Source organism: Malaclemys terrapin, chromosome 10, assembly GCF_027887155.1.
Source record: "Malaclemys terrapin pileata isolate rMalTer1 chromosome 10, rMalTer1.hap1, whole genome shotgun sequence".
Taxonomy (NCBI): Eukaryota; Metazoa; Chordata; order Testudines; family Emydidae; genus Malaclemys; species Malaclemys terrapin.
The window spans coordinates 15,855,976-15,916,923 of NC_071514.1; the positions used below are offsets into that span (position 1 = coordinate 15,855,976).

General features: G+C 43.7%; 1 protein-coding gene across 2 annotated transcripts; it reads right to left on the reverse strand.

Annotated features, from left to right (window-relative positions):
- Positions 1-32,618: 32,618 nt before the first annotated feature.
- Positions 32,619-58,798, reverse strand: MTHFS (methenyltetrahydrofolate synthetase). Of its 2 annotated transcripts, XM_054040943.1 has the most exons (4): positions 58,433-58,504; positions 56,081-56,216; positions 54,408-54,669; positions 32,619-33,104 (listed from the first exon to the last, which is right to left on the reverse strand). In XM_054040943.1, exons 3-4 carry the CDS (start codon positions 54,613-54,615, stop codon positions 32,881-32,883), a joined length of 432 nt encoding a protein of 143 aa, XP_053896918.1. In that variant the 5' UTR covers positions 54,616-54,669; positions 56,081-56,216; positions 58,433-58,504; the 3' UTR covers positions 32,619-32,880. The 2 variants fall into 2 exon arrangements, with proteins under 2 accessions (XP_053896918.1, XP_053896917.1); XM_054040942.1 differs by lacking the exon at positions 56,081-56,216 and having other exon boundaries at positions 58,433-58,798.
- Positions 58,799-60,948: the final 2,150 nt, after the last annotated feature.

Below are 60,948 nucleotides of genomic sequence, written 5' to 3' on the forward strand. Positions count from 1 at the left end.
CCTGAATTGGCGGGTAGAAATCAATCTCTCGGGAATCGAATTATCGTGTCTTGTCAGGATGCGACAATTGATCCCCGAATCGACGCCTGTACTCCACCAGCGGAGGTAGGAGAAAGCGCCATCGACGGGGGAGCTGCGGAGGTCGATTTGCCGCCGTCCTCACAGCGGGGTAAGTCGGCTCCGATACGTTGAATTCAGCTACACTATTCGCGTAGCTGAATTTGCGTATCTTAAATCGACACCCCCGCCCCGTAGTGAAGACATAGCCTGAGAATCACACCCCTAGCTTGTAGAGTAGACCTGTCCTGTGTGACTTGGCCGGGGGCTGGCTCACAAAAACCACCCCGGGCCTAGAATGGCTGTCAGCAGGAAGTGCTAAACGAGGAGAATGTGACTATGCTACACCTACCCAGTATGGGGCACGTGGGCTGGTGAGTCGCATGTTTACATGTAATCTTTGTACAGGCAGGGAATCTGAAGCATCTCAAGGTTAAATGGCTTGCTCAAGATCATATGGTAAATCAGAAGCTCTTCTGTACAGGAATTAGGGAGTATCTCTTTAAATAGTTTGTGAGCCCTCTAGTGGTGCTCACTGTGTTCTGTGTTTCAGAAACCAGTCAGTGCAGTACGCAGGTAGTTAGGCCTTGTATGTTTGGGTATATTTGGTAAACATATTTATTTGAAACCTCACCAAGCCCGGGTGTTTTTCTGTCATTGCATAAAGAACAAAAGACACAAGAGTAGCAAAGGCAGCAGTCAAAGCAGCACACCTTGCTCCTAGTCCCATTCTGACAGAAAACACATCCTCTCACAGAACTGTATACGGCACCAAGATAAGGCTGCAGCCTTAATGCTTAGCTAAAGAACAGCTGGAAAAACTAATCTGGGAAACATGTTCAAATGGGTCTTTAAGTTCATCCCTTTTGCGAATGTTGAATGTGATCCCATATACGCATGAGATACATATTTAGTGCATGCAAATGTTCTTTTGTACCTGCAGGTCAGGTGACTATACCTAATAAACTTGTGTCTGCTAGTGCATTTTTGCACATACAAATAGCTGCCTGTGCAAAATGTGTGGGTGCAACCTGGACAATCTGGCCGTTAACATCATTTTAACACTGACAGATCAAACTGACCTCAATAGAACTACATGGAAGTCATTCAAGGAAGGAATTTGGTCCAGTGTTTGTATCTGAATTCCTAATTCTGCCTTTCAAAGCATATGAGACAACTAATACAGTGAAGAAAAACAACCTTAAAAGTCAGTCTGTCATTAATCATTATTAATAGTGTTACAGTAGCACTCAGGAGCCCCCGTCATGGACCCCATTGTACCCCGCTGTACAAACAGAACGAAGAGACAATCCCTGCCCCAAAGAGCTCACAATCCAAGTATAAGACAAGAGACAACCTGTGGATACAACAAACAGACAAGAAGAGCACAAGTAAATAATGAGACAATACTGGTCACCATAATAGGCAGTTGTCTCGGCAGCTGGCTTGCCTGTCCATTGTCAAGTTAGTGTAGGTATCCTGCCAAAGAACAACCTAGGGTGTACTGCCACGTGAGAGATCTGAGGTTGGAAGCAACTCCCAAGTTCATCAGGAGGTGATTGCACAGAGGAGACACTTGGGGTCTGATCCAAATCTCACTGAAATCAGCTAAACCTTTTCAATCACTTCCATGGGCTTTGGATTAGGCCCATTGATTGGGCTGGATTGGGTCAGAGATCCTCAGATCTGGCTGAGGCAAGATGAGCAGAAGGCCCACCAAATGACTAAGCGTACACAAAATGTAACTCCAATTTTATAACAATGGTGGTTGCCCTACCTCAATGTGTCCTATTGCAAATTAAACTGTCATTTAAAAAGGGGGGTTAAAATGGAAAGGACCCAGGCTGCAACATGGAAGTTCACTTAATGTAAAATAGTAATAATTAGAGCTGACTGTAGATGATAATTGCATTTCCGGGCAACTTTCCAGGAACAAAAAACAAAACACTGAATATTTTCATGAAAATTGAGTTGTTTTGAAATGTCCATTTTTTAAATCAAAAACCTGAGCTTTCTGATTTGGGAATAGAAGTTGAAGTGTGTGTGTGTGTGTGTGTGTGTGTGTGTGTGTGTGTGTGTGTGTGTGTGTGTGTGTGTGAATAGTCAGTTCTACTAATAATGCCCATGCTTTTATTTCATATTTCAGAATATACAATTCTTGATCCTCAGACCCTAGAGCAATATAAATGTGATTTGTGTGTGCTGAAGAAATGTAAATCTATAGAGCCTAGCCAGTTATGTGCTTTCATTTAGAGCTCATTTGAACCAGAACTAAACTTTTCTTCTCATTCCAGCTACTACAGCAACACTCCCTGAATGTGGGTGCCTAGTGAAAGCTAAATATGTCTCAGTGATGTTTCTCACATTACAACATTTGCCCACCTTGAAAAGCAAGAGAGATTTGGCATCTAAATATAGACACAACTAATTAGCAAAACCCAAAATTTGACTGTGAAACTACTTAAAATGTTCCCTCTTTCCATATCACCTTCCAGATTAACATATTGTGTGGACAACTTTAACTCTTATGCCATTTTCTAGAGCTTATTGGTTTGTGAAGTAGAAGCAAGAAATGGGTCCTCAAGGAGGTACCCAATGGTCACTCAAATGACTACCGTCCTTTAAATGACCAACATTACAAACTCTCCAAAGCAGTTAGGATTCACCATATTCCCAAAAGTACCATCTCTGGATGGTGGCATTTCTGTAAAGTGATGTAATGACATATGCCAACAGGTGTTGTTCAAATTGGTGATGAAATTCGTAGTTCCACTTCCACAGCCTCAAGTACAGCAGTTCCAGGAAGGACAAGACTGATATACAAACTGTATGCAAGGATTCAACCCCTCCTGCATTTGAGATACTTTCCCATTCTGATCTGTACCTAGTTTTCCATCTCAACAGCAGTTGCATCCGACTATTTTATAAATGTCGTTTAATGAGTTTCATAACGATATGTTTCTACTCTGGTGTCATGAATATGGGGGAAGGGTAGTAACCTTTATGTATGCAGTAGCATAAAATCCCTCCTTGGCAGCTGTACTGGATTGCCTTACCTGTAAAGGGTTAAACAGTTCAAATAACCTAGTTGGCACCTGACCAGAAGGACCAATGAGCAAAGAAGATATTTTCAAATCTGGAGGGGAAGGATTTGTTTTTGGTCTGTGTGTTGTTCCATCTCCGGACAGAGGGAGAAACCAAGCAGGTACAATATCTCCTGAAAATATACCTGGAATAATCCATCTGAAACCACAGAAACTCTGAGTAGGACAAGGAAGCATGCGTTAGGTTATCTTTTGGCTTTTGAATTTTCCTATGCTACAGAGGTAGCTTCATTCCTGTTTTTTGTACTGTAAAGCTGAGCCCAGAGGGGAATCCTCTGTGGTTTAAATCTTTTTATTACCCTGCAAAGTTACCGTCCATCCTGATTTTGCAGGTGTGATTCTTGTACTTTTTTCTTTATAAATAAAGTTCTTCTTTTAAGAACCTGATTGATTTCAGTGTCCTGAAGACAAAGGGTCTGGTCTGTGCTCACATTGCTAAGGCAACTGGTTGGTATGTTATTCTCAAGTCTCCCCAGGAAAGGGGGTGAAGGGGCTTGGGGGAATATTTTGGGGGGATAGGGATTCCAAGTGACCCTTCCCTGAATTTTTGTGTAAATCACTTGGTGGTGGCAGCAATACCGTCCAAGGACAAGGAAACGAATTTGTGCCTTGGGGAAGTTTTTAACCTAAGATGGTAGAATATAAGCTTAGGGGGTCTTTCATGTGGGTCCCCACATCTGTACCCCAGAGTTCAGAGTGGGGAGGGGGGAACCCTGACATCTGGTATTATTGTTAGTGCCATGGAGGAGACTTAGGAAGAAGAGCAAACTTGATCTTCATTCCAGTGGCTGGTAGGGGCTGCACTTGCTGTAGAGTTGATGGATTAAGGCAGGGGTGGGCAAACGTTTTGGCCTGAGGGCCGCATTGGGTTTCGTAAATTGTATGGAGGGCCAGTTAGGGGAGGGGGTCGTGCCCCCCCCCCGGATTACTGCCCCATCCAATCCCCCCTGTTCCCTTACAGCACCCCAGGGACCCCTGCCCCATCCACACACCCCTGCTCCCTGTCTCCTGACTGCCCCCAGACTCCCATGTCCCCATCCAACCCCTCCTCTCATTCCTGATGGGCCCCCCTGGGACCCCTGCCCCATCCAAACACCCCTTCTCCCTGTCCCCTGACTGACCCCAGAACCCCTGCCCCTGACCGCCCCATTCAACTCCCCCTCCTTCCTGACTGCCCCCCACGGGACCCCAGCCCCATTCAACCCCTGTTCCCCCCCCCAACCGCCCCAACCCCTATCCACACCCCTACCCCCTGACCATCCCCTGAACTCCCCTGCCCTCTATCCCACCCCCCGTGCTTCCTGCCCCCTTACCGCACTGCCTGGAGCACCGATGGCTGGCGGCGCTAATGTCGTGCCGCTGCCGCCACCACACAGCACAGAGCACTGGGTCAGGCCGGGCTCTGCAGCTGCGCTGCCCCAGGAACTTGCAGCCACGCCGCCCAGAGCATTGCACTGGCAGCGGAGTGAGTAAGCTGAGGCTGCGGAGGAGTGGGAACAGCAGGGGAGGGGCCAGGGCTAGCCTCCTGGGCCAGGAGCTCAGGGGCCGGGCAGGACTGTCCCGCGGGCTGCTGTAGTTTGCCCACCTCTGGATTAAGGTGTGGGTGGAGTGTCCTAGCTCCAAGTCCAATTTACAACCTCTTTCCTATCCTAGCATTTCATGGAGCAGTAAGGGCAGCTCTTCTGGATCTGGCTGTCATTCCAATCTCTTGTGCTCTTCCGAAGCACAAGGGCTAGGGCAAGAGACAAAAACTGGTTGGTGAGAGAAAGGCCTGTTATAATGATTAATAAGGAATTGTAGTCTCCTGCCACATAGTCAGCCAATGACTGGAGGGATGCTGCAGGATATACACTAAAATAAAGACACCGGGGAACTTTGAAATCTGTCATCCAGGGAGATTGATTGGCATCTACTGGCATTAAGCTTACATACACAGCTGTGGGAGGGAGAGCAACAACTAAGAGAATTCCATATATTCAACACTCCTCTGTAATGGGACTGATTCTCTACTCCTGTATGTTGATTTCAGTGGAGTTTGAGCAGAGTACAACCAGATAAGAGGCCCTGGTCATCCACTCTCATAATCACTTATTATTTGTACTGTGGTAGCACCTCGGAGCCTGGGTGATGGACTGGGACTCCATTGTCCTGGGCTTTATGGAGGGTCAATGTAGTTGGAATGCAAGGAAAAGCTTTCTCCTCACTACCTGCCCTATGGCTTCTGGAGAAGAAACAACTGGTTCGCTGTGACTTTTAAGATTCAGAAGGAAATGAGTATTTAAAAAGAAAAAAATATTCCTCCTGGGTAAATATAAAAGACTGTTTCATTATTGCCAAGGACCAGTAGAAATAAAGCCAGCACTTCATGAAATTCACAATACACTGTTACATCTAATTGAATCGTCTGCATCTATTTTTAATGAGGAGCTAGTTTGTTTAATGTGATGGCTAAATAATTACAAGTATGAGTTTTTTCTCTAGTTGGGACACATTGGTTCTTAGGCGATGGTATTTAATTACTCTCTCTCAAGGAATTATGAGAAATACTCAGCCATGCCTATTGAAAAAACAGTGATTGAGTCCTCACCAACTAGTCTGAGCAGCCTGTTAAATGATTTATGTCCTGGATCTCTCTGTGGGCCTCACTGAAGGACTGGGGCCTTAGACTCAGGTTTCTTTTCATCAAATAATAGTGTGGGTCTCTAGATGGAAAATAACCCAATTGCCCGTACACTGATACAAGCATAATTATTACTGATCAAGCCTTTTCTTTAAAAGGAAAAGGAAACCTCACATAAAATAAGCAACAGTTTAATGCAAATCACTTCAGAGCAACAATTGCTGAGCTATTATAACCAATGTAATCTAGCTGTTGAGAGTGAAACAATGAGAATGCACCTCTGTTTTTACTGGGTGTGCATGGCACTATTTTCACTATAATAATGGGTAGGGGAAGGGGCAGACCCTGGATCTCTAAGGTAATTATTGAGGCTTGGGCAACTTGGCCCAGTTTCTATTTCTCAGCTCCATGCCCTGCTGCTCTCTCTTGCAGTTTCTCCCTGCTAGACATTGCTACAGCATTTTTTCAGTTGTTCTGCTCTAGCAGCTGATTATTTACAGAGAGGGGTGGCAGAGGAATGGAACGGAGGGAATTACTCTTTGCAAATAACGTTTGTTATGAATTTAGCCCTTTTTTCCTTCTTCACACACCATTAGGGAAATGCAACCTAGATGGAGCTACTATAAGGTGGGTGCAAAACTGGCTGGAAAACCATTCCCAGAGAGTATTTATCAGTGGTTCATAGTCATGCTGGAAGGGCACAAGTGGGGTCCCGCAGGGATCGGTTCTGGTCCGGTTCTGTTCAATATCTTCATCAATGATTTAGATAATGGCATAGAGAGTACACTTATAAAGTTTGCGGATGATACCAAGCTGGGAGGGGTTGCAAGTGCTTTGGAGGATAGGATTATAATTCAAAATGATCTGGACAAACTGGAGAAATGGTCTGAAGTAAATAGGATGAAATTCAGTAAGGGCAAATGCAAAGTACTCCACTTAGGAAGGAACAATCAGTTGCACACATACAAAATGGGAGATGACTGCCTAGGAAGGAGTACTGTGGAAAGGGATCTGGGGTCATAGTGGATCACAAGCTAAAAATGAGTCAACAGTGTAACACTGTTGCAAAAAAAGCGAACATCATTCTGGGCTGCATGAGCAGGAGTGTTGTAAGCCAGACACAAGAAGAAATTCTTCTGCTCTACTCCATGCTGATTAGGCCTCAACTGGAGTATTGTGTCCAGTTCTGGATGCCACATTTCAGGAAAGATGTGGACAAATCGGAGAAAGTCCAGAGAAGAGCAACAAAAATGATTAAAGGTCTAGAAAACATGACCTATCAGGGAAAATTGAAAAAATTGGGTTTGTTTAGTCTGGAGAAGAGAAGACTGAGAGGGGACATGATAACAGTTTTCAAATACATAAAAGGTTGTTACAAGGAGGAGGGAGAAAAAGTGTTCTTTTTAACCTCTCAGGATAGGACAAGAAGCAATGGGCTTAAATTGCAACAAGGGAGGCTTAGGTTGGACATTAGGAAAAACTTCCTGTCAGGCTGGTTAAGCACTGGAATAAATTGCCTAGGGAGGTTGTGGAATCTCCATCACTGGAGCTTTTTAGGAACAGGTTAGACAAACACCTGTCAGGGATGGTCTAGACAATACTTAGTCCTGCCATGAGTGCAGAGGACGGGACTAGATGACCTCTCGAGGTCACTTCCAGTCCTATGATTCTATGACTATGATTCTATGATTTGTGAACTGATCCTGATTTCTGTGACTGTATTGGCTATCTGTACATATTCTCATAATTAGTTTGGATGAATATTTTTTTTAGCCCCGAGGCTAGCTGAGAGTTGTTTGCTTTGCTCCTTTGCTATTTGTTCTTTTTGGTGTGTCTCCTGAGTCACATGGTATTGTTTCTGCTCCCTGACTGGATGAATGAAACTTATGAAACTAGAGAATATCATCATAATAATATTCAGTTATTATATAATCCAGTTACTGATAATGACTAGCCAATAGCACCCTTCCAGTGTGAATTTTTGAAGGACCATATTCATTTTGCTAAAATTCACGCAACTTTCAGGATTTGTGTATATTTCCACAAACCCTGACAGCTAAAAGAATATTAATAAATAACAAGTAATAGGACCCCATCAATAATGGTGAACAGAACAAAGCGCTTTGGCTCAAAATATATTCATAGATCATCATTTTTTATATTTGGCCAGCTCTACTTAAAAACAGAATCAAGACTCTTGTCAGATCTGAGTGAAATATTTGAGGGGAAAGGACATTGTTTTCTTTACTGACATACCTGCCCATCCAAGCCACCTTCCCTGAGACACAGCAATGGCACAAGCTAATTGCAAAATGATCTGGAGATATGATTCTGTTGATATGAATTACTGCAGAATTTCCAACAAGAGTTATAGTGGAGTTACCACAAATAACTATATAACTGACTTGTGAAAACCCACTTATTGTGCTACTTTTGGATCCCATAAAATGTTTTCCAGTTAACGGAGCCTATTGTTGGAAGAGGTTTCGGAGGTACATTTTAATAAGACTAGAGAAGATTTATAGTATAGGCAAAATGAGAAACCCCACTGACATTACAGGACCAAACCCTGCTACTTTACTCACACAAGTAATACCGTTACATTTAATGTAGCTGTTTGTGTTAATGAAGCCTCGATTGCCCCATATATAGTGTACATATATGTACCACTGCTGTATGTACACAGCCTGAGATTTCTCCTGGATGGTGCCTTGAGTGAGATCCAGTTCTGAATGACCTTGGATATGCTGATGGTTGGCCTTATAAACTATTCCATACCATGTAAAATATGTAGAGAATTATTATCAGACTTCTAGGGGGAAGTTGGATGGCCAACAGCCATTTTTATAGCATCTTCTGCTAGCTGAGTTCCTTTCTGGAATGACTCTGAACAGGATCTTAAAGGGGTATATGCTACCCTCCTAACTGCAAGAAAGACTCAGTAATGACAGCCAGTAAGAGGAGACAGGATAGAGTGGAAGGAGGGGGATAAAACAATAGCGCAGACTGGCAGTGAAATATCACATTCAGTGCCTGAATAGCCCATCAGCTAAGAGAAGATTAGACAAATGAATGATAAAACTGACAATTGCATCTGGTCCTCACTGGATAAGAAAGTAATGAAAATCTCATGAAAGACAAATGGAAAAGTTAGTTTTAAATGGATTTAATAAAAGTAAATGAGTACAAGTGTTCATTTTGGTCTTCTGACGTAGTCTTCCTAACTGAGTTCTGTCTCATTAGCCATAGTTTAATAAAGGGTTACATATTCAGCTGAAATCTAAGCAACATTTAAAACATTCAAAGGAAAATAAGATGTCCTTGGCTGGGTTCTTGCATATTACAATGTGATCTTCAAAACCAAGGGGGGGTTTTTTGGAGAGAAAAAATAATTCAAAAAGTGTTCCATCTTTCTTCATTCGATTGGGAATAATGCAAAATCTCAATAAAAGGAATAGAGGTTTATTGTAGAAATTTAGGACTGGAAGGGACCTTGAGAGGTCAGGTCCAGTGCTTTGCAATTTAAACAGAATGTTATAAAATTCGTGGATCTTATGAAGACAAGTGTTCCAAAATTAGCAGTGTTTTTTTCAATTCTATATTCTTTGTCTTACAGTTTCTCACAAACTTTGGAATTGAGCTACTTTATTTCCCCCCTTTTGCCTCTTAATTTATCAGTTTGAAATCAGGTCTCCTCACAATTAGCACTTTTGAACCCCTGCTCAGAAGGATTCTCAGTAAGCTTGTATGGTAAGTAAATTATATGGAAATATATTCCATCTTTTTATTCTGTTTGTACAGCACCTAGCTCACCGGGCTCCTGGCCCATGACTGGGGCTCCTAAGTGCTACTGTACTATACACAATAATACTGATTTCTGAGCACAAAATAGAACTCATCCGCTTAGATATTCTGGAAGGAAGGTCAATAGAATGGGTGAGATTGGATGAAATGTGTTTCAAATTTGTATAAATGATCCAAAATCCTCACTAAAGCAGGACACACAATACAAACTCAGCCCAAGCTTACCCTTGCTCCTTCCATCAGACCTCGTGCCACACAATCTCCTGTTCCCTGAGCTTCCCCACCTTATTGCCAGGCCTCCTGCCTCTGGCAGTCTCAGGGTATGTCTACACTACCCACCGGATCAGCGGGTAGCGATCGATCAAGCGGGGGGCGATTTATTGTGTCTAATCTAGATGCGATAAATCGACCCCCGAGCACTCTCCCGTCGACTCCTGGACTCCACCGCCGCAAGAGGCGCAGGCGACGGGGGAGCAGCAGCAGTTGACTCACCGCGGTGAAGACACCACGGTAAGTCAATCTAAGTATGTCGACTTCAGCTACATTATTCACGCAGCTGAAGTTGCATAACCTAGATTGACCTTTCCCCCTCCCCCCATGGTAGACCAGGCCTCGGCTACCTCCCTCCCTGCAGTTTCCTTCTGCCTTTTATATTGGATCACCAGATTCCTCTCTGGTGGGACTCATCTTGTAAGCCTGACCGGCTAGCCTCAGGCTCTCCAGCCGCTGGGCAAGCCACTCTGTTACAATGGGGATTTCGCCACTTCCCTTGGTGACCTGTTCCAGTGCTTAACAATCCTTATAGTTAGAAAGATTTTGTTAATAGCTAACCTAAATCTCCCTTGCTGCAGATTAAGCCAATTAATTCTTGTTTTTCCTTCGGAGGACAACGAGAACAATTTGATCACTGTCCTTTTTATAAAAGCCTTTAACATATCTGAAGACCATTTTGAGGTCCCTCCATCAGTCTTCTTTTCTCAAGACTAAACATGCCCAGTTTTTTAACCTTTCCTAACCGTTAATATTTCCTAATGTGCTATGGACTAGAAACGGTACTTTATACCTGAAGACGGTATTTAGGTTGTCTGTTAGAGGGCCATATTGCAACACAGATTATTGAGCAGAACTTCTTATTGAAATCATTTTGCTCTGCTTAAAAGCTGATGGCATATGACCCAGTCTTTCTACCATTCAGCCAGCTATGTGTGTTACTGCAGACCAGCCATTCCAGGCTGCTGTTTTCCTGGACTTAGTTGCAGCAAAGCTATGAGATATAGGAAGGCCAGTTTCTCCATTTGGTTGCTGAAAATAAACATACACACAAGCTTAGGCCTCAATCCTGGTGACAGTTAAGCATGTGCAACCCTTTACACAGACACACAAGTAGTCCTATTGACTTCAGTGGGATTATTTAAGTGAGTAAAGGGAAGCATCACTGCCTTAAATGTTTGTCTGCTTATCTTTATTTCATGGAACTTTTATGCAAACTGACTTGCTCCTGTCAGCGAATAACATAAGCCCACAACTGACAGCTAACATTCCAGGGCCTCCAAAGCCGAAAGCATGAGCTGTTAGTTTGGCTAAAGAACCAAGGCTTTCCAGGTGGGCCTGTAGCAACCCATATCTTCTATGGGTTCTGCCCAAAGCGGCACCTGCAATACAAACTCACCAGCGGGTTACCTCATCATGCACAGGTTTTTTGTACAGCTCTTAACACAATCTTTAGGGTTCCTGGGTGCTACAATGACCACCAATAATAAATAAGAAAAACATGCTTGAAAATCCAAGTTGGATCTTCACATCTGCTAGGCCAGTGTTTCCCAAACTTGGGATGCTGCTTGTGTAGGGAAAGCCCCTCGCCGTCCGGTTTGTTTACCTGCTGCGTCTGCAGGTCCGGCCAATTGCGGCTCCCACTAGCCACAGTTCGCTGCTCCAGGCCAATGGGGGCTGCAGGAAGCGGCGGCCAGTACGTCCCTCGGCATGCGCCGCTTCCATCAGCTCCCATTGGCCTGGAGCAGCGAACCGCGGCCAGTGGGAGCCGCGATCGGCCGGACCTGCAGACACAGCAGGTAAACAATCCGGCCCAGCCTGCCAGGAGCTTTCCCTACACAAGCGGCGTCCCAAGTTTGGGAAACACTGTGCTAGGCATAAATCCCAAATCCAGTGTTTATCTGTTTAAAAAGGAAGTTTTCATCTTCAGCTGCATGTGCATGATATTGTACCAATTTTCATCTAAAACAGGCCACACCAACAAAAATGATTAGATACATTTTCTCAGGCAACCCGGAACATTTCTGATCTCAGATAAATATTGTACAGTAATTCCACCCATGCCTGTCTGTTGTGAGAACCAGGAAAAATCTTTTGGAATTTTTTTGTTTTGTTTTAAAGAAAGCCACTATTTTTGATGGGTTACTGAATATAACCTGCTGGTGTGAACAGAAATGGTATAACTGCAAGGGAAGTCCATAGGGAATACTAACCACACACATTAAAAACGAGGCTCCCATTCCAAATGCAAATTTTGAAAAAATAAACTCTAGGGTCTATTTGTGTAGTGCCTTCTAATTAACTTCCTCTTAATCACTGCAATTGCCACAGGCTATCGCAATCCTGAAGTTTGTGTCTGTGCTGATCCTTTATGATGTACATACATGAAGGTTGTCAAAATAATTATCACCACATATTTCACTTACTGTACATATTTTCTAGAAGATGAACAAGAACAGAGTGAAACTTTGGTGGTGGATTAATTTGCTATTCTCTGGCAGAGAAGCAAAGCAGCATTAGAGATGATTTTAATGTTATCATTCTCAAAGTCCTCAGTCAATAGGGCTATGACTCATGACGCTAGTAACCTACTTTCTACACTCATACAAATTATGGGAGGGGAAAGAAATCACCAAACTCAACCTGTGATCGCCACCACCTTGAAATCAGAGCTTCCTAATTTAGTGTCCTGGGCATGTCACCATTACTATTTCTTAGGCTGAAAGTCATTATCTTGTACGCCTTGCAACAGCATTGTTCACTTGTTAAACAGAGTTTATATTTAGCAAAATGTTGTATATAAAAAGCAGAGCACTACAGCCATTTGGGCTATGAGATTCAATAGGACAGAGTAATAAGTGATGAAGGGTTAGTATACACACTCACCTTGTCTCACATTCAAGGCTACAAACAACAAACTGTTTTGGGGAAGACCAAATAGAACCAATGAACAGCAAACAAGGGCCTCACAGAGATGCAGAACCATGACATATTACAGCTCTATCTCAATATAACGCTGTCCTCGGGAGTCAAAAAATCTTACTGCGTTATAGGTGAAACCGCGTTATATCGAACTTGATTTGATCTGCCGGAGCGCGCAGCCGCGCCCCCCCGGAGCGCTGCTTTACCGCGTTATATCCGAATTCGTGTTATATTGGGTGGCATTATAATGGGGTAGAGGTGTACTGTTAAATTATTTTCCTTGGGACCTCCTATAGCCAGTGTATCTTACAGTAGCCCTTGGGGAGTTCTAAACTATGCTAGGGGTTGGTCAATGATCAGAAGAGTGCAAAAGTGGATTAAAGCCACCTTTCTCTCTCCAACACTCTAGGTCCCATGCCCCTCACAGAATTTTCCTGTGTCTAGGGGCAGTGGTTTGTGGATGGCTGAGAATCTGGGAGCCCAAGCCTTTTCCTAATCCCACAGTTCTTGAGGATTCATGGGGAAAAGCATCCTTTTTAACTGGGAGGCAGGAGCTGCTCTGTAGGGATGGCTGCTGCTCCAGTGACCCAGTCCTTCTTGGCAGCATGACTCCAGCACCAGCCGTGTGACCAAAGGATGCATCCTCACATGTCTGCTCAATGGCCCTGTGGAGGGAAAGCAGAGGGACATAATACAGCTTCGCTTGGATTTGTGTATGGAAAAGCAGGAGAAGAGACTGGAGTGTTTTGCAGATCAGAACCCTCCTTCCCCTTCCTCACTACGTCCAAACACACTGGAAGGCTGTGAAGTGCCAGCCATGGGACGCTCCAGCACAGCACCATTCAGCAAGGAAAGGGAGGAGAAGTATTATCACAGAGGCAGTACTCACCACTTCTTCACGAAAGATCCATGTGTGGGAGAGGGGCTTCTGTGCTGGATCAAGGTAGGGACGTGGCTGCTTGGTCTTAGCCCATTTGGATCTATTGTAAGGCAGCTGCTGTGCACTCACTTTGCTGAGTTTAGCTGTCAGAGATACACATTGCTCCAGTTATAAAGCACGTCTGCCAACAAAACAGGCAATTGAAACTGTCATTTCACAGCCTCCTACCGGCAGCCACCATGCTGATGGACACTGGCAGGATGTGGCACCCTGTGTCAGAGATTATAAACCATTTTCTACCCTGCTTTCACAGTGATCTAGTGATCAGAGGCAGAACTTCACTGCTTACTATTTAAACAACGTGTTTCATATTTAGACAATAATGTTAATCGGTGTGCCACTCATGGTTGCCAACCCTCCAGGATTGCCCTGGAGTCTCCAGGAATTAAAGATTAATCTTTAATTAAAGATTATGTCATGTGATGAAACCTCCAGGAATACGTCCAACCAAAATTGGCAACCCTAGTGCCACAATAGTATGCCAGCATGGTGGAAACTGGTTTACAATTGGAGATGTCCCCTGTTACAAATTACAGCAAATCAGGCCCACAAGTTCTAATTTTAGCCAAAAACTTACTTTAAATTTTAATTTACATTTATTTTCTACAAACCAACAACTGCCTTTGTTATTTCCCACTGCTCCGTGTGTTATGCATCTCACTCTGTGCCTGATTCACAGAAAAGGCGAGTCTATTACCGCCTCCAGCTACCGCGCTTGGCTTCTTAACTCAAGCTGTGTGGAAATTGCACTTTCGGCTCCCAAGGTCCCTGATTCGATGCCTGGGGCTGGCCGAGATGGTGGCTGTCACGTAAGTGGTTACTGGGAGCTGTAACAGACCCATTTCATTTCAGGATGCAGTGCAGAGCAAAACAATGAAAACAGGCATTTGTAGAGACTTCTAACCAACGATCTCAAAGTATTTTACAAACATTAAATAAAGAGGCTTTGCTATTAATTCTGAGAGCAGTTACCCACTGGGGAAACTGAGGCAAAGCTATTACATGACCTCTCCAAGACTACATACTCTCAAAACAGAGAAAACATATTAAAGCGAAGTCACTTTAGGCAGCAAAAGTCTCAGGGAAACAAGCCTTTTCTTCTACTTAATAAGCTGCAATGATGCTTTTAACACTTGCAGAAAGAACAGTATTTATCCTGAAACTGAATGAGTAGTGTACATCTGCACACCAGGTTCTGTGAGGAATCACCAGGCGGCGATTTGCAGAACAACTGGGAAATGACTTGCTTCAGTTCCCCTCCATCTGTTTGATTTCTTGGATTTCTGTTTTTTTTTATTGTCTCTAATCTTTTTAAAGGGTTGATGGGTTCACAAAACGATGCCCCCTAAAGAGGATTGATTGTATCCCTCCTCTCTCTGAGACATTATCAAAAAACCCTAAAAAGAAGATCGACGCGGTAAAGAACTAACACTTCCGTAGCCCCAGATGACAGTCATCCTCAGTTGCCAGAGCCTCATCACAGCCTGATTGGATGGCACATCTCCATAAAGGTTAAAGCAACTCCAAGGAAAGCAGCTAGAGGAAATACAGCACAGCGTCCTAGTGTGTTGTTAACATCTCTGCCTGAAGTGTCACCTTAGCCACGGGGTTAGATGAGTCTGAGCTCCAGCGGTTTCCCTCTTTTAATGATGAATAGAGAGAGCAACTCATAAACGGCAGCCCCACGCCTGGGGAAACAAAGCCATGGTAGCTGATTAGCCAGCTGGAAGGAGGATGGTGGTCTTGGTCTCCATTGACATAGTGCGCTCAAAGTCTGTCTTGGTTACACTGTAATTGATTATAATGGCTCCAGAATGATTGGTCTTTTAGATTAGACTTTTAAGCAGGCTCCTTCCTTGCTTGTGTTCAGAGACTTATCTGCTCTCCCTGCATTTGCTGTTTTTATTATACGTTGATTTTCCAGCCAGGGTCTCTGTCTTTTGGCTTCCTTCTCTTTGGGGACTAGGAGTGACTTTAAAACAAGACAGAACTCTGTGGCATTTGCTGTTTATCCCTTTTTTGTTATTAAACTCCATTTTGTTCATGTGACTGTTTTAGTGTTGTTGTGCAGTGATTTATGGTATTGCTATCTGAGACAATAACAGCAGCAGAAGGTATGGATGGCCCAGGAGCTTGGGATAGAGGCTTTCAGCCCTAGTTTGTATCCAACCCAAGCTGATTGTGACCAGAAGTCACATCTGACGGCTGTTTGCAGGCCTCTGTAAGTTTAGTGGTCTCAGTCCAGTTCCCACACCACAAGTATCCACATGACAAAAACCATTACTACAGCTAGCAGTAATTAGCCACTTGGCTAGCACTCTCATTGGAGACCAAGGTTTGTACTTACTATTGAGAGAGAACTAGCTGCTGATCTATTAATTGCTATCATGACTATAGAGCCTACCAGCCCTAGTTGTAGACCAGAACCCCATTGTGCAGTGTACTATATTAACATAGAAGAAAAAAATCCCTTACAATTTAGATCATCCCTACAATTCAGAGCTAAAGCACATTGGTGGGAGCCTTGACCAGAAGATAGGGCTTGGGAGTGGAAATCAGAAGAGCCGGGTTTTATTCCAGGCCATGCCACTAACTAGCTGTAATATCCTGAGTAAGAAATAACTTTTCTAGGCCAGTTTCTCTATTGGTAAAATGGGCATCATGATACATCCCCACCTTTGTAAAGCGCTTTTATTGGGCCTGATTTTCTACTGCTTTGCACCTTTCTCAAGTTATTTGCCCTTGGACAAAGTAGGTTTAAAAGCAACTGGTGTGAACGGAGGATTCTGATTTGCGCTCATTTTGCATAGGTGTAAATATCTACATTGTTTGTAAGGCTTTGGAGAATCAGGACTATAATGTGCAGGGAATAGGGGGAAGCTGCTATTGTTCTGTAGACAAATAGAGTCATATAATTTTCTTCTACATGTATGTATGGCTATTACTGGCATACAGCTGCACATATACAGCATACCATCTGGCTATAACACTCAGGTATACAGAACAACACCCAGCACAAACAAAAGTGACATCATTCAGGCATAGAAAAAATCTTGAGGTATGTAAGGTCCAAAAAAAACCAAAAACAATTATATGCAAGGAAACAACAATCTGGATTAAAATCCTGACAAAGTCCTGACAAGAAAGAAATTCAGACAAAAGCAAGAAGATTTGTAAAAGGAATTATATAAATCCAATATGGATTGTATTTCTATCTAAATCCAGAATGAAAAAGTAATATCCAATTTAATCGGTCTCTATAGCAATTACTCTATAAACCTGTAATATTTAATAGCAAATGAGACTCTTCAACTGTTTTATTTTTAACTATTTCAATAGAAAGTATATAATTCTCTATTCAATTCTATTAGATGGTAACAAAAACCTATAGAAAGGTTTTCATTTTTATTACATTCTATAGGACATTTCCATATGTATTAACATAGATCTGCCACTCCTAGTAATTAAATCTCTTTGTTTGCAGCTGATAACATTCAAGCCATAGAGTGCTGTCCATTAAATAACTGTTCTTCAAATTTGTATTGCATGCACTTTTCATCTGTCACTTTCCCATGAATAAGCTACATTATAGAAATGTTGGCATGCCTTTCTTATTCCCTCAGGTACTATTGGATGTGGTAGAATAAAATACGTGTTTATTTTATGCACCATAATCTTGCAGTCAAAGCTATTCTGAAGTCGTCAACATATTTTGTTCCCTAAATATGCATCAGAGCAGTCTCACAGGAACTGTAGTCTTCTCCTGGAATTGATAAGCCATTTAATGCATTATCTTGGTGACAGACAAGATGGCATTTGCTACAAGCATTTTTCTTTTCATGATTCAATAGTTTTCAGAAAGGCTGAGAAACTAAGCAGCAAATTTACACCATAACAAAGTAAAAACTAAGATCTCAGCTACCTGATGAATGACTAAGGAGCTTTTGTGTGTCAATTTCTATCCGACTTGCTTGGTGGAGAGTTATTATTTGCATTACAGCAGCCCCTAGAGGCCACAATCAGAACTGGCATTGTGCTGGGCGCTATGCAAACAAAGGGTATGTCTACACTACGAAATTAGGTCGAATTTATAGAAGTCGATTTTTAGGAAGCGATTTTATACAGTCGATTGTGTGTGTCCCCACTAAGCGCATTAAGTCGGCGGAGTGCGTCCACAGTACCGTGGCTAGCATCGACTTTTGGAGCGCTGCACTGTGGGTAGCTATCCCACAGTTCCCGCAGTCTCCGCTGCCCAATTCTGGGTTGAGCTCCCAATGCCTGATGGGGCAAAAACATTGTTGCGGGTGCTTTTGGGTACATGTCATCAGGCGCCTCTCCCTCTGTGAAAGCAATGGCAGGCAATCGTTTTGTGCCTTTTTTCCGTGCAGACGTCATACTGCTTTCAGCAGATGGTGCAGTAGGAATGCTAACCGTCGTCATCCAACCACCGCTTCCGCTGCAACTCTGCTCATCCTCTTGTTGTTCTTTATAAATATCTATTCTTGTGGCATCCCGTCATCATCCACCGCTCCTGCTGCAACTCTGCTCTCCTGCTCGTGTCTTGATAGCGAATTTCTCCATGTTGTCTGTCGTGTGCTCTCCTGCTCGTGTCTTGATAGCGAATTTCTCCATGTTGTCTGTCGTGGGCTCCCTGTCCTGCGCACATTTCCCGGCTTCCTTGGGAAATGTGCGCAGTGCTAACTGTCATCCTCCACCGCTTCCCCTGCAACTCTGCTCTCATGCTGCCATGAATCCACCTCGCAGGTTCTCTCGTCGTTCGGTATAAATATCAATTCTCGTGGCATCCGTCATCCTCCACTGCTTCCGCTGCAACTCTGCTCTCCTGGTGCCAGGAATCCACCTCGCAGGTCCTCTCATGGTTCAGTATAAATATGTATTCTCGTGGCATCCATCGTCATCCACCTCTTCCGCTGAAACTCTGCTCTCCTGCTTGCCTGCAGACGCCATACAATGGAGCCCGCTCAGCTCACCGCTGCTGTTGTGAGCATTGTAAATACCTCGCGCATTATCCTGCAGTATGTGCAGAACCAGAACCTGCAAAAGCAGGCAACGACAGCGCAATCACAATAGTGATGAGGACATGGACACAGACTTCTCTCAAAGCACGGTCCCTGGCAATTTGGACATCATGGTGGTAATGGGGCAGGTTCGTACCGTGGAATGCCGATTCTGGGTCCGGGAAACAGACTGGTGGGACCGCATAGTGTTGCAGGTCTGGGATGATTCCCAGTGGCTACGAAACTTTCGCATGCACAAGGACACTTTCATGGAACTTTGTTACTTGCTTCCCCTGCCCTGAAGTGCAAGAATACCAAGATGAGACCAGCCCTCACAGTTGAGAAGTGAGTGGCGATAGCCCTCTGGAAGCTTGCAACGCCAGACAGCTACCGGTCAGTCGGGAATCAATTTGGAGTGGGTAAATCTACTGGGGGCTGCTGTGATCCATGTAGCCAATGCAATCACTGAGCTGCTGCTCTCAAGGGTAGTGACTCTGGGAAATGTGCAGGTCATAGTGGATGGCTTTGCTGCAATGGGATTCCCTAACTCTGGTGGGGCGATAGATGGAACACATATCCCCACCTTGGCAGCCAGTACATAAACTGCAAGGGGTAATTTTCAATGGTGCTGCAAGCACTGGTGGATCACAAGGGATGTTTCACCGACATCAATGTGGGATGGCCAGGAAAGCTACATGACGCTCGCATCTTCAGGAACTCTGGTCTGTTTGAACAGCTGCAGGAAGGGACTTACTTCCCAGACCAGAAAATAATTGTTGGAGAAGTTGAAATGCCTATAGTTATCCTTGGGGACCCAGCCTACCCCTTAAAAGCCATGGCTCATGAAGCCATACACAGGCACCCTGGACAGTAGTAAGGACCTATTCAACTATAGGCTGAGCAAGTGCAAAATGGTGGTACAGTGCATTTGGATGTTTAAAAGCGCACTGGTGCAGTTTACTGACTCAGTTAGATCTCAGCGAAACAAATATTCCAATTGTTATTGCCGCTTGCTATGTGCTCCACAATATCTGTGAGAGTAAGGGGGAGACATTTATGGCGGGGTGCAAGGCTGAGGCAAATCACCTGGCCGCTGATTACGCGCAGCCAGACACCAGGGTGATTAGAAGAGCACAGGAGGGCACGCTGTGCATCAGAGAAGCTTTGAAAACCAGTTTCATGACTGGCCAGGCTACGGTGTGATAATTCTGTTTGTTTCTCCTTGACGAAAATCCACCCCCTTGGTTCACTCTACTTCCTTGTAAGCCAACCGCCCTTCCCCCTTCGATCACCTCTTACAGAGTCAATAAAGTCATTATTGTTTCAAAATCATGCATTCTTTATTAATTCATCATGCAAATAGGGGGATAACTGCCAAGGTAACCCAGGAGGGAAGCACTGGGTGGGGTGGTGGATGAGGGGAGGAGGGAAGGACAAGGCCACAGTGGTTGGGTGCCTGGAGCATCTTCCCCCCCCCCTCCACGTTCTTGGGCATCTGGGTGAGGAGGCTATGGAACTTGGGGAGGAGGGCGGGCGGTTACACAGGGGCAGTAGCTGTGGTCTGTGCTCCTGCTGTCTTTCCTGCAGCTCCACCAGACCCCGGAGCATATCGGTTTGATCCCCCAGTAGCCTCAGCATTGCATCCTGCCTCCTCTCATTGTGCTGCTGTTACCTCTCATCTTGCTCCCACCACCTCTCATCTCGCTCATCCCTTCTGTCCTCGCATTCATTTTCTGCTTTCCTGGAACTGACATTGTTTGCCTCCACGCATTCTGAGCTCTTTCCATGTGGGAGGACTGCATGAGCTCAGAGAACATTTCATCGCGAGTGCATTTTTTTTTGCCTTCTTATCTGCGCTAGCCTCTGGGACGGAGATGATAGGGGTAGTGTTGAAACATTTGGAGCTGCAGGAGGGAAAAAAGGGAGAGTAGTATTTAAAAAGACACATTTTAGAGAACAATAGGTAGACTCTTTCATGGTGAACCAAGCTGTTAACATTATATAGCACATGTGCTTTCGGTACCAGGTCGCATTTTGCCTCTTATATTGAGGGCCTGCCGGTTTGGTGTGAGAGATCACACATGCAGGGCCGGGCAACAGAATTCGGTTTGCAGGCAGCCATGGTAAGCCGCAGTCTTTCGGCTTCTTCAACTTTCATAACATGTGGGAATGGTTTCAAACAGCAGCGTCCTCCTTTCCCATACCAAGCACTTGTTGGGTTGGCCATTTAAAAGGAGGGGCTGTACTGGCCGCGAATGCATCCCAAATCTTCAGGGCAAAATAATTATTAAACACGCTTGCTTTTAAACCATGCATTATATTTACAAAGGTACACTCACCAGAGGTGCTTTCTCTGGCTTCGTGGTCCGTGAGCCTGCTTTAGGGGGGTTGGGAGGGTATTGGCTCCAGGGTGAGAAACAGTTCCTGGCTGTTGGGAAGAATGGTTTCTCCTCTTGCATGCTGTGCGCTATCCTCCTCCTCCTCTACCTCATCATCTTCCTAGTCCCCCAAATCCTCATCCCTGTTGCATGAGACTCCCCCCTTGCAGGTGTCCACGGACAGGGGTGGGACAGTGGTAGGGTCCCCCCCTAGAATTGCATGCAGTTCATCATAGAAGCGGCATGTCTGGGGCTCTGACCCAGAGCGTCCGTTTGCCTCTTTGGGTTTTTGGTAGGCTTGCCTGAGCTACTTAATTTTCACACAGCACTGCTGCAGGTCCCTGTTGTAGCCTCTGTCCATCATGCCCTTGGAAATTTTTTCAAATATTTTGGCATTTCATCTTTTGGAACAGAGTTCTGATAGCATGGATTCGTCTCCCCAAACAGCGATCAGATCCAGTACCTCCCGTTCGGTCCATGCTGGAGCTCTTTTGTAATTCTGAGACTGCATGGTCACCTGTGCTGATGAGCTTCCACGCTGGCCAAACAGGAAATGAAATTAAAAAGTTCCCAGGGCTTTTGCTGTGTACCTGGCTAGTGCATCTGAGTTGAAAGTGCTGTCCAGAGGGGTCACAATGGAGCACTCTGGGATAGCTCCCAGAGGTCAATACTGTCAAATTGTGTCCCCACTACCCCAAATTCTATCTAACGATGTCGATTTCAGTGCTAATCCCCTCGTCGCAGAGGAGTACAGAAATAGATTTTAAGAGCCCTTTAAGTCGACAAAAATGGCTTCGTCATTTGGACAAGTGCAGGGTTAAATCGATCTAACGCTGCTAAATTCGGCCTAAACTCGTAGTGTAGACCAGGGCAAAGAGGAGAAGATGAACCCTGCCCCAAAGAGTTTACAGTCTAATTAAAACAAGAAGCTATGACTAAGAGCAACAAACAACTGGAAGGACTGGGGGAAGGAGAACAAGGAAGAGAGGAATAGAACATGCATTTATATAGGTCCATAAATAAGACAAAAATCAGAAGTCCCTACTTAGTTGCCTGAGTTACCAACTGACAGTTTCCTTTTGACGTCACAGTAGAAGTGGATCTTATGGAGGAATTTGAAGGACAGGGGAGTGACGTTACAGGCGATCTCTGGAATCACGTTATGTGCACCAACAGATGAGCAGACTCAGTAGTAAGGGCTGGCTCATCCTCTGGCAAAATATATGAGATTTAGATGTTTCACCCTCCTCTCCCGAAGGGTGGCAGGGTCAAGTACACAGTTCAGGTCTCCTGACTTCCCATTCTCCTCCTCAAAGCGCTAAATCTCTCTGCCTCCCTTCAAGAAGTGTTCAACACCTGAGAAACTTGGGAGGCAAGTATCCCAACCATATCTGTTTGACAGAAGAAGGCAAAATAGCCAAACCTCACGCATTTGCAAGTGGATGAACCAGCCATTAACATTGTTTCTGTCCATCCACTGGCACCCAGCCACCTTTCTTTATGCCCATCTGTGATCCCATATCCTGCAACGAGCTCCTCACAAGCCAACATCTGCACCCTTGCAAAGCCCCAGTGAAGTCAATGGGGTCCCAGCTATGAGCAAGTGTCCAAATGCAAGAAGCTCACTGCAGGATAAGGCCTATGAACCTCAGCCAAAACCCACTGAGGTCAATAGGAGCATTGACTTCAGTGGGCTTTGGATCAGGCCCATGAGCGTATAACACTAGGTATATTATTGTGCTATACAAACAACTTTTAAATCATAACTAGTTTAAGTCTCCAGTGATTTTGCCTTACATTTGCACCTCACTCACAGATTCTGCACCTCGCATAGACATGAATGTGCTTTTAAAAAGAGCCATTTTCAACCTTTAAGTTAATTTGTCTTAGGCCTTTCTTTTGAGAAGAGGGTAATTAAACTAAAATAGCTTGGAAAAGCCCCTTGCAATAAAAAATGTACAAGTTTCTCCCGAGGGACAGTTTTTAATTTTAACTCCTCCATTGGTCAGTTCTTAGTGAAAACTCTGCGATAGCATTCCCTGATGGGATATTGAAGTATAATTAACTTATTCCTTTGGTAATGATATTTTTCCTTCAACTATCCATTTCTTATGAAAGGCAGGCAGACTTGTTTATAAACAAGGTGGAACTTTACTGCTTTGAGTGCTTTGTCACGAGAAGAGCGATAATGATGTTCACTGTATTTGGAGACTGAAACAGACCGTAGCTTACCCATTTGGGGAAAGATTAAACCATTTAGAACACATTTTTGTAATTCCTAACATGACATTCCAGCATTAATGGATACTGTAGAAGAACCAGTCAATTCAGTTTTGGCAGCTTGCCCTGCTCCCCCAAGTGATATTGTATGCTGAGTAAACTTAAATCATTCTGACCTGCATGCCAATTCCTTAACCCTGTCCCTTGGAAACACTGTTATATGCTGTATAGCTGACAATGATGTCAAGGTATATGGAAAAAAACAAACACAAACAAACAAAACTGAGTGACAGCAGGAAGGCTTGGATGTCAAATTAAAGCTGTTGCATTTATTTAGCTGCACCAGGGCCGTAACCAGGACAGGACGAGCGGGGCAGCCACTCAAGGCGCAAAGCCACGGAGGTGGAAAAATGGGCCAATGAAAAAATACAGTAGGGGATACAAATATGCTTGCTCACACTGGGTGCTAAAATGCCCTAGTTATGGCTCTGAGCTCCACAATTGTCAAGACAATATAAGTTCATGTTTTTCTATCACCAAATCGAAAGAGTCACCCACAATAACCAGTGTCCAATGGTTCCCAAACTATGGCCAATAGAGCACTGGTGGCCTACAAAACACCAGTTGGTGATCTGCTGAGAGCTGGCTAAGCACATAGTGACAAGTTTCAGAGTAACAGCCGTGTTAGTCTGTATCCGCAAAAAGAAGAACAGGAGTACTTGTGGCACCTTAGAGACTAACAAATTTATTAGAGCATAAGCTTTCGTGGACTACAGCCCACTTCTTCGGATGCATATAGAATGGAACATATAATGAGGAGATATATATACACACATACAGAGAGCATAAACAGGTGGGAGTTGTCTTACTAACTCTGAGAGGCCAATTAATTAAGAGAAAAAAAAAAAAAAAAAAAAACTTTTGAAGTGATAATCCAGCTAGCCGAGTACAGACAGTGTGATAAGAAGTGTGAGAGTACTTACAAGGGGAGATAGTCAACGTTTGTAATGGCTCAGCCATTCCCAGTCCTTATTCAAACCGGAGTTGATTGTGTCTAGTTTGCATATCAATTCTAGCTCTGCAGTCTCTCTTTGGAGTCTGTTTTTGAAGTTTTTCTGTTGTAATATAGCCACCCGCAGGTCTGTCACTGAATGACCAGACAGGTTAAAGTGTTCTCCCACTGGTTTTTGAGTATTTTGATTCCTGATGTCAGATTTGTGTCCATTAATTCTTTTGCGTAGAGACTGTCCGGTTTGGCCAATGTACATGGCAGAGGGGCATTGCTGGCACATGATGGCATAGATCACATTGGTAGATGTGCAGGTGAACGAGCCCCTGATGGTATGGCTGATGTGATTAGGTCCTATGATGATGTCACTTGAACTTTGTGATTTTGTCCTCACCCACAACTATTTCACATTTGGGGACAATATATACCTTCAAGTCAGCGGCACTGCTATGGGTACCCGCATGGCCCCACAATATGCCAACATTTTTATGGCTGACTTAGAACAACGCTTCCTTAGCTCTCGTCCCCTAACGCCCCTACTCTACTTGCGCTACATTGATGACATCTTCATCATCTGGACCCATGGAAAAGAAGCCCTTGAGGAATTTCACCATGATTTCAATAATTTCCATCCCACCATCAACCTCAGCCTAGATCAATCCACACAAGCGGTCCATTTCCTGGACACTACTGTGCTAATAAGCGATGGTCACATCAATACCACCCTATACCGGAAACCTACTGACCGCTACACTTACCTACATGCCTCCAGCTTCCATCCAGGACACACCACACGATCCATTGTCTACAGCCAAGCTCTAAGATATAACCGCATTTGCTCCAATCCCTCGGATAGAGACAAGCACCTACAAGATCTCTATCAAGCATTCTTAAAACTACAATACCCACCTGCTGAAGTGAAAAAACAGATTGACAGAGCCAGACGAGTACCCAGAAGTCACCTCCTACAAGACAGGCCCAACAAAGAAAATAACAGAACACCACTAGCTGTCACCTTCAGCCCCCAACTAAAACCTCTCCAGCGCATCATCAGAGATCTACAACCTATCCTGAAAGATGATCCTTTACTCTCACAGATCTTGGGAGACAGACCTGTCCTCGCTTACAGACAACCCCCCAACCTAAAGCAAATACTCACCAGCAACCACACATCACTGAACAAAACCACTAACCCAGGAACCTATCCTTGTAACAAACCCCGATGCCAACTCTGTCCACATATCTATTCAAGTGACATCATCATAGGACCTAATCACATCAGCCATACCATCAGGGGCTCGTTCACCTGCACATCTACCAATGTGATCTATGCCATCATGTGCCAGCAATGCCCCTCTGCCATGTACATTGGCCAAACCGGACAGTCTCTACGCAAAAGAATTAATGGACACAAATCTGACATCAGGAATCAAAATACTCAAAAACCAGTGGGAGAACACTTTAACCTGTCTGGTCATTCAGTGACAGACCTGCGGGTGGCTATATTACAACAGAAAAACTTCAAAAACAGACTCCAAAGAGAGACTGCAGAGCTAGAATTGATATGCAAACTAGACACAATCAACTCCGGTTTGAATAAGGACTGGGAATGGCTGAGCCATTACAAACGTTGACTATCTCCCCTTGTAAGTACTCTCACACTTCTTATCACACTGTCTGTACTCGGCTAGCTGGATTATCACTTCAAAAGTTTTTTTTTTTTTTTCTCTTAATTAATTGGCCTCTCAGAGTTAGTAAGACAACTCCCACCTGTTTATGCTCTCTGTATGTGTGTATATATATCTCCTCATTATATGTTCCATTCTATATGCATCCGAAGAAGTGGGCTGTAGTCCACGAAAGCTTATGCTCTAATAAATTTGTTAGTCTCTAAGGTGCCACAAGTACTCCTGTTCTTCTTTAAGCACATAGTGCTAACATCTCCTGCTTGTTCCCAAGAAAAACTACATTGAATGTTTACATGGGAAAGTATTAGGACAGCAACTGCTGTAATAGCCATGGAATGGTTTGTGACTGGGAGGGAAAGTGTGTATGGGAGAATCTAAGTATTAAAGTGTGGTCTGCAACATAGGAAGTCTGAGAGCCCCTGATAAATTATGGTCCCAATCATTCAAAGACTTACACATGTGCTTAACCTTGTACACTAGGTGGTTGCATTGACTTCTGTTGGCTCTTGCAAGTAAAGTTAGGCGTAGGCACGAGTCTTTACAGGATTGGGGCCTATATTTTTAGTTCAAATTTTTGCATTTTCCCCCTCAAATTTCCACATGAAAAACAAAACAAAAACACAAAGTAAAATCTATAACAGAGCCCTTAGCTCCATTTCAGTACTTTGTTCTTGTGCTGAGTAGTTTGTGCTGTCCCCAGAACCTATTCATCATATAATAGTTTTTTTATACATGGTTGCTTACCTATTATCATCTGAATGGAATCTGTACCAGTCAGCCTGGCCATTATTCATTTATTAAAGGTAACAAATCAACTCTAGCCAGTCAGATAAGAGTTTATTCAAAAAGGTGATAGTAATTTTGTGAATAAACAGATATCTAATTGGCTAGGTACAATAATCAATCTCTTTTATAGAGAATGCCGCAGGACATCAATGGTACACCCTGAAACCATTATTACACTGGGCCATCAGATAAAATGTTTCAATCTACAGCAGCCATCCTGTTTAAATGAAATAAGTCGTTCTAATAGAACATGGTCAAAAGATATGATGTACTAGTTTGAAAACAAAGACGATGGCTTTGCCTCAGCATTTATGTAGTAACAGGAAACCATTATCCTCTGACAATGTTCTGTTTCACTGGTGTGATCTCTTAATTTTATGTATAATATGAAACTACAATAAAATCTATGCAGTCAAAATGAGACGTCTCTAACAAAAAAGGCAAAACTCCTAATGTTGCTTTCAAATCCTGATTCAGCAAACCCAGGAGTGCTACCACCTTTTCTGCCACCCTTGGCGGTGGAAGGTCCTGCCCCAAAATGCCGCCCCCACAGAGGCGACAGAAGGTCCCGCCGCCGAAATACCGCCGTGGTTGCCCCCCCCAAATTGTAGTGCCCTAGGCAACCGCCTAGGTCGCCTAATGGGTTGCGCCGGCCCCGAGCAAACCATCCCTAGTCAGCAAAGCACTAAAGCATTTGCAGAAGTCCCATTGACTTTAATGGGATTTAAGCATGTGCTTTGCTGAATAAGGATAGATTCTGCTTGACGTGTTTAGCTGAACTACGGTCTCAGTTAAACAAGTGCAGGTGCATTGACTACAACGGAGCCACACCAATATAACAGAGAAGAATTTGCTCCCAAACTTCTAACAGCTGAGTGCTCACAAGGGGTTAATGAGCAGTGTGCATCAGTCTGCAAAGAGAAGCTAGAATTCTACTCCTGCATGCTAACGTTCACAAACATGCTGCAATCATTTTTTCATACATTAACATAAGTTCAGTGATGGGAAAAAGATTAAAATAGTCAGAACAGGAGCTGTACCAAATCCACATCTTCTCACTCAGCATGTCTACTGCGTGTCTTGAACTGAATCTGCCTGACTTAATGACATAACCAAGTTTGTACAGCTGCCAATCAATACAGGTATGGAACAGCAAGCTGGAGACTATTCTCCTTCAGGCATCATCACCAAAATTGTCAGCTAACCTTCTGGCTGCAGTCTTTATGATGCAAGAAACAGGAAGACCCAGCTTGACTTTCAGATCCCAGGCTGAGTTAGCAGAATGAGAAGTTAGAAAAATCATCTTTTCACTGGTAAAGTGAGCCAATTTGGTATGAAAGTGATTGAAGGCAAAGAAATATGGACATTCACTGGGTTGTTTTTACAGACTATGTTCATAGTTGAGTGTTTCAGTTCCATTTTTTGAGTAATTTCTTAGAGCATATAAAATATATTAACTGAATCCAAATCCTCAATATTCTAAAGTGACTGTATATGAAATGGCAAACTATCCATTTCATTACAACACCATTAATTACATTTTATTAAATTCCATCCAATAATGCACAAGGCTGACATTAATCAAACGCCAGGCATTACATTAAAATCATGCATTTCCAAAAGATCATCAGCACATCAAAAGCCAAACAAAGCAGTTCAATGTACACGATAAAGTGGTGCATAATCCATCTTTCATAAAGCGCAAATCCTCTCTAATAAAATCTATATACACTCAGTTTACAAAACTGAAAAATAAAAATCAGATACTAATGCATGGGAGCCATAATTTTACTAACTATATCATACCAGAAATTGCTACCACTAATTCTGTTAGGTCTTACACCATCTATCCATCCATCCACCCACAAACAGGAACCTTAAGGAGCTCAAATTGTTTAGCTTATACAAAAGAAGTTTGAGAGCTGACATCATTCTGGGATGTATTAGCAGGAGTGTTTTAAGCAAGACACAAGAAGTAATTCTTCCACTCTACTCCATACAGATTAGGCCTCAACTGGAGTAGTATGGCCAGTTCTGGGCGCCACAATTCAAGAAAGATGTGGACAAATTGGCGAAAGTCCAGAAAAGAGCAACAAAAAGATTAAAGGTCTAGAAAACATGTCCTATGAGAGAAGATTGAAAAAAAATGGGTTTATTAGTCTGGAAAAGAGAAGACCGAGGATCAACATGATAATTTTAAAGTACATAAATGGTTGTTACAAGGAAGAGGGAGAAAAATTGTTTTCTTCAACCTCTGAGGATAAAACAAGAAGCAATGGGCTTAAATTGCAACAAGGGAGGTTTAGGTTGGACATTAGGAAAAACTTCCTGTCAGAGTAGTTAAGCACTGGAATAAATTGCCTAGGGAAGTTGCAGAATTTTTGTCATCAGACATTTTTAAGAACACGTTAGACAAACGCCTGTCAGGGATGGTCTAGATAATACTCAGTCCCTTCCATGAGTGCAGGGGACTGGACTAGATGACCTCAGGTGGTCCCTTCCAGTCTTACAATTTTGTGATTCTGGCTGCCCATGAGACCCCGACCCACCCATTCTGTCTGCATTCTATGGTGTGTAAGCATCTCCACAGGGAGAAAATACCAGGTATTAAAAGTCTCTTTTAACCTAGCTGAGAAAGGCATAACAAGAACTAGTGCCTGGAATTTAAAGCCAGACAACTTCAAATTAGTGCTAAATACAAATTTATAACAGTGAGATGATTATCTATTGGAACAAACTACCAAAAGCAGTGAAGGATTCCCCAGCTCTTGAAATCTTCACATCAAGACTTGATGCCATTCTGAAAGTTACGCCATAGTCAAACACAAGTAAATGGGCTCAGTACAGGAGTAATTGGGTGAAATTCCCTGGCCTGTGTTATACAGGAGGCCAGACTTGAAGATATAATGGCCTTCTGGCTTTAAGATGTATGAATTAATCTATATATTTACCTGCCCAAAGATAGAGCCTTTAAATAGACCCTATATGAAACAATGAGCATTGACACAGCAATTTAATATTATATACACTTAAGTATTATTCCTGAAATTTGTCAGCTTGCTAATGCTGGAAGGAGGAGTTCTGTTTGGACACAAGCAATGATAATACAACAATATTACTGTGCTGCCCAACAAAATTATCAACCCTGGTCTGTCAGGACCGCCTCTAGGTGGCCTCGAAGTCCTTCATTCTCCACATTTCGTCCATTATTGCCTTCTAAGCTGAGACTACCAGTGAGATCACCAGCTCCTACCAATTAAAGGGCTGACTTTATGGCAGGGGCATCAGTTCACTAAGACTAGCCTGAGACCACTAACTCATTTCTGATAGGTCTCCACATAGCAGTCATGCTTATCAGTCAGTTTATCAGCACTCGTTTGCAATGATCTGCATAACTCACTCAGTGCTTCAGCATTTGTGGGTAATGTGACCCCCCCAAACTCATGTCAGTACATATTTATCCAGCACCCTCATGTTCTCTCTCTCTAAAGATTCCGTTTTCTAGAGGTACAACTCAATTTCACTTAAAAATCCCATAAGGGTCCTTCTTTGGATGACAATATATTACTATTACTCATTTCTTCTTCAAGATAAATTTGCCCTTTTGGTTAAATTCAAGAGGGCCAGACCTGCAATCCTTACTTACGCAAGAAATTTGGTTGAAGACAGATGAGTTGTATCATTAAGCCCTATATGTATTATCACCTGATGCCTCCACTATTTGAGCTCTATCTATTTTGGAGGTTGAACTCAATGGGTTGATCATTTTTTGCAGCCACAGATCTTTCCAAAGAGCTGGTCAGCAATGCCTCTGAATTGGGACCTTTCAAATGCAAATATCCTCCTGGGCTGTTTCAAAACAGAGAATTCTGTCAGATCTCTTTGTGGTATTCCATGGATACCTTCATTATATTTGGGAGGAATTTAACTTCATCCTGAAGCAAATCCTCAAATCTATTGAATTGACAACTACATAGGGTTTTTTAAACATGTAGCTATTGCGTTACTATGGTCTCAAAAACAGAAGTGAACTTGAATACAACAGTTCTAGATTAAAAAGCCCATGTATATTGTAGGCATGATTTAGTTCACAAAAATTACCTGTGAAGGCTTAAGGGCTTTCTGTTCTGTAGTCAGTGCTTGAGAATTCATAGAATTTTTAATGTGCAAACAGAGTGAATTGGTTAATATGAATGAAATAATGTGCCGGTTGAAAGAGAAATTAGACATGTACAAAAAATGTATTGAAGGAGGCAAGGGTAGGATTGAAAGAAAATGAAGATTGTGTTCCCTTTCATTATTACCTTCTGTTTATCTTTAATTCCCATATTTGAATATTACATTAAAACGCTAACTACCACCACATCCTTTCAATGGATATTTTTCAGTGTTCACACAATTACTTTGGATGGCGCATAAAGCCCAAGACTGGGAATATTTTGGTGCACTCCAATTCTGTTTCTTACCTGGGACATGTACAGATAGCTATCTGGCATAGTGCTACAAAAAAGCTAGGTGCTGAATTGTGCACAATTTATAAATCTAAATACCCACAGGATGGGCTAAATCATGACTATTGGATCTGTCCTGAGCCAGGGGCAACATCCTATTTTGCTGTCACTGGAGCAGCCCGCTAAGGAGAGTGCACAGTGTTCCGCTTTCCAGGCTGCTCCAGGGAAGGAATAAACCACACGAGGTCTATACCCATTGTAGCTTTGCCAGTAAGAACATCTCCACACTGTCCCACCCACCTGCACTGGGTAAGAGACAGAGCAGCTCTGCGCTGCCCACTTCCCTTCCTGCACTGCTACCTGTAGCATAAATCGCCCACGGAAGAGAGTAAGGGTCTTCTTTCTGCCCACTCACTCCCTTGCATAACTGTACAAGCAGGGCCATGATTCAGCCCTGAAGAAGGAAAGAATTGTTATGCATAGGAATAGATTATCTGAAGCCAGAACTCACTGAAATCAATGGAAAGATTCCATTATCTTCCGTATGCTTTGGATCAGGCCCCTAGTCCTTTTCCATGATAATTAATTAGAACAATTTATCCTGTTCTCTCTCCCTTTATGTCAGTTGTTCTGCATCCCAGAAACGTTCCCTTCCACCATCTCCAATAACCTCTTTCACCAATTTGCACCTATTTAATTGCTTTAACCTTTTCTGAGTCCATCCCTTCTAAACCCTATCATCCTATAGTAGTTGCTCTCCCTGCAATTCCTCTAGGCTTCTCTCTTGCCTTTCTTCAACATATTGTACCCAAATTTCATGCACTATTCCAATACATTATGGATTAATGACCTGGAAAATTATAGGTTTTAAATCAAAACCATTTCTGAGTTATAGTTTAAAAAATGCTCAGCTTGAGAACTCATCTACCAAGTTTCTGCCCAAGGGAAATTTGTATGGGTTTATATTTGAAACATGGAGATTGGGTATATATTAAAAACATGGTCAGATCCCCAGCTATGCAGTTGCTAGCATACAGATCTTCTATAATTAGACAATGGTTTAACCACCAAGTATGTAATCTAAATTGATTTTACAATCAAAGGCTTTTTCTATCACTCCTTTGTGATCATGTTAGTGTGCGGCTTACGCGGTGATTTCTTGGGTACTAATGTTTTGTTGATGGTTGTGCGTAATTGTTAAGTACTATGGCCATATTTGAAACTTTACTTCCAATAAATAGTTGCTTTCAGATTGGATCATGAAATCTCATTAGTAACTGAGCTCAATTTTAAAACAGGGCAATAAAACGGTCATGTTAAATATCGGGTAATTCAACAAACAGAAACATGATTAGATTAAATTATCTTTATTTTAATAAAATAGTCACCCATTCTTGTTTCTATTGATTTTAGAATAAGATTCACAATAGATATTTGCTAATTGGAATGAGATCAATGCAGTCCTTATTAACATGAATGTAGAGCTTTTTTGTTGTTGTTGTTAAAAATAGTGTATTTTATTGCTACACAAATAATGTATGACTATTACAAGTTTGTGCCTTGATATGAAGTCTTTGGTTGGTCAGTTTGTAGTCAGCGGTATCCAGATGATTTTAGCTATCTTCATAAAGGATTTCATCTATTTGGATATCATTTTCTGCCACTGGCACTGAGTCACAGATCTGTTCCTTGTAAGCCAAGGCAATGGTGTAAGGTTTTCCTTTGGGATGATGCATGCATCGTTCAAGGTAGGTATCATAGTATCCTTTCCCTCTTCCCAATCTGTTGCCGCTTTTATCAAACCCAAGGCCCGGCATGAGGATGAGGTCAAGGCCTCCTGTTGGAAAAGATACATCAAATGAAATAGAGATTAGTGGATTAACAAACCAGTGCCGTGGATTTCCTTATGGCTTAAATATTTACACATATCTGCCGATATTAAGCTAAAATGCTGGTTTTAGATTTTGCTAAATGACGCCTTTTTCTTGCACAGATGAAAAATACCTTGAATATTAAATCTGCAACTTTACATAGTCACCTTATCAAGTGCCTATTAGATCAGCAGCAAAATAATTAGGCCTATGAAAAGCCTGAAGGGAAAAAACACCTACCTTCAAACAAACCCTAGTAAGTGTGGGAAGAAGCAGAAAAGCAACCCACAGTACCAGCCACAAAATGGAGAAGAAAGAGAAATTAAAAGAAAAGATATAGAGGGAGGAAACTTCTTAACACAGTGGTAGAATTTCCTGTAATTGAACCTCCCCCTGGCTCTCCATAAACCAAGCAAGTGAGATGTGGTATGTTCTAAACATAGGCCACTGTGACAAACTTGCTACCTTATATCTAGGACACACCGTACGCTCTTGTTAGCTAGTCGGGTTTTTTTAAATGATTATTCACACTTATTGGGTTGGGGGGAAAAACACTGGTACTAGTAATAATCTTGCTTGAACCATCACTGTCGCTCCCATGGCAGGTCCCTCTTACTCCCAGTCTCCTTGATTCATAAACTTTGGCTTCTATGCTATAGTTCTGTTCTGTGGTGGGGAGCAGAGGCCAAAGAGGGGCTGAGCTGTGGAAACGGATGCATGCTTCACCACCTTCCCCAAGGGTATCTGAGTTTGTGTGGAACGGGGCACCATCGTGGAGCCATGGAGCAGCCACTCTGTATGGCATGTTACCCAAGGTTCAAAGGATGTTCAAGCAGAAATGTACAGAGGACGCAACGCTACTGTAAGCAGTATTAATTCCTCCCTTTGGCCTCTCCCTTTCTGGGAGGCAGTGTGGTGGGCAACAGTGAGCAGCTGCTAGGGGCTTCAGGCAGCAGCACAAAGATGTTGATTCTCCTTGTGGTTGCATCAGGATCTGTCAGCTTTAGTACTGAATTCCCCAGAGCCTGAGGGTTTCAAGGCCAGGCCCCTGCCCCTCTGTGATGCTCACATTCCTCCCCAGTGAGGGCATCAGTCTTCTGAAACCCCAGAAGTTCAGCCTCTTGAAATTCTACAAGAGCTTTTTTCTCTACATGTTTTTCCCACAGGAGGGGAGAGTTTATCCTTTTATGACTGAGCTTCTAATCCCAAGTGGGTTAGCAGTTAGCTTGGATAGGAGAGAAACCCAACTTCTGTTGGCTAAGAAGTCATTCTCCTAAACAAAACAGATATGTGTTCTAATGTATAAATGGTAAAACCTTTACAGGTGATCCACCCAACCAGACTAGGAAAAAAAAAAGCACAGTACATTCAGGATCATTTTTTCCAGCATTAGTAATACTTTGGAAACTGATGTGGTCTGGGGTCAAACCAGTAGGGCAACCAGAATTTAGAGTCTGCTGCCCACCTTGTTTTGACAGATGATTCACATCTCTGCCAAGCAGAAAAAGGAAACCGACTATGCTGAACTACTGCCAAGTTTAGAGGCAGACAACATGTAGAGAACCACTGCTTGTCCTGGGAGTATGAAAAGTCCTGCAAAGGTATCTTCTGAACAAATAAGCCTGGCTAAGCTAGTGCAGCTCTTTGGAACCACGAGCATCACACTTATTGTTTCACAGTGTAAGGAAACAGCGTTCTGTCCGATGCTGCTGTGGCAGGAAAAAAGATTAAAATGAGGAAGACAGAAATATATGGTGAAGCCTAGAAAACACAGCAGAACTGAAAGAATCTGGAGAGGGCATTCATTAACATCCTGCTTACTGTTCCTTATTTGCATTCCAATAATGGTGTTTCAGCAGTGGTGTTTTATTAAAGTTACTTTGATTACTTTACTTCTTCCAGGTATTTTTACAGCTTGCCCTAACTGCAAACCAGCATCTGCCACCATCTTGAATTGCATTGTTCTCATCACAAACCAACATCAAAACGGGACACCTAGTTGACAGATAACGCACTATGAGTCAGGGATGAGGCTCAACACACAAGGCGGTGTAGGGAAGGTTACACTGGAAGTGCTACAGCTGAGAAGGAATGTTTCCAGGGTCTCCACCTGATGCCATGTACAAGTATTAAACTCTGGAAAGTAAGTTAAAAAATACACTCAGGCCAACTCATTTGTACATATAGAGCAGACTGTCAGATTTCCTTTCACTGCTCATCATTCTCGAAAGAAGAATTACCGGTGTGAATGTCCATCCATTCTACCCTTCTGACTAATTAGAATATAAAAAATGCAAAGTGAGATAGTGGAAGTTGTATCTCGCAAATATGGCTTGGGCCAATTTAGTCAACTTGCTTTCAAAAAAGCCCAAGGAGGAACAGCAGGGAATTGACCAATGGGAGGGCTGTGAAATGTTTACTGGTTCCCTCCTACCTGAAATAAAAGGGGAAGTGAGAGCACAGTAGTGGTCTGAACGTTTTGATTTAAAAGGGGAGACAAATGGCAAATAGGAGTAAAATAGGAAAACAGAAGAGCTGGGCAGGAGGTCTTAAAATGCAGTTGTGCCTTAAAAAGTGACACTGTAAAAACAGCATCACGAGGTTCCATGTTTATGGTGTCTCAGCCACTGGAGATCATATGTGCTCAGTTTACAAGTCAAAAGATACATTTGCTGACAAGCCTGCAAACTCAGTCTGGGATCTAGGGGTACGTCTACATGGCAATTAAAAACCTACGGCTGGACCATGCCAGCTGACTTGGGCTAGCGGGGCTCAGGTTAAGGGGCTGTTTAATTGCAATGTAGACATTTGGGCTCGGGCTGGAGCCCGGGCTCTAGCGATCTGAGCTGGGACGATCCCAGAGCTTGGGTTGTAGCCCAAGTGTCTACATCATAATTAAACAGCCCCGTGAGCTTGAGTCAGCAGGCACAGGCCAGCTGCAGATGTCTAACTGCAGTGTATACATACTCTAAAAGTCAAGTGATCTCTTTCCTTCTTAACATTGTCACCAGTAATAAAGGTCAAATTCTCCACCCAGTTACCCATGTACAGCCCCATTCCCTTCAAATTATGCCTCTGCTAACTCTTGCCTTTCATTGGGGCTGCATGAGTATATTTGACTGGCCCTGCGACTGGAACTTAGAAAACAATTCTGCTGATGATGCACAAGGAATAGCCTCGAGCACACTCTCTCTCAGCTCTGTTGAGCTCATAGGGTAAAGAGCAGTAAAAACTTGTTTTAGTCACTGAAGTCAGCAGATATGAATATATGCAAGGGGCAGATCTCCAGAGTAAGAAGGTGCATTTTACACAGTCACTTTCATTTTACTTTATATGTATATTGCAAGCAGGAACAAGGCAAGCGAGTGGGAGTGCTATGGAAAGAGGGAATTGGCAGGGACAATGCTGCGAAGAAATAAATTTTCTGTATCACTTCACTGATGGCACAAGCCACACTTCAATGAATTTAGATATATTAGTTTAAGAAACTGTTGGGGTTTTTTTTCTGGGATCTCTAGAGAACCAGAATCTGTTCTAATGAGCGTGCCCCTCTGCAATCATTGATTTTATGCTGAGTAACTCAAACAAGCTTGTGCAAATCTTCAATATGAAAAATGATGCTGTAAATATTGTAATAGGCACCCTCACACTTTTCAATATGCCAGAGTGCTGTAGAATTTCTTTGCCTTGACTCACAATGTAGTGTCTGATTTCAAAACAACTCACACAGCACAAAATTAAAGTAAAATACCAAACAGGATTTCAGTAGAAAGATGACATGCCATAGGTGCTACCCTACAAGGAAACTAAAGTCAGTTCAGGTAGCATTAGCCCCAAATCCTGCCCCCAGACCCTAATCTCTGTAATTTGGCTGAGTGCTGGAGAGCTCCATCGGAGAAGACTCCTCCGATCCTCAGGCTGCAGGGGAGCAGTGAAGCTCCTTATGACAGGGGTTGGGGACTAACTATAGTGGGATCAGAGGTGCAACCATATAATAATTCTCACAGGAGTACCAGGAATGAAGATGCATAAGACCAGCATCTGCACTGAACAGGGCCTCAACAGGATAGTACAAGGTTGGGGAGGGAAAGTCCCTCTCAACCCCATAACGCTTGCCCCCATACATAGGATCCTTGCGGTAATAGTGACACGTCCAGCCCTGCCACCCAAGTAGCTGTCAGTCATGGACATGCTAGCACCTCGTACCCCCATAGAACCATGCTCCACCCAGTATGGACACTTGCATCCTATTTTCCTTTTCTCCACACACAGCTGGGTCCATGTCCACTGAGGGACAGGGTGGGGATTTGGGCTGTACTATGTAAACAATGGTTTATTTTTATTATCTTTCAAAACCTAAGTGCAGTTTAAACTGGAAAGGAGAGAATGGCTGCATGCCCCATTCATTTGCCTTTCCATATAGGCTTTTTCCTTCTTCTCTGCAATGTCCACAAAAAAGACCATTATCAATGTCAAATATGAGGCTGCCAAAGTATGATTAAAAAAATCAGTGAAAAAAAAAATGAAAATCATGATCTTTGAAAGAGGAATCAGCAATTATGGTGCGTATGTGATTGAGAGCAAAGAATACAGCAGAGTTAACAAGTCTGTATATCTTGGAAGCATAAGCAGTGCTGATGGCCATCTCCATAAGGAGGTGAAAGCAAGAACTGGAAAGACAAGTGGAATTTTTCAAAACTGGCAAATATTTGGAAAAATAAGGAAATTCATAGAAGAACCAAGATAAAGTTATACAGTGTTATTGTGATCCCCACATTGTTACATGCTTCTGAAACTTGGCAAAGAGATGCTTGTGAAGAATACTTGGTGTCAGCTGGTGGGATAAAGTAACTACAGCAGAACCTCAGAGTTACAAACATCTCGGGAATGGAAGATGTTCATAACTCTGAACAAAATGTTATGGTTGTTCTTTCAAAAGTTTACAAGTGAACATTGATTTAATACAGCTTTGAAAATTTACTATGAAGAAGAAAAATGCTGCTCTCCCTTTATTTTTTTAGTAGTTTATGTTTAACAAAGTACTGTACTGTATTTGCTTTTTTTTTTTTTTTTTTTGGTCTCTGCTGCTGCCTGATGGTGTACTTCCAGTTCCAAATGAGGTGTGTAGTTGACTGGTCAGTTCGTAACTCTGAAGTTCTACTGTAACGCTGACGTGTTACAAAGGACTGGCCAACAGACTATAGTGACAATGATCCGAGAAAGAAGGATAAAGCGGTTTGGCCATGTTGTATTGATGTAAAAAAAAAAAACCTGTATTCCTAGACAAAACCTCGATTGGATACCACTTGGAGGAAGAGGGAAAAGAGGAGGACAACAGATGACATATGAGAACACCCTTGAGAAAGATGTTGCTGTCATGGAAACAGACTACAAGGAAGCAAGAAACATGGCATTAGACATACGGAGGAGGAAACACTGGGTTGCCTCATATGTCACAAGGCATGGGAACATTTAAGAATAAAATAATACATAAAATATATAATCTGCAGTATTCACTGCCTACTTATACACTAATACATTGCACTGATAGAGCATCTTCCTTTCAAGGACTTTATACTTTACAAACATTAAACAAGCTTCACAGCATCCCCGTGGGTTTGGAAAGTACAATTCACAAAGGGGTGAAGTGACTTGCCCAAGGATTTGACAAATCAGTGGTAAAGCCAGAAACAGAAACCATGTAGGCATGTTTCCAGTCCCCTGTCCTAATCACGGTTAGCTCACAGTCACTGCCAGTGGTGGGTTGAAACAGGGATACCATTCTAAGCTGATTTAAACAGTGATAAATGAGGCTTCACTTCCTCTTACTGCTGTGGTGGATTTGCCCTCATTAGGCTGTGTGAAGCCACGATCTCACCTCCTCCCACCCTTCCTGTCCCCTTTGGGGCTTCATATATGCCATAAGAATCAGGGAAAGAGCAGCCCCTCTACTCCCCAAAGCACAAGGCCTGCAATTCTGTTTGTCCCTAACATGGGCCATGCAAAGTGCGAGGGAAGACTCCTTATGCCCCCGCTCCATTGTACCCACACAATGCCAAGGCAGAATCTGGGCCTTGGTAGTCAGAAGTAGAATCACAGTGTTTCCTGTGTGCCTGCAAGGGTGTGGCAATGTATGTCAAAAATACATGCTCTCAGCACAGAAGCCTCCTGAGCTTAGGATCACAAAAGGTCAGATAGATAGTAACCAGCTCTATATACCACAGTCTCCCCCTTTCTCAGCAGCCATTTGGCATTTTAAGCATTTTCCTGAAGTACAGCGTTTGTGCTGCTTATATTCTCGTTAGGGCTGTCAAGCGATTAAAAAAATTAATCACGCGATTAATCGCACTGTTAAACCATAATAGAATACCATTTATTTAAATATTTATGGATTTTTTCTACATTTTCAAATATATTGATTTCAATTACAACACAGAATACAAAGTGTATAGTGCTCACTTTATATTTATTTTTGATTACTATTTCTTTTTTTTCCCCTCAGTGCAAATACTTGTATTTTTCAATTCACCTAATACAAGTACTGTAGTACAATCTCTTTATCATGAAAGTTGAACTTATAAATGTAGAATTATGTACAAAAAACTGCATTCAAACATAAAACAAACAATGTAAAACCGGGGTCAGTAAGCACCCTTGCGGGCCGGGCCAGTTTGTTTACCTGCCGCATCCACAGGTTCAGCTGATCGCGGCTCCCACTGGCCGCAGTTCGCCGCTCCAGGCCAATGGGGGTGGTGGGAAGCGGCGCGGGCCGAGGGATGTGCTGGCCACCACCCTCATTGACCTGGGACAGTGAACCACGGCCAGTGGGAGCCGCGATCGGCCGAACCTGTGGACGCGGCAAGTAAACAAACCGGCCCGACCCGCCAGGGTGCTTACCCTGGCGAGCTGCGTGCCAAAGGTTGCCGACCCCGATGTAAAATTTTAGAGCCTGCAAGTCCACTCTGTCCTACTTCTTGTTCAGCCAATCGCTCAGACAAACAAGTTTGTTCATATTTGCAGGCGATAACGCTGCCCACTTCTTGTTTACAATGTCACCTGAAAGTGAGAAGAGGTGTTCTCATGGCATTGTTGTAGCCGGCATTGCAAGGTATTTACGTGCCAGATGCGCTAAAAATTCATATGTCCTTCATGCTTCAACCACCATTGCAGGGGACATGTGTACATGATGATGACGGGTTCTGCTCGATAACAATCCAAAGCAGTGTAGACCGATGAATATTCATTTTCATTATCTGAGTCAGATGCCACCAGCAGAAGGTTGATTTTATTTTTTGGTGGTTCAGGTTTTGTAGTTTCCACATCGGGGGTCGCTCTTTTAAGACTTTTGAAAGCATGATCCACACCTTGTCCCTCTCAGATTTTGGAAGGCACTTCAGACTCTTAAACCTTGGGTCGAGTGCTATAGCTACCTTTAGAAATCTCACATTGGTACCTTCTTTGTGTTCTGTCAAATCTGCAGTAAAAGCGTTCTTAAAATGAACAACATGTACTGGGTCATCATTGGAAATTGCTATAACATGAAATATACAGCAGAATGTGGGTAAAACAGAGCAGGGGACATACAATTGTCCCCGAAGGAGTTCAGTCACAAATTTAACTCACTTTTTTTTTTTTTTTTTTTTAAACAAGCGTCATCAGCATGGAAGCATGTCCTCTGGAATGATGGCCGAAGCATGAAGGGGCATACGAATGTTTACCGTATCTGGCATGTAAATACCTTGCAATGCCAACTACAAAAGTGCCATGCAAATGCCTGTTCTCACTTTCTCGTGACATTGTAAATAAGAAGAAGGCAGCATTATCTCCTGTAAATGTAAACAAACTTGTTTCTCTTAGCAATTGGCTGAACAAGAAGTAGGACTCGGTGGACTTGTAGGCTCTGAAGTTTTACATTGTTTTGTTTTTGCGTGCATTTATGTAACAACAACAAAAAAATCTACATTTGTAAGTTACACTTTCATGGCAAAGAGATTGCACTACAGTATTTATATGGGGTGAATTGAAAAATACTCTCTCTTTTGTTTATCATTTTTACAGTGCAAATATTTATAATAAAAAATAATATACAATTTGATTTCAATTACAACACAGAATACAATATATATGAAAATGTAGAAAAACATCCAATATATTTAATAAATTTCAATTGGTATTCTATTGTTTAACACTGTGATTACAACTGTGATTAATTGCGATTAATTCTTTTTAATCGAGATTAATTTTTTTGAGATAATTGCATGAGTTAACTGCAATTAATTGACAGCCCTAATTCTTGTAACCGCACAGAGGGCCTTGCAGCTTGTGTAATATTTATTTGTTATACCGTGCTTTCAATCCCTAGATCACACATTGATTTGGTAGCATTTGCCACCCACTTTCATAGCTGTGAATGATTGCAGATCAATGGAGAATTGAGCCCAGAGAGCATCATTTACTTTTGTGTTTAAGCCATCCTCCTGAAAAAGATATTCTCTCTCCATAGAATGGACACCATAAGCAACAGGAGACTGGTATATGCACCTGCCTTTTCAACACCACTCAATGCTGACTGCTTTTCAAAAGCTATCCAACATCATGGAATGAAAAGTTTCTCTGATCTCAGAGTTATGCAGCTCAGCTGGGTGACAGATCACAGAAATAAAAATATCTACATTTTATTTTTTTGTAAAGCTTCACTTTTCAAACAGGGAAAAAACTCTAACTGCTTGCTGCCTACAGTTCTATTCTGATTGCATAGACACAAAAGTTAACACGCTCGATTGCCTTCAACATTAAAGATATCCACCCTGGTGGCATACAAAGCACAGAAACATGTACCAGCAGTTGGAGACAGGGCTTGCTTAGCTTGGGAAAGTTCTAATACTAAAGGCTAAGTGCTTGCAAAGGATCTATGCACCTCATCACGTAATGAAATTCTTTATTTCCTTCTAAAAATAATCTCTCTCTACATTTTAGCACAAGATTCATTTAAACATGGGTAAAATTTTCAAAAACATGTAAGGCCCAGATCCTCAAAGATATTCAGTGGGTGTTAGGAAATATCTTTGAGGATCTGGGACTAAGTGACTTAGGGGACTATGACTGGATTTTCAGAAGTGCCATTGAAAGTCCATTGGAGTTAGGCACCTTACCTTGCTTAGGCACTTCTGAAAATCCCATTCTAAGACTCATTTTCAAAAATTACCTAGTCATTTAGGAGCGCATTAACTTTCAATGAAACTTTGGCTGCTAACTGCCTAAATCACTTTTGAAAATGAGACTTAGCCTCCTAAATCACCTATGTGCTTTTCAAAATTTTACTCAAGATAAACCCATTCAACAGCATCCCCAGTTGTGACAAATGGATGGAGGTGGGAAATACACAAAGTGCTACACAGTCACTAGACATGGAGCCAGATTTCCAGCAGTACTTAGTAGCCGTCACTATGGCTCTTACAGACAAGATGCTGAACTCTTTAAAAATCTATCTTCTCAAACCTGGCTGCTTATTTTGGTGCCTAAATGGAAGCAGAGCTCTTTTGAACACCTGACCCAAGACATCATTTGTACTGACATCCAGGGGATGAAGTTTAGACTATTTGTTATGGATTGGAGGATCCAGCCATGGGTACTAATGATGTGAATAATCTAGGAGTGCCTTTTAATAGTGGGGTACTTCCTTTTGAGCCAATTAGGGCACACTCATGGTTATCACTTAACATCATTTCTCATTCACACACAAAGTTTACTGACATTTATTTGGAAGTTTCATTAGCTCCAAGACTCACTTATCTCCAGTGCTGTGCTTTCCCATGCTAGCTTACCCCAGACTACCTCTGGTATAAATTTTCCTTGCTCTGCCACTTGTTTGGTGGGGTTTTGGGGGAAGGACCCGGGTATGTTCTTGGGCATGACTGGGGGAAAGTGAGAGGCTTTTCTGGAATGTTTGTACTTCTGTTGACTGAGGTAAATTACTACCTTTGATTAATGAAGTTAATTTATTTGTATATTAGTATTAATGCTTCTGGGTGGTTATTGCAAGTTTAATTATGGTCAGGGTGCTTGGAGCTTTTGTATGGGCATTCTTTTTTAATGTAAGGTCTTTAGGGCAGGGACTGTCTTTTTGTTCTGTGTTTGTACAGCAGCTAGCACAATGGTGCCCAGGTCCACAAGTGGGGCTGTTAGGCGCTACCCAGGGCCGGCTCTGAATTGGAGGGAAACCGCCCCTTAGAATCTGCCACTCCAAGCACGAGCTTGCTCGGCTGGTGCCTGGAGCTGGCCCTGGTGCTACCACAACATAGATAATAAATAGATAGATAAGAATAATGTTATATCTAAATAAATAAATCATTTGGTAAGTAGCAGTGATGCTAAGCTGAGGGGCCTTTTCCCTGCCTGGTCTGGATGGGGCCAGCACAGCTGCTGCAGTTGTTAATAACGCTAATACTTCAGCTCTAAATTTTAGAAAAGTCCTGAGCTTTTGTGGAAATATTTGAATTCAAAAGCAGAGTCTTGGGTCATTGCAGAGGTTGCACTATCTGAAATGACGGGTGTAAATGAGAAACTTCTCTTGATCAGTTTATTGGCACTTGATTTATTTACAATGTTAATCAGCATCCTGAGTTTTAAAGGGCTACAGCCATAATTCTTCCTTAAGCACTGCAGTCCAGACCCTTCCTCCAGCACAAAAGCCCACATCACTGCACTGTATGCTGAGGAGTTCTTTGGAGCCTGGAGAAGAGCCCCTTACCACCACAGTGCCAGATGATTCTGCTGCTGCTTCGTAAACACTGCTCCAGACCTCAAGGCCAGAACAGCCTCTGTGGTGCCTGTGCACCACTCCTCCTGCAGAAGGAATGGCCAATGAATTCACATCACAGCAGGTCCACAGTCCTTGCTACAGCTGCTTCCTTGGCCCACCTCACCGTCAAGTTCCCACTGCACAGGGAGTTCTGATACAGCTGGGCTCCATAGTTCACAAGAGGTGCTCCCTTGGAGCCCCTGCCCCCAGCAGTGGAATCACACTGGTTACACTGCAGGCAGTGCCATGTGCATGTCCACAAGAGGTGGTGGTGACCTATGTTGACATTCTCTATGCCAGTGTTTCCCAAACTTGGGACGCTGCTTGTGTAGGGAAAGCCCCGGGCGGGGCGGGGCAGGCCGGGCCGGTTTGTTTAACTGCCGCGTCCGCAGGTCCGGCCGATCGCGGCTCCCACTGGCCGCGGTTCACTGCTCCAGGCCAATGGGAGCTGCTGGAAGTGGCATGGGCTGAGGGACGTACTGGCCACTGCTTCCTGCAGCCCCCATTAGCCTGGAGCAGCAAACCGTGGCCAGTGGGAGCCGCGATCGGCCGGACCTGCAGACGCGGCAGGTAAACAAACTGGCCCGGCCCGCCAGGGGCTTTCCCTACACAAGCGGCATCCCAAGTTTGGGAAACACTGCTCTATGCAATACCATTCACTCAGAAAAATCCCAGTGGAATACTGTCCCTTTATACATTAAGATCCCCCAAAAGTATATCCATCCAATACGACTCAGAGTAAGTTAAATATTTTTTGTTATTACTTCAATAAAATATTTTGCAGAAAACAGAATCATCAGTGGACTTTACAAACAGGTATTGAGCAACTCAGCATTTATCCATCTACTCATTCATGTCAATGTTTTGTGTCAGCACTAAACATTAGTCTTCACAATTCACACTTGTCCTGCTGACCTATGGCTTAATAAAATATTTACACCTCTCCCTGCGAAACTACATGATTCCCATCAGTCATACAGGTTTAAAACAGATGAGTGGCAGTAATTCTTTCATTAGCAAAGTTGCAAAATACACTAATAATGCTCTTTGCTCAGCTTCTATTCCAATATGCTGAGATACAAATAAACATTCTCATTCCATTTTTAGTCCCTTTTTTAAAAATACATTCTTGTAAATTTAGTGCCCAAGAATGGGAGAAAGAAGAACAGGAGTACTTGTGGCACCTTAGAGACTAACAAATGTATTAGAGCATAAGTTTCGTGGACTACAGCCCACTTCTTCGGAGGCTTACAGCACTGTCTGGAGCCAGATACAGAGTACATGTCCGTATTGCACAGACATTCCTACTAGCTTCACCAATAAATATCCTTTCATTTACAATCAGAGCCTCTAGTGGCATCATTTTAAGACTTGAGCCAAAACTGTAGCTGGTTTCACAATATGAAAAAGACTATGTTAGGGATCAGACTGAAACCATCACATGCTGCCTTTCACTTGTGATTTAAGTATATGTCAGCTCAGGTTTAAAAGTTTAGTACGTCCCCTTTTCAGAATTTGCTAGGAGAAATGCAAATTTAATTGGAGTGGTTCTTTGAAGTATTTTCATAAAGTACATTACGTAAGCAAAGCATGTAAGCCACATTCCTCACTAAAGCCATTTAAAACACTTTCTGGTTTTGCGTGTCCAAAGTAAAAGAAATCATTGCTTAGAAATGCTCTGGTTATCTGCCTTAATATTTCCTTCTTTGATAGGTGAGTTATTTGCTCCCGTAATCCTGAGCAAAGAGGCTAGAACAGGGGTCGGCAACGTTCGGCACGCGGCTCGCCAGCGTAAGCACCCTAGCGGGCCGGGCCAGTTTATTTACCTGCTGACGCGGCAGGTTTGGCCGATCGCGGCCCCCACTCGCCGCGGTTCGCCGTCCCGGTCCAATGGGGGGCGGCGGGAAGCAGCGTGGGCTGAGGGATGTGCTGGCCATGGCTTCCCACCATCCCCATTGGCCCGGGACGACGAACCGCGGCGAGTGGGGGCCGCGATCGGCCAAACCTGCCGCGTCAGCAGGTAAATAAACTGGCCCGGCCCGCTAGGGTGCTTACCCTGGCGAGCTGCGTGCCGAACGTTGCCAACCCCTGGGCTAGAATAACTTGACTGGGAAAACACAGATAGTGAAAGCTTTCTGGCGCTAAAGGAGTTGCACCTGGGTAAATGCAAAGTTAAGACAGCAAAATACAGAGCACCTGCTAAGGAGCCAAAAGGAGGAGGAGAAATCTATGCAAGAGCTACTTTGCAACCTTTTGTTAGATCAGCAAATGCTAGTCACAAAGCTTCTGCTTTAAAGAAACTTGCAACAGCACTGGCATTTGAAGTGTTCATGCCAGGATGGACCTTACACTTGTAAAACAGTATAAAAATATGAGGATTTTAGGCTTGGTCTACACTGCAAACTTGTTTCTGTACTACTACGTCGCGCTCAGAGGTGTGAAAAATCCACACCCCCGAGCGACACAGTTATATCGACCGAACTCCTGGTCTAGACAGTGCTATGTAGCTAGGTGGTCTTCTCCTGTTGACATAGCTACCGCCTGTCAGGGAGGTGGAGTACCTACGCTGAGGGGAGAAGCTCTCCTGTCGGCATAGGTAGCATCTTCATTAAGCACTGCCGCTGCACCTCTGCAGTGCTGTATGTGGGGACAAGCCCTCAGTGTACATGACATTTTCAAACCTTATTATTCAGCTTCCCTGTATCGTTATTATCTGTACACTTTAAAATCAATAAAAATGACTACATCGAAATATGACAGATAAAAAAAAAATCCCCAAACTATAAACTATTTATAACAGATTATGCTTTGTTACTATCAATATTTCTACTCCATTGCTGGAGCAACTAAATTGCCTGTGAAATATAAACCATTAAGATGTAAGCCATTAATTTCTTCTTTGATGCATAAACATAACTCCCATAAAGAGTTAGTCCACAGGATAGAAAGGTTAGGAATGTTTATATGGCAGGGTTTATTGTGCATGTAGTCAGCAGGTAACTGCACCACTGCCATCCGTGTCAGACATGTTTTATAATCACAGTGACTGAGAATGGCTGCTTTCTACCACTATATTTCTTACACACAAACCTTGTACAGATGATCAGCTTTATAAAAATGACCACACCTGGAATCCCAGCACCCACTCGGTGATTGCTCATTTTTTTAGACATTAGGTTAGAACGTTTGCTCTCCCCTGTGTGTGACTGCAATGCCTAAACAAGATTTTAATTATAGGAGACAGCAAAAATGACACTAACTCGTGCTACTAGATCTGTAGAATCCTGACACCTGCTGGTAAAGGGAAATCATCGCATCACTTCAGAGCACAAAAGTGCTGGCTTGATGGGTCTAGTCCTCACATCACAAATACTCAAAATAATTACAGTCAGCACAAGCTGGAATTGTTGAACCAAAAGGTGATGCTGACGCTGAGTTACATCCTTACTCACATTATGAAGCAGCAGGAGAATCATCCCGCACTCTGGCGCTGAGGAGCCCTCCTTCTCCAGGCTCCAAGGTACTTCCCAGTGTACATGATGAGGAGGTGCTATGAGTTAATTGTATTACAAACTGGTCAACTGCTAGTCATCTCAGCAATGAGGACAAGGATTAAATGGGCCAAGGAGGGAGATCTTCTCTCACTACAGATGGTCCATCCAAGACCAGGCTGAAGCACACTCTTGGGCAGCCTGGAGACGTATCTACTCCTATTGCCCATACTGTCTCTACTCTGTGGACAAAGAGAGGGGTACAGGCTCCAATGCTGCCAATCCAGCTCTACATTTACTCCAAAAGTCATGAACAAAAATCATTTGTAAGAATAAAAGCAATGAAGATAAAATCTCTCTTTAAATTAGTCTCACTGAGGGAGAAAGTAATACTCGCATGTTCAAATTTTTCTCTTAAAACTCTGATATAGGTCTCAGGCCATAATCCAGAACAACCTGTTACTTGCTTTTGAAAGACTTCTGTATCTAGGAAACAGTACCAAGAAAACAACAGTGTTATTGTTCACACTGTAATAAAATTAGCCCTCTTTGAGGCAAAACACTTCAGAGCCACTTGCAGTGAATTTACAACCTTTTACAATGCCATTTCCATTTTCCTTTACACTTCAATTAATTACAGAAGAAGTAATCTTTTCAGTTGTTTTGCTGAGTGAGAGAGATTAACAAGGACATTTTATGCACGGTGAATAGTGATACAACACTTAAGTGTGATTAAAAGGAACAGCAACCTTTTGAAGAGTTAATGAACTTTACAAAAGTGAACAGCTTTAATATTCCAAAGGATTTTAGAACTTCAACAACATGCTGTTGGTTAGATATGCCGTTAGAATTAAGCCATATTTTGTTCATTTTCTACAAGCTACACCAGGGGTCGGCAACCTCTAGCACGCAGCTCGCCAGGGTAAGCACCGTGGCGGGCCGGGCCAGTTTTATTTACCTGCTGACGCGGCAGGTTCAGCCGATCGCGGCCCCCACTGGCCGCGGTTTGCCGTCCCGGGCCAATGGGGGCGGCAAGAAACCACGGCCAGCACATCGCTCGCCCGCGCCGCTTCTCGCCGCCCCCATTGGCCCAGGATGGCGAACCGCGGCCAGTGGGGGCCGCAATTGGCTGAACCTGCCGCGTCAACAGGTAAATAAAACTGACCCAGCCTGGCAGGGTGCTTACCCTGGCGAGCCGCGTGCCGAACGTTGCCGACCCCTGGGCTACACAAAAGGAGTTCACAGTAAAGAAGTTTAAAACATTACAAAATGATGCCAGTGAAATCCACCTGCTTTTGTACTTCAGCAGTTCATTTATTTATTACATTCCAAAGAAAGGGAGAGCAGCAGTGGTAAGGGAAAAGGGATATGTTATGAAAAGAGACTGGAAAGATTGGGATGGTTTAGTTTAGAGAGGAAAAAAATACAAGGTGATATAACAGAGCTTTAAAAGAACAATTAATATTATAGAGAAGGTAAATCAGGTGGTCATAGTTACCCTCTCATAATACAAGGACAATAGGCCAGTTGATGAAATTGAAAGGTAGCAAATTTAAAATGGATACAAGGAAATATATTTTTATATTACACATAATTAACCTGTGGAATTAATTGCCACCAGGCAATATTAAGGCAAAAAGCTTAGCACAATTCCAGATAGGATTAGATTCTTATAATAATGATGAGAAAGAGAGAAAATATGGACACATTATTACATAGCTATACACTCAGGGGTTTCTCGAACCTTTCACTGAAGTATCTGACATTAGAAACGGTCAGAAACAGGATACTGAACAAGATGCAACACTGGGCTTATCTAGAATGACAATTCCTATGTTACAAGAGAGGAAGAATCATCTCTTCACCAAAAAACTCAACACCAGAATATTAACAACCCACTAGAACTGAACTGATTCTTCCTATGCAACAAAATACTATGGCTCATTGTCTTCAAGTAGAAGTTCAATCCAAACTTTAAATCATTTCATTAAAAAATAAATTACATTAAGAGCTAAGCCTCAATTTTCAATTTGGTTTCATGCCATGGTCTCAGTTTTTCTTTTTATGACCATTCTAAAGAAATTTCAAATTATAATCTATCCCCTGACATATATTGTACTGTAAATTTTAATCAAGTCTCCCCAAAGAGAAGACAACCTACTAGTACCCTCAATTACTTTAAAATCTTGTTTGGAGAATTCTGTTTTCCCACTATGCAGTAATATTTAACATCATTGCTTCCAACATATCCATTTATCCAACATTCAGAACATACTTTCTTTCAATCTGTCTCAGTAACCCCCAGAGTATTGTATGCAATGTGTCTTATTTCAGAATGCTTAACACAGTTTTATAAGCTACCATCATATTTTCATGTATAGCTATTGAACAACTAATGTATCTGAAGTGACATAAAAGACATTTACTTTGCTTTCAGTTATACTATTTTCCTCTTATATTGTTTTCTATTTCTAAACTCCTTTATATGCCTCATATTTCCAAGTTCTCTTATTCCTGGTGCACTGTTTTTAAAATTTCAGCCTCTTATCTTTTTTAAAATGCCATCTTTCTTTTGTAGCCATATGTTTCATGTGATCCTCTCAATAATATACTGCCAATCCATATGTCCCAACATTAAAGGCTCTATATATTTTTAAGTTGTTAAGAATTCTGAGATGACTATCACTACCAAAGTCCTGTGTGCAGTGAGTGCAACATAAATAAATAGTAGGACTTTAAAGGTGGCTAAAACAGTGTATTTCCATCTAAAAATATTTCCTCCAGGTATTTCCCAATGGCAAACTTTGAAATGGGGCTAATGCTCCCTCAATAACAATTTCAAAGTACTTACCAGTGGGTTGCTGCAATTGTAAATTGAAAGTATCCATTTTCCTTTCAATGGGATCATGCTAACTGGTGTAAGCAGCTCTACTCAACTCTACTCTAATGCATCCCCAGAGCAGGTCCATCCTGTGCACTGAATTAGACAGGAGTTTTGTGTTAAAAATAGTATGCTATCATGTAATTAAAGACTGACTCAAAACGCAGACTCACAAGGGGGCTGAACTTTGACTTTGTCACTGTTGCACATTTGCTCGTTTTATTGCTTAGTATCTAGAAAGGCCAACAGAAAGCAACATTTTAAACGACAAATGACCGGTGTCATTTTTACGTGGTAGAGAGGATGAAAGATTTCCTCTTAGAGAAATTGTCTTGATCTATTTTTACGTCAATAATGTGTGTAATGTTGTGCACTGCCAAGATGAAAAGGGACAATCCTGATCTAACAGAGAAAGACTATAATTAAAGGGAATATCTATCTGTTAGAACCTGGAATGCAAACCCAAGGTTTAACAACACAATTCATAGACTAGATAGTGAGCTATCCTCCTTAAGAGTCAGACTTGTGAGATGCAAAGAAGTTTTACAGATAAAACAGAAAGCTCAGATCCAGATTGTCATGTATAAATGAATATAGTCCAGGGGTCAGCAACGTTCGGCACGTGGCTTGCCAGGGTAAGCACCCTGGCGGGCCAGGCCAGTTTTATTTACCTGCTGACGCAGCAGGTTCAGCCGATCGCGGCCCCCAATGGCCGCGGTTCGCCGTCCCGGGCCAATGGGGGCAGCGAGAAGCGGCGCGGGCGAGCGATGTGCTGGCTGCGGCTTCTCACCACCCCCAATGGCCCGGGATGGTGAACCACAGCCAGTGGGGGCCGCGATCGGCCGAACCTGCCGCGTCAGCAGGTAAATAATACTGGCCCGGCCCGCCAGGGTGCTTACCCTGGCGAGCCGCGTGCCAGAGGTTGCCGACCCCGATATAGTCAGTGGTGACATAACTTATTTATGTACCTGCAAGATATTTCATGGAAAGTAATAGTAATATATGCAAGCAATGGGAACTTTACTATTAATACACCATGTTATCTACTCATAAGAATGTAAATACCATTCATCACTACAGTATTTGATAACATCATGGAGATAAAGGATTCAGACATTTATAATTACAATGGATGATAAGGGTGGTAACAAAGCAGTTTGGCATTCCTGCATATATACCAAAGTTTAATAAATATGGCAACAGCCATAATAAAAATATGGCAACAATTCTTTGCACAGGTTCTGTATGTTTTTCTGTTAGGAATAGTCTGTCTACTTCATGTCTCACCATGCAATAGCCTCAAAGACCCTAAATGCACTTTCTAACCTTCCAAAAGCTATTCAGGGGAAGAGGAGGGAGGTCTGCATTTCCAGTCTCTGAACAGGATAACCCCTGAACTCATCTAAAGATATCACAAATTGATAATAATAAGGTTCCATACAGGAAGATTGAAGAGGAAAACTCAACCCCCTCAACCCAGGACCAAAACATGTGTTGCCAGGCGCGCGCGCACACATCAGTCGTTATTACAGAGAACCGAAAAATGGGGAACATTTTTTCCTAATTCTTTTTAAAATTCAAACTTTCATCAAAACATTGACATTTGAAAAACTCTGACCAGCTTTAGCTGCTATTCCAGCCCCTCTGGCACTACTTGCAGTGGGAGGTACAGGATCCATGTAAACATGCCTCCCCAGGCTGCCCTATTGCAGACTTCTGTGCCAGGCTCCTTCCACAGTGCACAAGAGCTACAGTGGTCCCTACATTACCCCTCCTTATAATAATAATTAATGGAGATATCCTATCTCCTAGAACTGGAAGGGACTTTGAAAGGTCATACGAGTCCAGCCCCCTGCCTTCACCAGCAGTACTGATTTTGCCCCAGATCCCTAAGTGGCTCCCTCAAGGATTGAACTCACAACCCTGGGTTTAGCAGGCCAATGCTCAAACCACTGAGCAATCCCAGTCTCCTCGCCCTAACTGTAGGTGAGTTTCACCCTATGATTTTCCTGTTTTCTCATTCTGATTTCTAACTTAGGCTTGTTAAATGCAACTAACTATAGTTCATCACACATAGTAAGTTGCCTCGTATGGCTGAACTAAGCTTAACTAAATAAAACGCTAAGACATTTTAAGAGCCACGTTCCAAAGACCTCAAACCTGCTGATTAATGATTTACAGAATTTCATGTAAGACAGACAACAGGAAAGGAAGTAACAACAAAAAATGCTGAATACAGGGGAAAGAAAGAATGACCATAGGAGGCAAATGAAATCACCTGCCATCTAACATGTGAATATAGAGAATTCTAAAGTGAGAAAGACAGACAAAAGAGAATAAATTAACAAGTCAATCAACTGAAACAAAATAAAGTGAAAATGCTGATAGATGGAGACTTAGTACTGATGCTATGCTGATAACACTAAATGACTAAAGAGAATTCCCATGAAAGAAAACTAATGCTTCTGGGAAAAGAACATGCTAATAAGAAACATTTAAAAATCCAGTTAAACTGAATTGGTTTGAATTGCTGCAGTATCCAACTTCCAGGAGCTGTTGGCGACTTCACCCAATGTGTGCAATCTGGTTAGTCTCTGGATAGGTGAGCAACTCTCAGGCCTTGTCTACACTGGCAAGTTTCTGCACAGTAAATAAGCTTTCTGAGGTGTAACTCCCGAAATGTACGCACTGCCAAGCCATTCTGTGCGCAGATGCTCAGTTGGAGCGTTGCAAAAAAAAAACATCTCGACAAGAGTCGGAAGCCTTACCGCACAGAGGCTCCAACACTGTATTGGCAGTGTAAACACATTACAGCGCAGAAAGCAATCAATTGGCCTCCAGAAGTGTCCCATAATCGCTCAAGTGGCTGCTCTGCTCGTTGTTTTGACCTCCCACGGCTGCCCTGAAGGCATGTGCCCCTCCCCTTTCAAAGCTCAGTTTCTAAATGCCCTTGAAAAGCAGCTGGCAATGTAGTAGGATGCCCATGGAACAATGTGATTGGGAAACCTGCATCATGTGATGCTGTGCCTGCCCCATGAGGCATTGCAAACCCTTCCCAAAGCACCCTGCGGCCAGTTGCACAGTGGGATAGCTACCACAATGCACTGCTCTCTTTGCCATTGCAAGAGCTGCTAATGTGGATGCGCTCCACCGTCACAAGGAGCACAGTGTGGACACGCAACAGTGGTTTAATTCCAGCACTTTTATTAAAGTGGTATAACTTGTTGCGCAGAAACTCGCCACCGTAGACATACCCTCAGAATCAGGTTTCCCACATGAATTCAGCATTTGCTTTCCATTAATATTCTTAAATATTTCTGCCAGTGAAGATGTTCACTGAAGTATTTTCAGAAAGCAAACAAAGAAGGAATGTGCACAAAGGCAAAGCAAGTTTGTTTATAATTTGTGGGCAGTTGGAGAGGGTTGTACTGAAGAGCTGGATGTGGTGGGGTTTGATTTGGAGGTCAAATGGCAGTAAAATTAGTTTTCTACAGACTAGAATTTTTATATGACTTCTAAAAGTTTGTTAGTTTTATATCTTGTAAAGTGCCAAGAGCCAGAGGCTGAAATGAATAAACAAATGAAAATGTGAATGAATAATGACAGAAAATAAATTGAAATATTCCCCCAGCTCTAGTAGAAAGTGCTTTTATTTTGCAGTCTAAGACCTCAATCCTAAAAGCTATTCTGCAGGCTCTGCGAAGACACTAGGATACATCCACACAACAACAACATTTAGGATCCAGGATTCTATAAAAATTCCTACATTCCAGCTTACAACTTCCAGAAATTAGGATATCAGGAACCAGACTGCATTCTAACACACTGTCCTTCCCTTCTAATAGCTTCTTATTGACCCCAGGCAACTCCTACTCATTGAGTCTGAGGATGGGGCTACACTACAAATTAAGTCGTCATAAATTGGGTCACTCAGGGATTGAATTAGCTACCCCCTTCAGCAACATACGCCAACTGAAGCGCCAGTGGGGACAGTGCTACGTCAGCGGGAGAGCTATTGTCAGTTGTGAGGGCTGGAGTAAGCTCCCTAGTGTAGGCATCGCCTGAGATTCAGCATCAGAAAGAAGGAAACACTTACCCCCAGACAAAGCTTCTTCCCTTACATCATTATCACAAGGCTGATGAATGTTCCAAGATGTCAAAGGAAGTGAAGAAATTTCTTCAGCGGAAGTTAACTTGACCATATCCATGTGACTGCTCCGGGGCTTGTACTGTGGAATGAAACACTCCTTCCCTCTCTGAAATATGTCTTTAATGATTTCTTCTGTCTCAATTTCGTCTTGCATACTCAGAAAGATTGCAATTCTTTGGGACTCTTGGTACTTGGAATGCCCAATCACCTACATGGGAAATTATTGCAATGAGGTTTAAAAGCTTATGAAAAGATCCACTTATTCTTTTTACATAAAAAATCAGGTTTAAGCAATATTCTCTGTGAAAAGGTTGAAAATATTAAAGAGAGAGTTTATGTTTCACATCAGGAAAACTTTTTCCTCCCACCCCGGTGTTTACTAAAAGTGAAATTAACATAGATGATTTTGTGTACTCAGTTTATAAACCATATTAGCATTACTGAGGATATAGCAACATAGCTCTGGGACAGCAGCATTTGTGAGATAACTCATGGATGGAACATTTCCCTCTTGTCACTAGCACAGGACCAGTGTTCTGTATATTTTACTGATCCTATAAGCATTTGTACTTTATGCATTTTTAAAATGTATAGTGCAAGCACGTTCAGACAACCAACATCACTGCAGAAAAAAGTGCATGGGACAGGGAGATCCTAGTCCACAGAGCAGAGAAAGTGTTTGTATTCCTCATTTATGTCATACATTTTGTCCCACACTTGGGTCTTGGCACGTGAGAAGTACATCAATGACAGTGTCAATGTCCAAAACTCAAAAGAAAAAGCTAGCTAAAAGCTTTAGCTCAGGCAAAGAGTTGTTTCCTCCTGCCTACCTAGGAAAATAAGCTGAGGCTCAATGCCTTGCAAGATCAGGCCCTTAGTTCTTTAACCCAAACTGACCTTTGTACAGGAGTTTGAGGTCCCAAATGCTTCTGCTGATAGGCAGTCTTACTGCTGCCCACTCTCCTAGCTGATCTAGGGAATGTCGGAGAAATTGCCTTTGCACTTGTTTGATCTAAAAGAGGCCCTCTAGACCAAAAAGCTGGACAAGGGAGAGAATTAGAAATTGCATATGTGGTGTGCGTGATAAAATGTAAAAAGTTTCAGATCTTGCATAACACCCTCCTGAACCACAATGAAATTTTTAAAAAGGGTTTTTAAGGCCAGGGTCCTGATTGCCCTGCACCTTGTGTCATCACTTACAACAGTACAAAGCAAGTATAATATGCTTCCATTCTGATTTGAAAGTGATTTACACTCAACTTTGTAGTGGTGCAAATGCAAAGTGCAGGGCAATATAGGAGCTACGCTTATTAATTTAGTCTTATTTAATGGGACTGGAGTATGCAGACCAGAATTAGAATTCTCTTTTGTGTGTCTGTATAATCCTGGGCTAACTCCCTTTCTACGCTTTGACCCTTGTCACTTTCCTTTTTTTATAGTTATCTAATTCTCACCTATATTCCTTTTTCTACTTGCACTTGTTTTTAATCCTTACTTAATTTTTCTCCCTCTCCTCTGACTAAGTCTCTTACATTTATTTAAAAAGCCTATAGTTGTTTGGCTATTCCCCCCTTTGTGTGTACGTAATATATAAAAACTAAATCAATTGTATCTCTTGCCTTTTAAAAAAATAATTATCCCATTCCCACTCTTCTCCTCTCTCTCTCTTCAGGTTTCCTCTTCCACCTACTCCTCCCCTTCCACAGTCTGGAAAATTCATAGTGTGATCAATGCATGGTGCAGTTACATTGTGCCCTTGAAGACAAATACAATCAGACAGTCATTCACATTAGTACCAACAGCCAGAAGATGTCTCCCTGGCCCAGGCAGTAGCTCCTGTCACACCACAGAAGTTTCCAAAGAGAAAACGCTTTGGCCTTTGTACATTAGCTGTTGACTATTATTGCAGAATCAGAGCATGCAAACAGCATGACTTTAATCAGGAACACAAACATTAAGCAAGCACAGTCATGCAGTAGCTAATTAAATACTAGTAAGAAGGTCAGCCTAGTGCAGCTATTCCAATTTGAATTTAAGATCTTTCCAAGACGGGAATTTACGTAAAGGCATTCATCAAGATCTAAGTAAAGTAGTCAAGTCTCTTTTATCCTTCTCAACTGCAATTCCTATCATCTGTTATGAAGATATTTTTCAGCCTTTGCTCAAGATGTTTTCTCAACATTTTCAAACATTTCTCGATGCCCACTACACTAGTCTCCTGATAATGAAGGTAATTCCTTTATCTCAATTTACCACTGACAATCTGTTTGAAAAGAGCTTTGGATTTAGATTTTCACTGTATATTTTGCAAATATTTAAATCCCTGGCCTTGCAAACTCTTACACATGGGCTACTCACAGCAGTAAAGTTAAACACTTGTGTGTTTGCAGAATCAGGCCTTAGTCTGTTTACGTATTCTGCTGCAAACTAGACAGTGGCCCAGTATCTTCCCTTTAGGCGAACCCAACTTTATCACTTCCGGGTCGGATGTTCAAAACCTTTCAGCATTGCCATAGCTCTGCCCCCACTGATACCAATGGGAGTTTTACTATTGAGTCCAATAGGACCAGAAGTTGAGCACATGCACAAGTGTTTGCATGATCAGGGCCTCACAACTCAGCCCAAATTCATTTAAAGGCCTGTTATGAACCTTCTGAGCCTACCTATAGCTTCTCATTGGTTTTAAATTATGCATTTAGCAGCATCAGTTTAGTTCAGGGGTCGGCAACCTCTGGCACGCGGCTCGCCAGGGTAAGCACCCTGGCGGGCCGGGCCAGTTTATTTACCTGCTGACATGGCAGGTTCGGCCGATTGCGGCCCCCACTGGCCGCGGTTCGCCGTCCCGGGCCAATGGGGGCGGCGGGAAGCGGCACGAGCGAGCGATGTGCTGGCCGCGGCTTCCCACCGCCCCCATTGGCCCGGGACGGCGAACCGTAGCCGGTGGGGGCCGCGATTGGCCGAACATGCCGCGTCAGCAGGTAAATAAACTGGCCCGGCCCGCCACGGTGCTTACCCAGGCGAGCTGTGTGCCAAACGTTGCCGACCCCTGGTTTAGTTGGTGCTGTTCAAGTCACAAACAGCAGCCAGTCCAAAGAACTCTCAGTAGAAGACAGGCTATGGGCTTGTCCACACTGGAATAAAAGGTGTATATTTATAATATGGTAGCTGACAGGTTTTTAAACCCTAAGGGAGACAGAGCAAGTTGTATTTTAACATGTGTTAATTAGTTGAGGTGAACTCTATGCGCCGCTACCCTAACTACACTAGTGTTTAAAAACATGTTGGAACACATGTGTTAGTTTAGCTACCCTCCCCTCACCCCCTTTTCTTTTAAAGAAATACTTCATTATCCTAGTGTGGCCAGGCCCCTAGTTAACAGGCTACACTGGAAAATCCAGAGCTGATTTAAAGGTTATTCATTGTTTTAATATTATGAACATGCAGCCCTGGAGGAAGCAATATGTATTTTGGGTGGGATATGAACCGGGGTCTGGCACACAACCCCAGAGATCAGTCCACCTGGGGGGCATGGGTCTGGAGGCAGGAGTGGAGAGCAGGGCAGAGGTTTAAGGGAGAGGTAGGGAGAGTTCTGCAGCAGATTCAGGCATCTGGAGGCTCATCTGCACCTGGGGCGGGGGAAGCACCCCCAAATCAAGGCTGGCCCAGAGCCCCAACTTAGGGGCAGGGCGGCCTGGCCCTAGAGGACTGGCGGGGCCTGCGGCTGGTATTCGGGGCACGCTGGAGCCCGCGGGACTCCCCGCGGGAGGGCTCCGGCCTCCAAGGCGACCAGGGCTGAGCGGGGAGAAGGGCGCAGGCGGGGTCTCCGTCCCTGCCCCGCAAACGCGGGAAGCCCGTGAGTCACCGACCTCTACTAGCTGCTGCTAGTCCCAGGGCGGGGGAAAGGCCGGAGGAAGCCCAGCTACAGGGTCCTAGCCCCGGGCCGCTCCTCAGCCCGGCCGCCGGGCACCCACCTTGCGGCTCAGCAGGCGGGACTGGCGCTGCTTCTCCGCCTCGCTCAGCGCCCTCAGCCGCCGCTTCAGCTCCGCGCGCAGCGCTTGTTTGGCGGCTCGCAGCGCCGCTGCCATGTCGCTGGACTCGCCAGCCGGGCCGGGTCCCTCCCCTCGGCTCTCCATGCGCAGCATGAGCCCCCGGCTGTTCGCTGCTCTGCGCCCCGCGCCCCGCCCCCTCCCCGAGGCCTGCTTCCCAGCGAGCTGCCGCGCTCGGGCCCTGAGCGCTAGAGATCTCATAGGGATCCCCAGCGCCGCGGCCCAGGTCCCCGCTGCCCCATTGGTTTCTGGTTCCCCGTGCCCAGGGGGATCCATAGCGTCCACAGGCCCTCACTGCCCAGGGGGATCCCCAGTGCCCAGCCCCCGGTGCCCGATTGGTTTCTGGTTTCCCCTTGCCCAGGGGCATCCCCCAGTGCCCAGCCCCCGCTGCCCGATTGGTTTCTGGTCCCCGTGCCCAGGGGGATCCCCAGTGCCCAGCCCCCGGTGCCCGATTGGTTTCTCGTTCCCCGTGCCCAGGGGGATCCACGCGTCCACAGGCCCTCGCTGCCCAGGGGGATCCACAGCACCCAGGTCTAGGGTGACCAGATGTCCCGATTTTATAGGGACAGTCCCGATTTTGGGGTCTTTTTCTTATATAGGCTCCTATTATCCCCAACCCCTGTCCCGATTTTTCACATTTGCTGTCTGGTCACCCTACCCAGGTCCCTGCTGCCCGATTGGTTTCTGGTTCCCCGTGCCCAGGGGGATCCACAGCGTCCGCAGGCCCCCACTGCCCAAGGGGATCCCCAGCGCCCAGGCCCCCGCTGCCCAGGGGGGGTTCCGTTAGGTTCCTTGTGCCAGTGGGATCCCCAGTGCCCACACTCCTGCTGCCCAGGGGGTTTCTGACTCCAGGGGCCCGGCACCCACGGCCCACAAGCTGAGGGTTAAGCCCCTGGAAGTGTTTGCAGGACAGAGACCCAATGGCAAGGCCATACATGGGTCCAGTGTGGTTTTGTAATGTAAACTCTTCCTAGGTGTTTTTAATGTGTATTACCGTCTTTAAAAAACTGAAGTTCTTGCACAGGACCCTTCTGGAACAAAAATGATTAAAGGTCTAGAAAACATGACCTATGAGGGAAAATTGAAAAAATTGGTTTGTTTAGTCTGGAGAAGAGAAGACAGAGAGGGGTGATGAAAACAATTTTAAAGTACTTGAAAGGTTATTACAAATGAGAGAGAGAAAAATTGTTCTCCTTAACCTCTGACAAGAAGCAATGGGCTGAAATTGCAGCAAGGGCAGTTGAGGTTGGACATTAGGAAAAAAGTTCCTAACTGTCAGGGTGGTTAAGAACTATAATAAATTGCCTAGGGAGGTTGTGGAATCTCCATCACTGGAGATTTTTAAGAGCAGGCTAGACAAACACCTGTCAGGGATGGCCTAGATCAGAGGTGGACAAACTGTGGCCCGCGGGCCACATCTGAACCGCACAACCATCCTGCCCGGCCCTTGAGCTCCCAGCTGGGGAGGCTAGCCCCTGGCCCCTCCCCTGCTGTCCCCCCACACCCTCAGCTCGCCATGCTGCCAGCTCTCTGGGCAGCAGGGCTGCGACCTCCTGCCGGGCAGTGCAGCTGTGAGAGCCACTGGCCTGCCCCGGTGCTCTAGACTGCGTGGCGGCATGGCTGACTCCGGCTGGGCAGCACGGCTGCCAGTCCTGGTGCTCTGAATGGCATGGTAAGGCGGAGGGAGTTCCGGGGGGCAGCCAGGGGACAGGAAACAGGGGAGGTTGGGTAGGCGTGGGAGTCCTCGGGGGCCTGTCAGGATGCAGGGGTGTGGACAGGGGTCGGGGCAGTCGGGACAGGGACCAGCGGAGGTTGGATAGGGGGTGGGGTCTCGGGGGAGTGGTTAGGGGCAGGGGTCCTGGGTGGGGGCAGTCGAGACAAGGAGCAGGAGGGGTTGGATGGGTCAGGGGTTCTGAGGGGGGCATCAGGGGGTGGGAAGTGGGAGGGGGTGGATAGGGGGCAGGGGCCAGGCTGTTTGGGGAGGCACAGCCTTCCCTACCCGGCCCTCCATACAGTTTCGGAACCCCAGTGTGGCCCTCAGGCCAAAAAGTTTGCCCACCCCTGAGATAGACCAAAATCCCTAGATCCAAACATCCCCTGACTCTCATCTTTATATAGATCAAACTAAAATCTAGATGTGAAGATCCCTTAATTATGGGGATGTTTGTATCTGGAGACAAACTTTGCAGCTTTGGGTGGCTTTCTAGTTTAAATGTCAGGTATGTGCAATCATCTCCTTCCTCTCTTTTTCTTTCTCCGCCAAATTACCAGCTAAACCAGGGGTGGGCAAACTTTTTGGCCTGATGTGCCCTGCGTGCCGTAGTTTGCCCACCTCTGGCCAAGACCCTACCTGTTGAGAGTACAAAACTAGGAGAATGGGTTTTATTGCTTAGAAATTTGGAAGTCACATTCATATGTCACATTGTTTTCATGAGAAAATC

What these genes read in the sequence shown, in the direction of transcription:
- MTHFS (XM_054040942.1), bottom strand. Translation starts at nt 58,783, where the DNA reads ATGGATCCCCCTGGGCACGGGGAACCAGAAACCAATGGGGCAGCGGGG. An exon ending in CCCGCCTGCTGAGCCGCAAG is followed by an intron (nt 54,670 to 58,432) that starts GTGGGTGCCCGG and finishes TTTCCCATGTAG; the next exon opens with GTGATTGGGCATTCCAAGTA. An exon ending in GGAAGAAGCTTTGTCTGGGG is followed by an intron (nt 33,105 to 54,407) that starts GTAAGTGTTTCC and finishes CTTTTCCAACAG; the next exon opens with GAGGCCTTGACCTCATCCTC.